This window comes from Sphaerodactylus townsendi, linkage group LG01 (genome assembly GCF_021028975.2).
Source record: "Sphaerodactylus townsendi isolate TG3544 linkage group LG01, MPM_Stown_v2.3, whole genome shotgun sequence".
Taxonomy (NCBI): domain Eukaryota; kingdom Metazoa; phylum Chordata; class Lepidosauria; order Squamata; family Sphaerodactylidae; genus Sphaerodactylus; species Sphaerodactylus townsendi.
Window position 1 is genome coordinate 106,852,760 of NC_059425.1, and position 72,089 is coordinate 106,924,848.

Here is a 72,089-nt window from a genome sequence, read left to right on the forward strand (position 1 = left end):
TTTTAAAATGTCATTGATGATGGTATGATATCACTTCCAGAAAACTCATTGGTTCTCCCTAGGAATAGCTTAAAACTTCCTGATTTTATCTTAGAACTTCCAATGATTCCTAGAGAGGTGTGATAGTTACAGATTTTCACATAAATGATTTCACAAAGTCACTGATGACCCCTCATGTCACTACCCAGTCTCCAACTGCCCTAATCCACCCATAACTAGTCCAAGGGAAACCCTTTCATGAAGGTATGTGCAGTGGCCCCAAAGAGAGAGAAAGGGAGAGGAAGCAGCAGAGGAGATGTTCCAGAGAGGTACAGAGAGTGACTTTGGACCTTGGTTTAATGAAACTATGAGGAAAAGCAAGGGGGAGAGAAAAAGCAAGGCACCCAGCAGCTGGTTAGGAGCAGGAGAAGGGCATGGTTGGCAGAAAGAGATTGATGTTTTTTGAGATGGAGCTTCAAGAGGGCAGGGAGGCAAGCAAGAGAACAAGAAGAAAGTACATGAGAGATCCAGGTAAAAAGTGAGAATAGCTGAAGAAAGAGAAGGAGAGGGAGGGAGAAAGAAGGAAAGAGAGAATGCCTCTTATTGTTACCGCCAGGAAAATAGCCAAAATATTTTTCCTAGAGTGGAGGATTCACTACGACTACCATTGGCTCTAGGTCAGGACACAGAGACCTGTGTGGTTCAGAAGCCTCCATAAGGCTTGCAAAGGACATATATATATGTGACTATGCCAATGTTTTATATGGTTTCCCTCTTGCCTTTGCCCCTTTTAGGATATAATAAAAGTCCTTTAGTGTTGAATGCATTATTTGCCCATTGTCTAGGTTTATATTTTAGCGAGGTTTTCCAGTTGATTTAAGGTTTTGTTATTGTTAATTTAGGATATTCTTGCCTATAAGTATATGTGTTTGTACTCTTTAAAGTTTTCTCCTAATGTTTAAAGTTTGAAATGTTATTTTAATATTTGTGTTTTGTTAGTAAAAAAGCAATAGCCTGTAGAAGCTGATATTAAAGGGACAAGGAAGTTAGTCTTGGAATTCAGCTTGGAACCGACACCAAGCTGACTCCTCAGCAGAGACAAAGAGCCACTTTGGTTTTGCCAAATCCAAATCTGATGACAGCTTTAGATGTCCCAGCCATACGTGGAAAAGCAGCGTCGGGACCACCATTGGACAGTTTGAGGCTTTTCTTTTGTTGCTTGGGCAACTTCAGAGGCCGCAGGAGCCTCAGGTCATAACCTAAGGAAAGGAAATAGCCCATCTGATAACAGAGATAATTGGGTGCGATAGCAGGCCCACCCAGTTCTATGAATGGACTTTCTTCACTCTCCTTTCAGCACCATTGTAAAGTATAGCTTGGGAAAGGCGGCTTGACAGCGATGTGAGTATTGATGTTTCTTTATTGAAGGTGTTAGGTAAAGGGACCTGCTTACTACCTGCCTTTACCTGCCCCTATGCCGCACAGATGTGTGTGTATAAAAGTTCTTGCACTTGACTACGAGAGCGCGATCCTCCTGCCCGAGCTGTCCACTTCTGAATAAAATTCTTTGCTTTGAAGAACACTGGCTTCCTGCACCTCACTACTTTGCCTGAGCTGAAATCGCTTAATGTTACCCAAGCAGCAGCGGTAACATTATCATGAAAAAAATACTGCAGAACTATTAAGTACAATTCTGCATAGTTGACAGTAATTCCTATTCATTTCCATTACCCAGTCACTTATTCTGGACAGGATATGAACCAGGCAGCCAAGCATTCACACTTGCTTCCCCTTCAGAACTTAGAGGCTTCTACATTATCCCCGCTGAATTGGGCTGATTCTGTGGTACACCAGCTGCAGGGGCTCAATCCCGAATTAACTTCCCAGGGAGGAACAGGGTAAAGTATATTGGACCTGCTCAAGCAGCCTCAACAGGGCACTTGGGTCAACCTAGTGCTGTTGTGAACAAGGCTCCCATTTTTACCGGACTCCTTCTGACAAAAATTATTTTTCCACAGTTCTCAACATAATATAAACAATTACTGATCTAACTATACTTTAAGTTAGACAGTGTATTTAATAACTTCAAAGAGATTTTTGGTGCTTGTTTTTCTGACAGTATAATAATGTTCATGTTTAAATCACCCACTGGACTACTTCCATCCAAACTTAATTGCATTCCTTAAAAAAAAAAAGAGCTTAGCATATTTGGCTGTGATTGTTGAATGCCTCCCAGTGCCATCCTCCCAGATTCTTGCATAGTTCCAGTTAAATCCATCTGGCAAAGTGTCATGCTATTTGGAATGAAGCTAAGAATGTTATTTACATTTCTAATTTAGAGGGTTTCCAGCAGTGTGTGTGTAGTTTCATCTTCTGAATGCATCTTTGCAGTTAATGCATTCTGGTTAGACTGGAAAGAAATGTGTTACTAGAACAATAGTTGGAAGATCAGGAAGAAAGGAATTGCTTTAATTAACTGGACTACACATTCATAGGAGGCTTCAGTTACAGCAACAACACCCACTAAGCTCACAGATATTTCTATATTCCTAAAATTTAGTTATATTAGTTATACTTGTTCTTCACCTTTGTTTACTATCTCAAATCCACACAGATATTTTAAAAATTACCATCTTTTTTGCACCTGGCTTTGCTTTTCTACATTTAATGGCAACCTGACATACAGGTAATTTGCAGGTACTTAAATCTGGGTGTAGCCAGAAGTATTTCTTGCAGGGAAGGAAGTTGAGGAAAGCCTGCTAGCAGTAGCTGAGTATCATCTGAGTTGACTTGGTTTTCTCCCCTGTTTGCAGGTATTTAAGCCCGGGCATAACCAGAGGCATACAATGAAGGGCAAGAACCAAGGAACACTTGGCATACACTCTGGGATGCATGATAGTCATCCCAGTGAATGAGGCCACACCCAGGATGTTTGTTTTCTTTGTTTGCCCTGTTCATATAAACTGTATTATTTAATGTATTGCTTTGGAAATTAATGTGAGCCACTTTTGGGATAAATGTGACACAGCTTTGGATCCTCCAGCTTTGGATCCTCCAGCTTTGGATCCTCCAGAGTTTCAACAATGGATTTCATCCCTAGCCGAGGGGTGGAAATCGGTCCAGACCGCCTTACAACAGGCTAAGGACTCCCCAAAATCTGCAGCGGATAAAGCACCGCTTCGGATTTGTTCCCTCTGCGTGTAGAGCGCTTGGGTGTATTTGTCTACCAAAAATCTCAGAGAGCGTGCATAAATTTTTCCAAACTTGGCAAAAGATTAAATTGGGACCTTTTTCAGATTACTAAGAGTGATTAATGATGTACCCACTGCCCGATTGGATTTGCCTAACTCTCTTAGTAACATTCATCCCTGTCTTCCATTCCAGTTTGCTCCAAGGAGGCTCCACAGCTTCCGATGCCTGGCACGACCAGCGAGGAGAGACCCCCACCCGGACTATTATTGATGGCCACAAGCACCTCTGAGAAATTGCGCATGCATCCTGGACTCTCACCAAAGCTTTAATGTATAGCAGCTTGCAATATTTAGTCTCTTGGGTGCAGGATATTCCTCTGGGTATAATCAATGGGTTTATTCGAAAATATGTCTCGGCAGCCCCCACCCCGCCTGGCTATTTCTGCTTTCCGCACACGCGCCTTTCCATAAACCTCAGGGGGGGGGGAGGGGTTTTCTTTAAAAAAGGAGAGCGAGAGTGTAAAAGGTTTCAATGGTGTTGATGGTAAAAAAGTAACCTTGAGTGCATTCCACAGCCGAGGCGATGGGCCAGCTTCAACTGCAGAGACTTTATCTCTGCTTGGCGGAGATGAAGGCCTCACGTTCCCCATGAGGAAGCTTGGGGAGAGATGGGATGGATAGAGTTATAACCTGTGCTTCTGGCGGGAAGTGTCATTCCTGCCACTGCGCGTGTACCGAGCTTTCTAAGATGTCTGAATAAAGCGGTCTTTTTTCACCAAAAGAGCCTTTTATTTCTGCTTGTAAGGAATTCCTTAGAAGCAGAAATAAAAGGCTCTTTAATGGACTATTCAGGCATCAAGAAAATCTTTAAACTCAAGCGCACGCTAACAGGCACTCCCGCTCAAGCCACAGGTCCCTAATATCCATCCCAGCCCCTCCAATGAGAACAGGCCTCATCCAACGCAGAAAGACTAAAGTATCTCTACGGTGATAATAATCCTTCGCTCAGATGTCCCCTAGGCTACCTACATCAGCACCATTAAACTCTTACAGAGAATAACTCTAAAGAAACAAAACAAAATGATAGTTATTAACAAGTGAAGCTTTTCCCACCATTCATCTACATGAATGTCAAAAACAAAAGCAGACACATGAGGATGACCTCTCCATTGGGGACATGGATAACAATGTGGCAAATCAATTTTTATGTAAGTTAAATGTAAATGATGCACGGTAGAGCAAAAATCTCATATTGATGGGATCTTAACTGGCAGAGTTCGCCAAGAAGTGGAACTTGAGGTCATGGTAGACAAATGAATGAAAATATAAGCTCAGTGAGCAGCAGCAGTTTAAAAGGCAAAATCTATGCTGGGGATTCTTAATGTACACCCATAAGTCAACTGCATTTTCCTGAGCAGCCTTAAGCAAAGCGACTGAAAATAAAATGCTTAGTTTTTTTCAGGGAAAGGAGGTCCCTCCTTGGTACAGGTCAATTTATTAGCTGTATTTAGAATACTGTGTACAGTATCAGTTGCCAGTCTCAAAAACAATATGATAGAGCTTGATAAGGCACAAAAACAACAACAACCAAGCGACAATCAAAATGATAAAGGAATGGAACATCTTCCCCACAGAAAAGTTGGGGATTTTTACTTGAGAAAAGAGATGATTAAGAGAGCATACATTAGAGGTTTATTAAAAGTACAGTCTGGAGAAACTGGCTAGAAACAACTTTTCTTCCTCTTGCCTACTAATAGAGCTTGGAGCACTTGGGGGCATATGTTAATGAGCAGCAGTTTCAAGACAAACAACAGGAAGTACTTTTTCACATACTACATAATTACCATGTGGAACTGGCAGCCATATGATGTGGCGCTAGACAAATGAATGGAGGACAAGCTGTTAGCCATGATAATTGAATGGAACCTCCATGATTGGAGGCACTCTACCACGACATGCCATTTACTGGGAGAAGCAGCAGGAAGAGGCTTTATTTTTAATGCTTTGCTTGTAGGTCCTTCCAGCTATTTGACTGGCCACCAAATGAATCAGGGTTAGATGACTACTGAACCCAAGTACCCCGACCACTATGCACCACAGTCAAATTCTTCTAAACTGAGTCACAAGCAAATGGTTCCATAACCTACTCTGCCTGAGTATAAGCTGTTGTACCCAGGCTACTTCAGCTAGCACACACAAGCAATATATACAAGTGTAAGTGATTTAATGCAATAATAAAGTGCAAAAAGTACTGAGTGCCTGAAATAATGTACCAAGTAAACAGAGCTAAATGGAGGAAACAGTCTCACCAGAATGCAAATTCAATACATGAATAAATAAATAAACTGCGGTTCCACTCCTTTCAAGTCCTATAGCAAAAATGTCCACATCATAAATCAGACACTGTGTATCCTTGAAAGGTATTGTAATCCCTGGATTTTTCAGATGGATTCTCCCAGAAAATGTACAATCTCCCATTTTAGTTGTAAAAAGCAATCTCTCGATGAGTTGGCAACCATTTTAGTTGTCAAAGAAATCTCCCACTTAGTTGGCAAGAACATGATCTGCAGTATGGTCACATTTTTGGGCTGCACACAATAAAAGGTGTTCTCTTAGCTGGACAAGGGACCTGCAAGTTGTGTTTTTCAAACCCCTCACACAATACTGGCAAGATTTACCTGTGTATCAGTGAAAATAATCCAAAACATGACCATACTGTGAATCACATTCTTTCCAACTATCTGGGAGATTTCTTTGTCAATTAAAATGGGAGATTGTACATTTTCTGGGAGAATTTTTGCTATAAGACTTGAAAGGAGTGGAACCCCAGTTTGTTTATTTATTCACTTTTTGAATTTGTATTCTGGTGGGACTGTTTCCCCCATTTTGTGCTGTTTACTTAGTACATTATTTGCATGCTCTCAGTGTTGTTGTTGGGGGGGGTTTTTGCACTTTATTATTGTATTAAATCACTTACATTTGTATATTGCTTGTGTGTGCTAGTTGAAGCAGCCTAGGTGCAGTGGCTTTTCTTGTGTTCTGATTGCTTACTCTGTGCCCACTTTGTATTTTTGTCTGTATTTTTGAATATAAATTGCAACAGAGACTCTGAAATAGAATCGAGCTCTCCCCTTGCGCACCTCAAGCACACCTGTGCATAAGCCAATATCCTGGCAAATTGTTGTGAGCAGCTGAGATGCCTCAAGGCAGGGCTCTGCCAAAGTATGTCTCAGCTTGTGTGGAATCAGTGCTGCTGGCCTTCCAGCTCTTGCTCAACTCAAAGTAGGTCCCCTGTAAAAACATACACACCAGAACCATGAAGTCTCACATTAAATAACTTAAATCAAGGGGGGGGTGGCCTTTGAAACAAATGGGGTTTAGAGCAAGACTTTAGGTATGGTGCTGTGGAACTGACAGAAGGCAGCACATCCTGTCTGAGTTAGCATAGTGTAAAAAATGTCCAGTGACCTTCACACATTTTTGCACTGTAGATATCAAACGCTTCTGATCCCTATTGTAAGTCATCAGTACAGAGCTTCTCTTTAGTTCCAGAAGGCAGATAGTGAGGCATGATCCAACCTTTTCCCATGAACTAGCAGCACAGCAACCAGTCCAGGAAAAAAGGTAGCCCTTGCACCACTTTGAGGAACTCTAGGCACATCTTTAATAAAAGCTCTGCAATGAGTTCACTTGCACTGGGTTTCTTGTTTTGTGTCCTCTTCGGTTTGACCCCTCCGCTCACCTTTCCTTCCAGCGCTGCTCTGGAGGACTGGAGGAATATGCCCATACTACCCTCCAACCTCCAGGCCACGTGGAGCTGCAGTATAAGGCTGAAAAGAGGCATGCATCTTGGCTCAAACCCTTGAGTTGCAGACCCCTGCTCTAGCTTCTTAACTTTTTTTTAAAAAAAAAACTTTATTTCAGATTTACACCGTGCCCTGCCTTGGCGAACCAGTCTCAGGGCAGTGAACAACATCATTACAACACAATATAAAACCAATAAAACCATCTAATAACAATACATTTCAGTGTAAAGTCTTTCATTTCAATCAACAGCATGGATTACTTCTTTACTTTCAGATTTTGCATGTACAGGAGAAGAAATTAAGACCCACAAAATGTATACTCTCAGCTTTACCCGTACAAGAGAATTGAGATCCTTTTGTCCTCTAGAGTTATCTGTACAAGTATGAACTTCCCCATGGTGACTGCAGGCCCATTGTCATCCATGACAAAGCCACACCTGTTTCCTTTGTTTCATTAATCCAATGTGTAGATTGTAACGTCTGATGATCTTATCTATTGATAATCAATTTGTTTGCTGGAAAGTGGAGGCTATGTGCTGTTTCCAAGCACTGGCACACAAAAATGTAGACATTGATAGGATCATCATATATTGTGATCTATGCACACAGTTTCAGGAAAAATTTGTAACGTCTTTGTAGGACTATTAATGTGTATGAAAAATCCCAGAGTTATATATACTCACACACACACAGGTTTATTTGCTTTACTTATAAATAGACACAGTGGATCAAGGAAAAAATTGTGAGCAAAGCATGAAAAGGAAATAAAATGCAACAAGGTACTACCTTTGACATCTCTGATGAATCTAAGTACAGTGACAATTCACAACAGCACTACTCAGAGACTACTTCAGTAACATCTGTAGTGTAACAGCAAGCCACTGACTTTCTTTAGAACTAAAGATATAGTGATCAAATTTCCCTGTTAATTTTAATTCAGCAGCTTTGCACTACTAGAGTATCCTTTTATTGAAAAATGTCAGCTTTCAGCTACTCCCTACAACCTACAAGTCTAAAGAGGCTTCCCTTCAGTTTCTGAAAGTTCCCATTGTTAGACTGATCCATTTGTCCTATGTGGGCAGAGGCAATGCTGACATTCTGGAGCATGAGCAGCTGAATGAACTACCTGATGGTATAGCAGAGGTCCTGTAATGGAGCTGTGGGATGGGGAGGGAAACTGGCATTTGAGTGTGCGACCCTAGTCACTGGGCACTAGTCCTTTTGTTAGGTAGCATGTTGTTGTTGATGAGAAGCCATTTCAGTTTATGGGGTAACTGACAAAAGCCAAGGCCTGTGACAGAGAAGTACCATAGCTTAAGATAGGCAACACAATAAAGGAGTTTTTATAAAGGGGTTTTTATTGTAACTATTGTTTTATTGTGTTGTTCACTGCCCAGAGCCCTTCGGGGGAGGGGCGGTATATAAAACCAATTATAAAATAAATAAAAAATCTCTGAAGACAGCACAGTGCATGTAGTTTCCTTATTTCTTCAGCTGCTGCACAGCAGAGTGAAGAGGTAGATACCTGAGGTGGTGGAATAAACTGTACCACTTAAGAGTATGGGGGAGCCATTGTTTAAGGTAAAACATCCCCCGCAAGTAAAAGTCTAGCACCAAAGGAAGGAAGGTTCTATCTAGTTAAACCCTTCAATGACCTCTATCAACTTTCAGCCACTCTCTCTCCTACTTCCCAACCACTATTACTATTAACATATTGACATTTTAGTCACCATCTGTTTTAAAGCTTATGCCAATGTTTTAATTTAAAAAAATATGAATTGTATTTATTGTATTTTACATGATGGAAGCCACTCTGAACCTGTAAGGGGAAGGGTGTTCTGTAATTACAATAAACAAATGAAAGTAATTAATGAACAATATATTTCAAAATATCAAAATAAAACATAAGGAAACATTTAGTAATCCCTCATCGTCCTCTCAAGTGATACAGTACATTCTACAACCTCCTTCTGCTTGCAGGGACCCGCCAGCCGCTACCGACCCTTGACTACTGGCTGGACTGTGGGAGTTGGGAATTCTGAGGAAACTAATCCCCAAATATACTGGCTGGTTGGCTGGCTGGCCAGCTGTTTCTCACACACCGATGATGGACTTGCATGTAATCTAATGCAGCACTGCCTCTGTGCGTGTGTGTGTTGCTACAGATTGGCACCTGTGCCTCACTCTTTCTTCCCTCAGGGTATTTTGTCTGCTCCACCTGCCCGGGCGGAGGAGGGACCAAAAAAAAAAAAAAGGCTGTATGAGAAAACAGCTCCGAGTCTCGGGAGTCGCCAGGAAAGAGGAGCGAGCTGGCTCTCCGCCTGCTGCTCTGCCGCCGCTCCGGCCTCGGTCTGCGGGCGCCCCGGCGACACGGGCGCGCAGCCCCCTCGGCTCGGCCGCCATGTGACTCCCTCCCGCCACTGCATCCTTTCTCAATGTGCGTCCCCAGCGCCCGGCCCTGGCTGTCGTCGGTGTGGCTCCTCCTCCTGCTGAGGTTCCTCTGTCCTCCTCCTCCTCCAGGGGCTTCAGGTAGGTCAACTCGGGGCGAAGAGGCTGCAGGTCGCCGGCTGGTCCCCTCCCCCTGGCGCTCCTTCAAGCCGCCCGGCAGGCCTTGTTATCCGCGAGGGCGGACGGGTCAAGCCGTGGGAAAGAACGATCGCCCAGTGGATTCGGTTTGGCCAGCGGGTCCTTCCAGACGGACAGCAGCCAAACCGAACAAGACCAACCTTGGGGGATTCCCGCAAAAACTCCCGCCAGTCAGAGAGCATCCCAGGAAGGGGGCGCTGACTCGGGAAACTGCGCTGGGAGCTCTTGTCTCGGGCTTCAAGGCGCCACAGGACCTCCCCCTCCTGTTGTGCATTGGGAAGAGTCAGTGTGCAGGGGCTGCACCGGAGCCTGCTTTCAGTCCTCCAACCTGCTTGGCGTGCCAGACTTAAAGCCGATGAAGTGGTGATAAGGCAACTTGTCTCTTAACATATGCAGAGTGCTTTTGTCTCCAGGGAGAAAGGACAAGCTCGCCTTGTTCTGGGTGACACCTCACAGATACTGGCTGGCACTTTTAACAAGCTCAGTTCCACTGGGTCAGAGGTGCTGTTCCTGGGGCAGTAGAGAGGCATCTCTTCCCAGGGTTTCAGAACATACTGCAGTATGCATCAAGATCACATGCGCTGCTGCTTTTAAATTCACCAACTATTGTTACCACACACTTATACACATACGCTTACATCATGGGCGTTAGTTCTAGGTTTGTATGTCAAATACAGAAATCCCTTTTTGGATGAGTTACTGACTTGTATGATGTTTCAAATAATTATTATACACTGTTCAAAAAGCAAAGGACCTCATTATGTATTCATGAAAAAACAAGAATTTGAAATTCTTGGTTACACTGCAACTGCAATGGGAATCCTGACCCCACCTTGTTTTTTAGAGATCCTCTTTTAGAGGTGTTTTCTTAAAATAGTATACATCTTACCATACCAAGCTAGAACAGCATACCAAAGAATCTTCCTTTAGGATTTCCATCATTACGATGCTCAAAAACCATTGCTCAAAACAATCTTGTGAACAAGTATTTAATTTCAAAATGCTATAGATAATGATGTACAACTTCCATGTATTCTGTGTGGTACCTTTAAAAGCTGGTCTGATTACAATTGTTCATTCTCCCTCCCATTTCCTATTTCCTTAAAAATTGTAATGCATAGGCTTCCTTTTTGAAAACTGTGCAGCAGCTAGCATATGATATTTTTTTTTAAGTTCTAAAGGAAGCTTATTCTTCAAGACCGTGTCCTTACATTGGAAATGCTGTATCCTAAACCCTGATTTGTGAGAGCCGGTTCTGCTTATTCAGAAGTGACCAAAGCTCTCTTTACATTTTCTTTATAATTTCCAGCATACAAGGGCAAGGGTGACTTTCTGAGAGAAAAATGGGGTTTTATACCCTGCATTTTGTTCTACAAAAGGATCTAGGGGGAGGCATATGAAGAACTGCCTAGAAGTAGGTATAGATTTTTATGGGGGGGCTCGGGGGTGGGGCCCCACCTACCCCTAGGGCATGGCCACGCCTCCCCAAGCCCCGCCCCCAGCCTAGCACTTATAAAAGCAGCTCTCAGAGGCCGGGGACAGCAGACTCCCCTGCCCTGCCCTCCCCTGTCCCGAACCAGCTGGGCTCGCAGCCGGCAGTTCCTTCTGCCCTCCCCTCTGGGCAGAGGCATAGAGGGAAAATGGAGCCTGGTGCAAAATCAGGGTTTGCCCCGGGGGGGCAGCCACTGTGATGCTGGGATCTACCCCCAAACAGCATCACTTTCAAAGGTGTTTAAACTAGAGAGCCCAAATTCTTCTTTTAAATCCACCTTAGAGGGAGAATCTGGGGTCCCCAGTTAAGCTAACATTGAAAGTGATGCTGTTTTCAGATGGATATCCCCACCCTGAAACAGCATCACTTTCAATGTGGCGTGAGTGGTTAAGAGCAGGTGCATTCTACAATCTGGAAAGAGCAGAGTTTTATTCCCTGCTCTGCGCTTGAGCTGTAAAAGGAAGCATCACCAAGAATTCAGATTAGCCTGTGCACTCCAACACATGCCAGCTGGAGTGACCTTGGGCTAGTCACAGCTTTTCTTAGAACTCTCTCAGCCTCTCACCCATGTCTGGGGGGAAGTGTTTGTTGTGAGGAAGGAGCAAGAGAATATGTAAGCTCCCTTTGAGTCTCCTACAGAGGAAGGGATATAAATCCAAACTCTTCTTCTTCTTCTTCTTCTTCTTCGACAGATTCTCCCTTTAAAATTCATGCGAGATGGGAGAGTTTAAAAAGGAGAATCTCAAGGGGAAAGCTAATGAAGGGTGCCTGCTGTCAGGGGTGCAATTGTTAAGCTACAAGCACCAAACTTTCAAAGGCATCTTTAGGGAGACTGTCCTAATGAAATTACCACCCAGGTTTGGTGAGAAGTTTGGTTCAAGGATTCCAAATTTATGAAGCTTCAAAGGTGTAGCCCCCCATCTCTATTCCAGCTCCCATTGGAAACAATGGGGGGGATAGTGGGACCACTTTCCTGTTGGGAGTCCATAACTTTGGACCCCTGGACCAAACTTCACAAGGCTTCCTGGAGTGAGTAATCAATAAGACTCTCCTGATACCTCCCAGGTTTGAGGTGCAGTTTGGTTCAAGGGTGTCCAAAGATGCACCCTCCAAAAGTGTAACCCCCCATTTTCTAATTGGCTCCCATTGCAGAGCAATGGAGGGAAGGGGGCACACCCCACAGGAGTCCACTGGCTTTTAGCCCCCCTGGACCAAACTTCACAAAACCTGGGTGGTATCAGTAAAGAGCTCTCCTGATGATACCTCCCAGGTTTGGTGGTTAGTCCAAATAAGAGATTATGGACCCCTCAAAGTCCTTCCTCTATCTTCTATTAGCTCCCATTGGAAACAATGGAGGGATAGGGCACCCCCAGCTTTGGGAGTGCATAACTTTCCCCTGAACCCAAGCCTCACCAAGCCTGGGTGAATGTCATCGGAAGAGTCCCCAAACAATCTCTGAAAAGTTTGGTGTTGCTAATACTAAACAATACCACCCCCTGCAGGCCAAAAAGCCAAAAAAAACACTAAAAATGTTTTTAAAACTCACAAACAAGGGGGCGGAGCTTCGGACATGAATGGGGGGGGTTGAACCCAAGGAACCCCCCCCCCCTTACCTACGTCCTTGGCCTGGTGGGTCTATAACTCTGCACACCTTTATGCCAATAAAGGCTAGTGCAGGGGTAGGGAACCTGCGGCTCTCCAGATGTTCAGGAACTACAATTCCCATCAGCCCCTACCAGCATGGCCAATTGGCCATGCTGACAGAAAAACTGATAGGGGTGCTAATTCCTGAATTTATCAGGTTCCCTACCCCTGGGCTAGTGAGTAAACTCTTCTCACATATATGGGTCTCCACTGCAATCCCTTTCCCTTCCCCCAGCTGTATTAATTTTTCCTCTCAGCTGGGCTCCCAAACTTTCAGTGAGCAGAGCTGAGGAGGACGAAAGGTTTGCAGTTTCAAGAAAGGTTAAACAGCCCCTCCTCTCAACTGCCAATGCTCTGTGAAAACCCTTCCCCCTTTGTTTGTTACATATCTTGGTTGGGAGAGACTCCATGAGGGAGCTCCCATAAAATCAAAGTGGGTCTGCCAGTGAGGCAAGAAGGAGATGCTTTCTCCCTGTCTTGGCAGTGGTGGGACTTAGGCCCTGAGGAAGACTATGGCTACAGTCAGGAGGATAATGGGGTGCTCCGTACTGTTGGCTATGGGCCATGCTGCCTTTATTGGAGTGGGAGCTTCAACTGTTGCCTAACTGCACCATTTGGATGTCAGGCCTGTTCTCCAGGGTAGTCTGGTGTATTTAAATCAGTATGAAAAAGTTTTCAATTCTCTAATTCCTGAAAAAGCATGTTTACTAATTAGTTACTCTAATACATTAAAATATATCAATTTGTAACCTGTATACTATCTCAGAGCATCTTCCAAAGCCTTTGATCGTGCAGTTACATGCCTTTTGCTTTACTGAACTTATATCTGCTTTGAGGCAGGGAATCAGTTGTGCAACTAAATGTTTCTATTGGGCTCCCTCTTTGCCCATGTAAGGACACCAAGTGAAATCACTTATCTGAAGTCTGAAAGCCAAGCTCAGCATGATGGGAAATCCATGAGACTTTCTACTTAGAATCATAGAATCATAGAGTTGGAAGAGACCCCTAGGCCCATCAAATCCAACCAGAGGTGGAGCTACCAGGGGACCAGGGGGCGTGCATTGCACCGGGCGCACACCTGGGAGCAGAAAATTGGCCCTGCCCTGCCACCCTTCCCCCCACGGCGCCCCCACCCACACACTTACCTTTGATAAACAGTGCAGGCTGGAGAAGCAGCCTGTTCCCTTCAGGCTGAAAACGGCCTGGTGGGAACTACATTTCCCGTGAGAGCTTGGGGCTCACAAGGCCCATCATGTTTCTGAAAGAAAACCTGGAAGTTATTGAGCAAAATATGAAATGGACATGACATTTCTTTGGTTGCTTAACCCTAAACAGTCATAGTTTATACAATGCTGGATACAATTTACAATCTGTTGTGTTAGTTGCCACTGACATTTCTGCCTCTCTTCCAATTTTTTACATGGAAAAGTAGGCCCTGAATTCAGCTATCACAAAATGGTATAAGTAAACAAAAGTTTGCCCATGTAGAGCAAACCTCACTGCTGTGCTTCCTTTGCTCTTCCTGTAGAGAGATGAGTCTGGTTGACAAATGTCCTGGTTTGATCAGATTCCAAGGTGCCTGCCAGCAAAGAACAAATGACAGTTTGTTCAAGCACACTCACTCAGACCCCACAGCAAGTTGCAGTTAGACTGAGGACTTCCTAAACAAGCATGTCCTTAATCGTGGCATGACCTACAAGAAAAGAGAGGAAGGAAAACATGAGCTTGAAGATCTGGGTTCATTCTCATCGTGAACAAATTGTCCTTTGTTTCTGACATCTGAAGGCAACTGTTACCTCTGTAATTCAAACAACCACTTTGTAAGGTAGTACCATATCATCACTGCCTTGTTGCAGTGGGCAGCTAATAGCTTAGGTAAGACTGGCCAGCAAGTTTACCACAGAACTGAGAGAAATTTGAAAACCAAAAGTAAAATAAGCAGCAACAAAGAATCGGATGGCCTCCATGCAGGTGTGTAAAGGACCACTGGTTTCTCATGGGACTGATCATCTCCTGTGAGAAATTTGCAGAAGCTATAAACAAACTGCACACCTGCTTCCTAGCTGATAACGTACCTACAATAAAATATGAAGTGCCATCTATTACCACAGTATATGCGTCCCACTCCAACACTTGGGAAGGTAATCTTTTAACCATATTGTTGTTGTTTCTATAATACCTTCGTTGTTATACAAGGACACAATGAAAATCCTTGTGCAATAATAATTTATAAAAAATCTTTTATTAGTTTAAATCCATTCAAGAGAAAGAAGGAGGGGGAGAGGAGGCCAAAGGACTTCTAATTCGTTTTTGTAGCTTGTTTTCAATGGCTGAAGGATCCTGTTGCAGATTATGCGTGCTGTGTGGTATTTTGATTCAGTTACTGCAATTGATGGTGAGGGGAAGAGATCAGTTATTTTATTTGTGGGACTCAGTTAGTTGGCACATGAACTGGAGGATCATTCATCAACTTCAAATTTCAGAAAGCTCTTAAAACTCCCATGAGAACTATTGCTGCATAATAAAACTTGGCAAAAAGATCAAGTAGCATTCTTTGCTTAAAATTATCATTAATTATTCTGATTTTTCTTTTGTGTGGTAGAATAAAAGTTTCTTAAAGTGTGGCAGTGTACCCATTTTAAAGAATGGTTTTTCCAGGCTTCTTCCTTTCTGTGGCCTAAATGCAGAAGCAGCAGAAGGCCCATGTAAATGAATAGTCACTTGAAACAATGACAGTTTTAAAGACTAAATTTCTATGGTTCATCATGTTTGTTAGCCTTTAATCTATGGTTAAAATAGACCTACATCAGTTTTTGGGGGGTAACAGGAAATCTGCTACAGATATCCTTTGTAAGTTATCTAAATATAAATACACTGAGGACAAAAGTGCCGTAGTTTAATTTATCAATGGCCGCAAAAATAAAATCCTGCAAAATCAAAAGTTTTGATTAATTGCATGCTAGATATATAGAATTTGCCTATAAGTTCCATTGAACTGTCCTTTTAGAAAAATCCAGTATTGAGTTGTATTCGGATGCCACAATTAGCCACAATTTATAATATATTCTAGTTAGTCCACCAGATGGAAGTGACACATGGTAGATGGCTTTTCCTCTCCTTTCTGATGCCTACCAGGGAGAACACACATCTTACACTGAACTCTCAGTGGCCAGGTAGCTGCAAAGAGCAATGCCACTTCTGCTGCAATCCTAGGGACACTTTCTTGAAAGTAAGTTCCCGTGTATAATATGATTAGACTTGATTAGACTTACTCCCACCTTGTCATTTATGAATTTAGATATCAGAGCAAGCAACAAGTAGTATACACCTTTCACACGCAAATAATTGTGCCACCATTATATTTTTTAAGGTACAGGAATTGTTTTTCAAACTACTGGGGATATATTTCTTCCTCTGAATTCCCAACAGTATTCACCAACCCCCTGTTGTTATTTTTAATCTGTTAAGCAGTGATGAAATGGACAAAGATTTTCCTCCATCTCAGCAGCCAGACTTCTGCACCTCGAGTTGGTGCTCCCCAGTAAATAGTTGCTTAATTTTAAAGTAGCAGGTGAAACTGACCTGGTGGTTTCTACTTTTTCCCTAGAAGCCTGTTAACACTGGCCCATTATGCATGAGCGCTTCCCACACCATTCCTCGCTACGTAATGCCTTCACAGTGGGGTCTCCGTAAAATTCCTTGTTTGTACTTGAAGAGGTGCTCCACTGCCTACTGCACATCCAAGCCAAGAATGAAGATTGCTGGTGTATGTGCGTGTTTGGGGGGGGGGGGTGGCCCTTTAAATGTAGAGACCCCTCCCACTCCTTGTAGGGATCAACAGCTGGCATTTCCCCCAAAAAACAAAAAGAATGGTAGCAGCCTGTTTAATATCAATATGGGGACTTTAGAGGACTTTAAAAATACATTTAAAGGGCTTTTTAAAAAAGCAGTCTTTATTCTTGGCTTGGACAGAGGAGTGACCCAGAAGGAGTAAAGCCCCAAAGTGAGAGGAAACATTGGGGTTTTCCCATTCTTACTAACAGTGGGGCTTCCAGGATCAGTGGCACCATAAGCGTAAGCACATCTGTACAGAAATCTCTACCATAAAGGAAACATTCCCTTGTTGCGCAGCACAGCAACAGCGCATGATTGACCACTGGAATAACTTCTTTGGACTTGCTGCTCATATTGGGAAGGGGCCATGGGGCAGATGCCTTGGCTTGGGGACTAAGTCACCATGAAACAAAGCTGGCACTGGTGTAACATTAAAAAGAAGTGAAATTGAGGATATTGTCATTAGGAAGCACCCCTTTTTGAAAAGGAAGGGTCAGTGTTCAACTTTCCTTTCCTGGGCAACATGATCACAGCTTCAGGCAACAGAAAATGATCAGCATCTAGGCTTGACTGTGATCTTGGGATAGCTTTGATTACAATCATAGCTTATCTGTATCTAAGCCAGAAACCTAGACAGCTATATCTGTGGGTGGGGATTAGCAGGTGTGAAGGTAGTATTGTTTAAAACCAGCTGGTCTATTCCATCAAGATGATCCGATGCAGTAAAATGGATCAAAATAGCTACACCACATGTGTGGGCGCAGACCAAACCCATGCCTGTGGCAGGTTAAGATTGAAAGTCTTTAAGTCTTCTCAAAGAATAATATTAAATTTTTCCCATCTTGGTGGCCTCCCAATCTGCCCCTCTTTCTCTTTTCTCCCCCTCCACCCTTTATTTGTTTAATTTGCTTATGACAAGTGGGAGAAGAAATTTTTAGGCTATTTGTGGCCTGGAAATGGTACCTGAAATGATTAATTGTTGTTGCCATCTCTAGAATTTGTATTGATGTTGTATTAATGTTTTTATTTATGTGTGCTATATTTTATATGGAATTCTGTATGTTGTATTATGACGTGCGTTAGCCACTCTGAACCCAGCTTTGGCTGGGAAAGTGGGGTTAGCAAGCCCAATAAAATAAATACAGTAGATGAAGTCATCCCCCCCCCACCTCAAAAAGATTTGGTAGAAGCGAATGGATCACATAAATTGGTTTCACTCCTTTCCATGTATAGTAGTATTCAGCACACAGCCTACTGCTGTCCCTGAGGACCTGTGAGTCAGAACGTTTGTGCTTATGGTCCCAGTGGTAGAAATAAAGTCAGGCTTCTAAATAATAATTGTAAGATTGCCCCAGATACCATAAGATCAGAGAACGCAAAGCAATTAGGGTTATTCCTGTTTTCCTTGTTTGCTGTACCCATCTCCTTCCACACCCAGCTCAAACTCAGTGCCCTTACTTTTAAAAATATGCAGACTGGTTTCTCCCATCAGTCCATCTTTCGATTCTAAACTCCTGAGGCTGAACCTTCCTTCTACTTCTTCTTTGCTTATAAAATGCCCACCATATTGAGACAATAGCAGCAATAACAACAACAACAATACCTCTTGAGCAGCTAAAATCAGTGATTGTTTCCTTTTTCAAAGTTCCAGTTGTTAATCACAGCCAGGTATTATTATTTAATTTTGTTTAATACCACAGCTGCCAGTTCTTTAGCTGGTTGTTGGCCTTTCGTTACAATTTGAGCCTTACCCAGAGGCCTAGGACATTGTAATGCAGCCAACAATCAGCTAAAGAATTGGCAGCTGGCTAGCAAGCGGTGCTTGGCAAGAGCGAGCGGGAATAGGGTGAGCACTTGTGCTTTCCTGCACAGGCTCTCTTGTCGGGATCCCAGAAGAACTGTCAAAGGCCGCCGGGACTTGTAGGCAAGGCAGCCCGCAAAGAGCATTGCGACAGCGGCATTGCCAGCTAGATCTGCTTGACTAAAGGACTGAAATGTTGTTGGGAATCCACTTCTGTGCACTTTTGGGTGAAATGGCACTCAGTCGCTGCCATGGGCAGAAAATGTGCTTGGGGAATTTTCAGAAAGGGCGAGCTACCACGCCGGTTGGAGGCTCGACAGAAATGAAAGTGACATGACGTCAGGTGGGGAAAACAGGCAGTGAGGTGGGAAAAATAAAGTGTTTGGGCACTCATGGTATTCCCATGGAAGCGGATACAATGCAGGATTTTTGAAAAAGATTGCCATTTTAGTGGTTTTTGAAAAATTCGGAATGAGCGAAATATTGCAGGATAATCCTGCTTTAGGAATGGGAGCCATGCGAAGTTCTTGCCCAAACCTGGATATTTTCCTTCGTCAACGGGATATATTTGTACCAAACAGAATTGACCCTGGACAAAGTACAGAGGCACAACTCAGTGGCCAAGATGATCCTAATGGAATTTATGCAACGCTTACAACATCAGGATGACTAAAAACTGGTGGGAACATTGTCCAGAGAAAGTCTTGGAAAATGAGAAAGTCAAATCCAAATGGCAAAGTGTTGGCACATAACACATTGGACATCACAGTGATCAAGGACAAGAAAATGACCATCATCGACATAGCAATACCTTGTGACAGCAGGGTCAATGAAAAAGAACCAAATATTATGATTTGAAGATTGAGATTCAGCAACTATAACACAAACCACCTGAGGTTATTCCAGTGATAATTGGCACCCTGGATGCCATTCCGAAAATACTAGGACTGCACTTGAGTCACCCTCAAATTAACAAAATCAACATCTGTCAGATTCAAAAGGCAGCCCTCCTGAAATCCGCACAAATACTACATAGATACATTACAACATCCTAGGCCTCTGTGTGGGGCTTGAACTGAAAGACCAACAACCAGCTGAAGAACTGGCAGCTGTGATATTAAACAAAATTAAATAATAATGTATTTTACCATCATAGTTTCATAAAAATAGACTGTTTTAGAACCATAAATGCTGGAATTTTTAAGTGAGTAAAATTGGTGTTTGGAATATGCTGCCACAGGAGGTGGTGATGGCCACTAACCTGGATAGCTTTAAAAAGGGCTTGGACAGATTTATGGAGGAGAAGTCAATCTATGGCTAATAATCTTGATCTGCCTTGATCTCAGATTGCAAATGCCTTAGCAGACCAGGTGCTCGGGAGCAGCAGCAGCAGAAGGCCATTGCTTTCACCTCCTGCATATGAGTTCCCAAAGGCACCTGGTGGGCCACTGCGAGTAGCAGAGTGTTGGACTAGATGGACTCTGGTCTGATCCAGCAGGCTAGTTCTTATGTTCTTATGTTCCTTCTTTTGGGATGCCAAATGTTCACATTTCATCATACACAATGTATCTTTTATTATCTTTTAATATCTTTTCCATAGAAAAGAACCATTTTTCCTTTTGTGCCAGAGTATGTTATTTGATCTTTAAAACTGACACAAAAGCCAATTACTATATACTTGTTAAATTAAAGATAATGTTACATGGTAGGGTAAATAAACAGAGGTTTGCTGAAGAGCAAGATTTAGAAAAAGCATGATACAGGCTTGGAACCACAAACTTTAATATGTCAATATTCAATTTTCCCCTAAGTGTTTCAGCCTTTAACTTCATTCTCCATAAATATAGTTCCATTATATAATAATTGTTTTTAATTCCACAAGCACTTCAATTGTAGAGGATTTGGGGGATTTAATTATATTTGTTCTATGGATTTGCATTACATTAACTTTAGCTTGACTGTTTTATTCTTATCGCCACAGTACTGAATTGATTACTTGCATGCTGCAATGCTACTTTTGAGGGTTGTGATACTCTAGGAACAGGCTCTAGATAGACAGTCTGGTAATCCAGCCATAAAAGGGGGCAAATCCTGAACTTTTCTCATTCTTTTGACATCCTGAACTCTGGCCGATTTTGCACAAAAAGTCTGCTGCACGGTGGGGGAGAGTGTCTGTCGCAGCAACATTTCTTGTGCTGACCTATTTCTTGGAGCCCTGCTTTCACTTTCCATTCTCTCTACTTCTAGCATGACTTTTAATTTGCATCACTGCCAGAGCAAGGAGATTTGCTAGTGAGCACAGCTTTGTCCAGGACATGTTCCCTCCACCCACAGCCAGCACTCCCACTCCCTCATATTGCCCTCACACGTCCCCCTTGCCCCCCTTCCATGTTGCTGGCTCATTCCTGCTTCTCTAAATGCTTATATCAATACTAGCGGGCCCAGCCACGCATTGCTGTGGCAATTGTCCTTCTCATCACAGTCCACAACCCACACAGATGTCCATGCAGGTCCAATGATCCCCAGCATAGCCTTTTGGGGTGGTCAAATGGAATCCCTCTTTCCCTTTTCAATGCACATCGTTATATGGTGCTGTCTTGTTTTTTTAGTATAAGGTAACCCTTCCCGTTCCACAATGGAACTGTGCAGAATGTGAATCCCACTGTCCATGAGGCTGGTTGACACGCACAGTCCTGGCTTGGGTAAGGCAGAACTGGGGCAAGGAGGGTATCCCAGTCAGGCAGCAGAGGCAGGGTGGTGAGGCGCTCAGATCGAGGCCAGCTCCCTGGGTTCTTAAAGGGCCACGTGCAAAAGAAGCGGAGCCAGTAGTGTTGGTTCGCCCCTACCCTGCAGATTGTCTTAGAAGAAAAAGGCAAACTCCAGCTCGCTTTTTAGTAAAAAGAGAACTGTGGCGAATATGGGTGAGGAAGTGGGATTACTGAGGTGAGTGGTTGGATGTGAGGAGAAGAGGGCAGAGTGAGGTGTGTGAGTGGTTGTGTGTTGTGTGGTAGCAGAATGGGTGTTGAGGCACAGAGAGGTGAAAGTTACCTGTGTGTGAGGCTGAGGGGAGACCCCACCCTGGCGTCTCACATGGCAAAGTGTGTGTATGTGTTTCCACTCATATTACCTAACAGTATCACCTATTTACTGTTTCCACTGCTCATCTCTGCCCATCTGCACGAACATTCTAAGCCCTCAGGCCACAGACAGGCAGGCTGCACGAACATTCTAAGGGTGACAGTGAAACAGAGGCAGCTTCGTGGCCTGCGAATTAGCCAGGAAAAGAGCGTTTTACCCCAAGCTCAGTGTATATGGACTTTTGGTGGTTTTGAGAGGTCCAGAGTACCTGCCCCAGCAACAGGGAGGAGGGGCGTCCTGTAGCTAACTGAGAAATCTGGGGGCAATCCATCCAGCAGCTTCTGAGGGAGGCCATCAGGGACAAACACACTGTTAGATTTTTATATATATAGATAGCAGTATACTGATATTATAATAATAACAACAACAGAGAGTTGATTTTTGCAAAGAATAGTTCAAGCAGGTGTGCTTCTGGCTCTCTCCCCACTTCCCCTGCTCTGCTTCTGCCCTTCCTGATGATGAGGGCTTTTAAAAACTTTATTTCAGACAAGCCCTTAGAATTACACTGTGCGGTGATAGTTTCTTAAACCAACTTAACCATTTACATGAATGCCAAAAGAGGTTGTTGTGATGCTGGCAGAAAGAGTTAGAGAGAGAGAGAGGTAGAGAGCAGAGGTGGGATCCAACCAGTTCTCACCACTTCTCTAGAAGTGATTACTAATTTTTTCTGAGTGCTGAGAAGGGGTTACTAAAGCAACCTCCCTGCCCAATAGGTACTGGAGGTGCGTGTGTGTGGCGGCACCACTGTTTGAATCACACCACCATCGGAATCTGTTATTAAAATGTTTGGATTCCACCACTGGTAGAGAGTGTGGGGGGAGGGGAGGGAGGGGGAGAGAATGTCAGCTCTAGTCTTGGGACTACCCACTGTGATGAGATCTGTGCCTTTAAGGCTGTTGATGGGCGAAGTTAAGAGAACCAGGAGAAGCAGAGGTCCAGCAAATGAACTGTGCTTCAAGCTGTGTGCTGCCTCCTCATGTGTAAACAGAAAAATGCAAGGAGAGCCCACTGTACAGGGAAGAGCCCTGAGGTAAGCGTTTCATGTATAAAGGGCCTCTGACCTTTCTCAGATGGTCAGATTGCTCTACCAGTACAATTGGCAGAATAATCTGCCTGAGAGGAGCCATAGGGCTCAAGATGTCAAATGCCATAAATCATGTAATTAGAAGACTTAGAAGGCATAGAGCAGGTTAAAAATATTTTAAACACGTTTAAATATTGGAGTAATAATATATTTAAGACCATGATCAGAAACACAAACCAGAAAAATCGAAACCTAGTTAACCAAAATTTTGGCATAGCATCAATGGCATTTACCAAAGCCAAGGTAGAGAACTTTGTTTACTCTCTGTAGAAGCAGATGTTAAATGAGCTTCCTATTAGTTAAGGAGATTCTCCTAGCCAGAAGCAAAGCTGGGTCTCTGCTGTGCCCTTCCAAAAATGCTCCATACAAGCATGTGGTTACTGACATTCCAACCAAATAAAAGACAGTAAACCTGAGCCAATTTTTCCTGTTTTTAAAGACAGCAAGGCAAAAGGGAGGGATTAGTAACATAATTTCTAACTAGTTCATAGTTTTATTCCTTAAGGTGCCCAGTATAAACAGTTATTACCAGAAAGTTGAGATCCAAGGCAGGTAACAAGATAAAATAATCATTAATCATAAAATGACAGGTTGAGCGCCACAAACTAACTAAAAACCAATCTGCATAAAATACAAACCAGGATTCAATGCATAAAAACACAAAACCATTTTTTTGTGAAAAATTATCTTGTCCCGATTATACTGGCCATCAATTTCATTTGCAGTCCATTAATTCTAGTCTTTTGGAAGGAGACAAACTTCATTTTACCCCATTTATTCACCCCTAATTCTATAAACCTCCGTTATGTTCCCTTCTCTCATAGTTGTCTTCTAAACTGAAAAGTTCCAAATTCTTTAACTTATACTGATAAACAGTTATTTAAATCACAAAACATAAGATATATTTCCTGGAGAAAAGGTCACATCATCACACCTAACAAATAAAGAATGAATGGACAGAATTATAGATATCCCCAAAGAAGAAAAAGGAAATAGCCAAGTGGCCAATGTTACAGAGGCTTGAGTTAGCCATCAGTATTTAATACACACAAAAAGAAGGCTCTATAATGGTACTGGTCATGATGTCCTATTCAAGACAAAACATTTATTTAATAAATACAGTTTAACATGGACAGACCCCTCACAATGAAAGAAATCTAGGAGAATATTACTTGGATTCTCAACGTTTTTATTACAAGACAGATGACTTCCTGTCAAATTCTGTGAACTGTGTGGAGCCAAACTTGGCAGCCATGTCACTCATCACATTCAAACCAAAGCTCTAGGTTTCTCTACAAATAATGATAGGATAAAGCAGGACGAAGTTATTCCAGATAAAACTTTGTTGTGGGCACCAACAGAAAGTTAGGCATGCAGAGCTGTTGCTTAACGCTTAAAGAATTTTTATGCACAGCTATTGCTTGCATGTTGGGAACTGTGTGTACCATGTTGTTTTGTGACAAATGCACATCTGTGTTCTTTGTTATGCTTGCTTACAGTAGGCAGCCCTGCCCACTAGCAGTTTTCTATGGTTGGTATAGTGGTGAAATAGACTGCATTATTCTAATGTGATATGATAGATTTGTTTTCAGAGATGCCTTGCACCTGGGCATTCTGGCCTGTTTTCTAATGTATTGCCAGGAGGTGCATTGGAATGTGGTTTCTTTGGAAGTTTAATGATTCATCTGGCACGGTATTATTCCCATGTCTTCCTCTGGGGTGTGTCGTTCTTGGACTCTGGCATTCCCAGTTGTTTGTTTGATAAAACACCTTGTTGCATTTGATCTTTCTTACAGTCTATACAGAAAAGGGAAAGCATCCAACAACTCTGGTTCTAAAGATATAAATACACCAAGAGGATATGAGGGCTTGAGTTATATTAAACACTGCTTTGATCCTTCACTAATCAGGAACAGTATGTGAGGTTTCATTATGAGCTAGTTAAGATTTCAGGTACCGACATAGTAATCATGAGTTAGTTGTGGAGTGATATCCTATCATGTGTACCTATCAAAATAAATGATGTTGGACATCTCAGAGGCCTTTATTTTGCAACCTATTGCTAGGGAACAGTTGTGCAACATGAGATTGCAATCATCCGCTACTTGAAGTTTATGAGATGGTTCCAATTCTTCCCACACAATTCCCTTTCACTGTTCCGCTGATCAGGACATGTTCAGACAAACAAGGGGAAATATTGAGACAGTTGAAAGGCATTGGATTTGAAAGACCAGCCTGCTTGCTAAACGTGATGGTGTTGAGACAATTCTTTTAAACAAAGGTTTGCATGCATGAACATAGTCAAACAGAAGGGGAGGGGGCTCTATTTTTTAATGCTATAAGGACTTTTGGCTGGAATTTGACACAGCATCTTCCATGGCACACCCCATCCTACCAGGACTTATCTCATAAAATAAACCAAGGCTTTTAAAAATGTGCAACCAGACACAAAATGTGTAGTTCCGGGGTGGGGTGGGGGAGAAGGGGTGGGGTGGGGGAGAAGGGTGGGGGAGAAGGGAAATGCAGTTCTAAGACATATTTGTAGAGTTTAAAAAGTCAAGTCATGTTGTCATGCTGGGGTATCTTCCACCTCCCCCAAATCCAGAGGCAGAAATGTTCCCTAATTCTTCTGATATTTACTTTTTCTGATCTTCTTGCTGGTAAGAAGAAGAAGAAGAGGAAGAGGAAGAGGAGGAGGAGGAGTTTGGATTTGTATTCCTCCTTTCTCTCCTGTAGGAGACTCAAAGGGGCTTACAATCTCCTTGCCCTTTCCCCCTCACAACAAACACCTTGTGAGGTGGGTGGGGCTAAGAGAGCTCTGAAAAGCTGTTACTAGCCCAAGGTCACCCAGCTGGCATGTGTGGGTGTGCACAGGCTAATCTGAATTCCCCAGATAAGCCTCCACAGCTCAAGCGGCAGAGCGGGGAATCAAACCCGGTTCCTCCAGATTAGAATGCACCTGCTCTTTACCACTGCGCCACTGCTGCTGCTTTACTGCATATAACCTTCTGGGGTTATAATTAAATGAGGGTAACCTCTGCCCCTTCACACCAGAGTGTCTCTCCAGCTCACCACCTCTTAATCATTAACCTCCAAAGTTTCCATGTAGCCCCTGTAGAGATCCTCCCACACTTTCCAAGTCTATAATATCCTAGCTGGGTGTTCTGTGGAAGGTTTGAAACTGCTTGAAACTGCTTGAGTCTTTTTGATGGACTGTTTTAACTGAGGTGGTTGGTTTGACTTTTTGTAATTTCGGACACTGGTATTTCATGTGACTCTCTTCTAGCAATTAAAACACACACACACACACACACACACACACACACACACACACATCCCCTTTCTCTCTGAGACAGATATGTCCTGCCTCACAGTGTTGTTTTTTGTTGGTTCTTATTTTTCTGAGGTGCCCCAAACTTTTCTTTACTGGGGCTGGAAAAGATATCTTCTCAAGTCCCCTTCTATCTCATCTAACAGTGTGGCCACTTCCTCCACTGTTCCTAGCTTTTTGTCTGAGGTACTATCTGAGTCGTGAGGGAACAATCTCTAAAATCCTGTCCCACCAGATTGTGTAACCCCTCAAAGGTTTGACTTTAGTTCCCTCTACTCACCTGGTCAGGGCTCTGTCTAATTGACACCCAAGTTGGGAATAAGTTCCCCAGGCTTTCTTCCCCCCCCAAAAAAAAACACCTTTCTGCTCTGTTCAGCAGTGAGACCATATCTCATTCTGAAGAGAAAATAGTCTGAGGTTTGTTTATCCTTCATCTCAGCAAATATTTCATTGAGCAGCTACAGTGCATATTTAATTCTGTCCTCATCTTGGACCGCAAAATCTCTACAAGTTCTCTCACAGTTTAAAAACAATACTTCAACAGTGGGTTTATCTTCATTTCTAGGAGGGTTTGGTAGCTTTGTCCTTAACTGTAGTTCCTGCATTTTTAAATTATAAAATTTTTGCTCTTGAGCTCTCTCAGCTTCCAGTTGTGACATTTTAGCTCCTCTCTCTTTTTCCTACTGTTCCATTGTTGCCATTTCAGTTGGCTAACTGAATTGCTTTTTCCTTATCTGCCTTGATTCTAGCTTGCTCAGCTTGAATCCTGGCTTTTCCCCTCTCTGTTTCTATTCGTGCCCTTTCAAGATTTAATAAGCTCTAATTCCTGAATAGGATTTTCCTCCCAGGAGGCTTCCTCTCCTGGACTATCCCCTTGTGCCTCTTTGTTTTGCATGGGTGCGCCATTTATAACTGAGACGTCTAAGGTAAAATGTCTGAGGTAAACTTCTGAGGTAAAATTTCTGATTTTTTAAATTTTCTTTTTTAATATCTATGGTAGGGCTATCTAATTGTGGGTCTGTTTCATATCATGGCACTACCACCAATTTATGTCAATATATGTCTCCCACCAGCCACCTCCCCTATACCCAGAGGAAGAAATGTTCCCTGATTCTTCTTATAGTTGCTTTTTCAGATCTTCCTGCTGTTCAGCTTTACCATATATAACCTTTTGGGGGAGGGCATTCAATTGTCCCATACTGTACCTCACTAAAGAAATGTGTAACTGAACCAGTTTGAATAATTGAACTGATCCCCCTTTTTTCTTTCCTGTGTTTAATCTCAGAGATTATCATGATGGAGGCTTTTCAGAATTCAACCATGAAACATTAGAATGCTATTAAATACCTCAGGAGAATAGGATAAGGGCAGGGAGAAATTTCGGGAGAAGGAAAGAAGCAGTCTTATGTACAAATTTTAAGATATTCTTAATGGTACAGCTCAGGTGGCATCAGGCTGACAGATAAGATTTCAGTTTGTTCCACATTTCTATTGTTTGAAATAAGATAGACTTTCTGGTTTTTATACAGTCTTGATTCAGACTTTCACTAAGAGATTCATATGTAAACTCTGGTGCCTAGAATCTAGAAAGAATACTCCTTTTCCCTTCAGACTTCCCCAACTTGTAGGATCATTTTGAAATAAATTCACCTCAGAACAAAGGATGAGAATTCTTTTCCCATACTAAGGCTGTTTCCGCATGGTGGCGGAAACGAACCTCCACCGGCGCTCGGGGACTGTTCGCACCGTAGCGTGCGAGCAGCCCTGACTGTCTCCCCAGCTGGAGAGGCAGCTCTGCATGGCTCCGCCTCTCCTTCAGTCCATCCACTCACCTCTTCTTCCAGCGTCACTCTGGAGGGCTGGAGGGACACACCCACACTACCCTCCGACCTCATAGTCACATACCACTGCAATTCCAAATTTTCCTTTAAAATAAAATTGAAGCTAGACTTCTGATTTTAAAAAAAACCCGCCATATTCAACCAGTATGTTTCCAGCACTAATAGTGGGGTAAGAATGGTGGACTGTAATCTGGAGAACTGGATTTGATTCTTTATACCTCCACATGAACTGTGGCCTCTGATCTGGAGAACCAGGTTTGATTCCCTACTCTGCATGAAACCTGCTGAGTGAATTTAGGCTACTCACAATTTTTTCAAAACTCTCTCAGCCCCCCCTACCTCACAAGGTGCCTGATGTATGGGGAGGGGGCAAGAAAGGGAAGGCAATCATAAGCTGCTTTGAGACTCCTTATGGTAAAGAAAAGTGGGGCATTAAAACCAAGGCCTATTCCACATGCACAGCTTACCACACATTTTCACAGTGGCCAAACCTTGTGCCTTGGAACATTTTATGTGAAATCATTCCACACTTCTCCATAACCCCCATGTCCCCCTTGTCTCATCAGTTACATTTATTCCACATGCTACTGCTGAATATGTATAATTCCTAATGGTGATGGATATCATCCATGATGCAAAAGAGCAAACCTAATTTTTTCTTTTTTTGCAGACATTGTAGCATTACTGCCCAGTTACATTGAAGGAGCAATTCAAAAAATGCCTCAGCCTCCCTTTCTACCACTGAGAACTACCCACACTAACTGGAAGCCAAAAAACCTATTGGAACAGGCACCATTACCCAGATGTGGAACAAGTGGGGCGGGAGGAGGTGGGCGCCCCAACAACGACTTATGCCAGTTAAATGAGAGACACATTTGGCCAGCCCCCCTCCTGTCCCCACAGCAAGGAGGTGGGGCAGTCACCACCTGGCTATGGCTCATCCCAGACCAGAGGGTAAAAGCAGCACAACACCCCTGGGTGAGTGGGCAGGCCACACCTTTGCAAAGTGGCCAGCCCAAGCCTGGTGCCGGCCTGCCCTCCAAGAAGCTGCACTGCAGGATAGGCAGGGCACCTGGAATCCCTTCCCGAATTGTCCACTCAGTTCACCATGTGGGAAGGCTGATAAATTAGGAAATGCCGTGGCAGTGGGTGGTAGGCAGCTGAGTGAGGTGAAGGCAGGAAGCAGCAGGGGCTGAGCCCCTGGGACATCACCAGGCAGTGACAAAGCCCCACCAACAACATGGGGGTGGGGAATGATAGGCAGATCCAGAAGCTTGAGTGGAAGAGGTAGGTTCACATGTAGGAGAAATGATGAGCAGATCCAGAAGCTGAGGGGGTGCAATTTGACAGCTTTCCTGGGTGCCATTTTCTATAGAAATGTCCCTGCCATTACCTGAAGGAATAGAAACATGTAGCCCATCCCCTCTCCTTTACCTAAACATTACATCACTAGTTCAATATGACAAATAATTTAAAAATATATATATTTCAAAATGGAGGATGGGGGGAAGAGAAAATGGCTGAAGGGGAAGTTGGGCAACTACACGATAGTGTAAATAAGCATTAGATGTTTTGTGGGATGGAGAAATAATGACCGTTTCAACATGATCACATGCTCAAAGGAAGCTGGCTTGGAAATGGATTGAAACATCACACTAAAAGTATTCGAGAAAACAATGGAGGAAAAATGAACGGAAAACATTTCTGAAATCGAATGGAAGAAAAAGTGCAAGATTCAAAGGAAAAACATATCATTTGGAGGCTAGATTCATTGTAAACAGCTTGTACGAAATAGTCCAAACTTTTCTTCTCCTGCTTCATAAACATTGGGAAGAGTTAGATTTTGAGTTTTTCTGCTCTATCTGTACTGTACACATTACAGACTGCCCAGGTTAGGTCAGTGTCCTGTATAACAGTCATCTGGTGGTTGCAGTTTCCCTTCTGTTCCTACCTGCACGAGTCAGATTGTGATAGTGGCACTTGTGGCCATTTTCCTGGTTTGAAACAGTTTAAGAGGACACTGTTTGGCCCACTGGAAAAACTCATGAGTATACCCAGAAACAGGCAGGAATTACATCCACACCTTCAGTGTCACTCTACTCATTCATATTGCTGCTCCCATCTTCCTCTCTTCTCCTTAGGGCTGTCAACTCAGGGTTGGAAAGTCTGTGGAGATTTCGTGTGGGGTGAAACCAGGGGAGGACAGGGTTTGTTCAGGGGAAGAACTCCAGCAGGGTGGAGGCTCCACCTGCAGCCACTTTGCAATTCTTTTAAAGCAGAAAAAGAACAGGTTTCATTTTTCTCCAGGTTGAAAGGGAAAGCCCTCTGAATACAATGAGTCATGCTCAGAATGAGAACATTGCCATGTGAATATTCCTCTTTAATTCGGGAACTTCCTGCTTTTCATGTGGGCAGAAATTTCCACATGGAAGCTTCCTCCTTTTGGCAATTAGCATTAATTGGAATTATGTGGGGGAGGGGGGAGGGTCAGCATGGCATTAGAAAACCATGTGCTAAGATTGTGCAGGGATCAGATGAAGTACATAGTCCATGTTAACCTGACATTACCTCTGCAAGGTGGAAGCCACACCATTGCCTCAAGTTCTTTTGCTATTTTTGACAAAAATTAGTTTTTCCACTCTCATCTCTGTATCTTACTATATGCAGTAGGAATTTATTTCCTTCTCAGTTGGAAGACTCTTGTCCCAATTCCACTGCAGCTAGAAAAACAGCCCCCTAGACCATACTGTTTCTGGCTTGGTTGAGAATTGTGTTCCCTTGTAGAGAAGTTCCTTGATTCGGGTGGAGTTCCTGAAATTCTGCCATGCTAGGTGGCTCTCTGCAGTGTCTATGGAGCTGAACTAGCATTAAAGTATTGAATCTACTGAAAGATATTTGATGTCCAGAAGCCAAACATACAGCCTTGCTAAATTATATTTCCTTGTGACTGGCTGAGATTACCTTAAGGGTTATCTTAAAATGGGGTCTGGAGTTATAACTGATCTCCAGACTAGTTCCCCTAATTAATCCCCCTGGATGAGATGGCAGCTCTAGAGAGTAGATTCTATGTTACAGCATCTCTACTGGACTCCCCCACCCCCCCCCCCATTCTCCCAGAACTACTTATCCTAGAGTTGGTAATCCTACTTCTGACTGGGTTGGACTAAATACACTTCCCAAGTCTCTTTCAAACCAATGGATTATTTTGGTAAGTGGCTAAGGTATCAGTTCTGCTATCAGAAATAATTTTCATTGTTGGTAGAGAATTACAAATTAAAGGAAAAAGGAAATTATTCTTTCTGGAGCAGGAAGATGGATTTAATGCCAGTGGCAGAAACATGAAAAAAATTAAGCAAATCTAAGACCTATTATACCAAGAGTATGCAGTTTAAACATTTGAGTCCTGCTGATTGCAACTAGCTCCCTCTAGGTTTGTACCTCTTGGCTGGAAGCTTGAACCAGTTTCAAACAAGTTGGTCAACCTGAACTAGCTGTGAAGAAATTAAACAGAATTACAGTAGAATCAAATTCCTAGATAACACTTGTTACTAACACAGAGAACAAGGTTAGCAATACCCTTCAGGGAATACATCTGAAATAATTCAGTTATAATTGGATTTTTGTTGCTTAATTCGTAATTGCGAGCTCTATTGCCACTTCCTGCATCTTCTCTGTTGCCTTTTTGTCAGCATTTTTCCTTTGCAACTTAAAAGTTTTGAATACCTCATGACAAAGAACTGCTTTGTGTAGGGAGCTTTCTCAGAGGAGAAGGTGAAATTGCTATGTCTCATCTTAGTCAATGAAATGATGTTCCTTGACTGTTCCCACAGTTTTCAGCTGAGGCATAAAAGGGCCCTAAGGGCCAGATGTGTAGCTAGGGAAAATGGAGCCCGGTGCAAAATCTGAGTTCCCCCCCCCCCCCCGGTGTGGACGGACTCCCCACGACCAAAGGCTGCCCTCCCCCACTACAACCAAAGAAAATTTTTTGCACCATGTCATCTCAAAGTCACAATCACATTATAGAACATGCCCCAACTCACAAATCTGAACACATGCCCCAACTCACAAATCTGGGCTCCCTAGTTGAAACAACATTGAAAGCGATGCTGCTTCGGGGGGGGGGGGGGATCCACAGTGAAACAGCATCACTTTTAATGTTGTTTAGACAAGAGAGCCTAGATTCTCCTTTTAAATCCACCTTAAAGGGAGCATCTGGGCTCCCTAGTTTAAACAACATTGAAAATGATGCTGTTTCAGGGTAGATTCCCCCACCCACCCCAAACAGCATCACTTTCAATATTGGTTGTTGTGTGTTTTCCAGGCTGCATGACCGTGGTCTGGTAGATCTTGTTCCTAATGTTTCACCTGCATCTGTGGCTGGCATCTTCAGAGGCGTATCACAGAGAGAAGTCTGTTCTACACAGTGTTCAGACTTCTCTTATTACAGACTTCTCTCTGTGATACGCCTCTGAAGACACCAGCCACAGATGCAGGCAAAATATTAAGAACAAGATCTACTGACCACAGGCCTACAACTGACAGAAAACCTACAACAACCAGTTGGAGATCCAATCTGTGAAAGCCCTCGACAAGACTTTCAATGTTTTTTAATCTAGGGAGCCCAAATTCTCCCTTTAAATCCACTCAGAAGGGACCAGAATCTGGGGAAAATTTGAGGGTTCCTCTCAGGGGAGCATTGTTTACATTAGCAGTACCAAAATTTCAGGCTACTTTCAGGAGACTATCCTGATGATACCACCTAGGTTTAGTGAAGTTTGGTTCAGGGGAGTCCCAAAGTTATGGACCCTCAAAGGGAAGCCCCAGCTACTATTAGCTCCCATTGGAAACAATGGGGATGGGGAACCCCCTTTGGGGGTCCATACCTTTGGATCCCCTAAACCAAACTTCACCAAACCAGGCTGGTATCAGCAAGAGGCTATTCTGATGATACCACCAGGTTTAGTGAAGTTTGGTTCAGGGGGTCCAAAGTTATAGACCCTCAAAGGGAAGCCCCATCTACTATTAGCTCCCATTGGAAACAATGGGGGATGGGGGCACCACCCCCTTTGGGGGTCCATAACTTTGGACCCCCTAAACCAAACTTCACCAAACCTGGCTGATATCATCAGGAGTGTCACCTGATGATAACCTGAAATTTTGGTGCCACTAGTCTAAAAATGCGCCCCCTGCCGGCCAACAAAGTAAAAACACAAAAATATTTTAAAATACATTTTTTTATTTTGGCGCCCCTGCAGGCGTGTGCCCGGTGCATTGCGCACCCCCTACCACTGGTGGCTACGCAACTGCTAAGAGCTCTCACATCTTTTCAAACAACAGAAACACACAGCTTATCTTTTATTGTAATTGTCTACTTCCCAATCACCTTCTGCTGAACTGCCTATCATCATGCCCACAAAATAACTGCAGACATACAGAATAAGGTTTATGATCTACTAGCATGGCCCGGCTACGCGTTGCTGTGGCAATTGTCCTTCTCATCACAGTCCACAACCCACACAGATGTCCATGCAGGTCCAATGATCCCCAGCATAGCCTTTTGGGAGCAGCAGTGGCATAGTGGCTAAGAGCAGGTGCACTCTGATCTGGAGGAACTGGGTTTGATTTCCAGCTCTGCAGCTTGAGTTGTGGAGGCTTATCTGGGGAATTCAGATTAGCCTGTGCACACCCACACACACCAGCTGTGTGACCTTGGGATAGTCACAAATTTTCAGAGGTCTCTCAGCCCCACCCACCTCACAGGGTGTTTGTTGTGAGGGGTGAAGGGCAAGGAGGTTGTAAGCCCCTTTGAGTCTCCTACAGGAGAGAAAGGGGGGATATAAATCCAAACTACTACTACTCCTTTTGCTCCTCCTCCTCCTCCTCCTCTTCTTCTTCTTCTTTTGGGGTGGTCAAATGGAATCCCCCTTTCCCTTTTCAATTCACATTATTATATGGTGCTGTCTTGGTTTTCCATTCCACAACGGAACTGTCCAGAGTGCAAATCCCGCTGTCCATGAGGCTGATTGATACGCACAGTCCTGGCTTGGGTAAGGCTGAACTGGGGCAAGCAGGCTATCCCAGTCAGGCAGCGGAGGCAGGGTGGTGAGGCGCTTAGATCGAAGCCAACTCCCTGGGTTTTTAAAGTGCCACGTGCAAAAGAAGCAGAGGCAGTAGTGTTGGTTTGCCCCCACCCCACGGATTTTCTTATAAGAAAAAGGCAAACTCCAGCTTGCTTTTAGTAAAAGAGAGCTGTGGCGAATATGGGTGAGGAAGTGGGTAAGTGGTGGTTGGATGTGAGGGAGGGCAGAGTGAGGTGAGTGAGGATGAGCTGGATGTGGATGAGAGTATGTGTGTTGTGTGGTAGTAGTGGGTGAGGCACAGAGAGTGAAAGTTACCTGCATGTGTGTGGGGGGGGGGGGAACCCCACCTGACGTCTCACACGGCAAAGTGTGTATGTGTTCCACTCATATTACCTAACAGTATTACCTATTTACTGTTTTCACTGCTCACCTCTGCCCATCTGCATGAACATTCTAACCCCTCATACCAATCCCTCAGGCTACAGACAGACAGGCTGCACAAACATTCTAAGGGTGACAGTTAAACACAGCCAGCTTCATGGCCTGGTGCACCAGGAAAAAGATGTTTTACCTGGCTCAGGCATGGACTTTTGGTGATTTGAAGGTCCGATTACCTGCCCGCAACAGGGAGGGACGTCATGTGAAAATTTGGGGGCGGTCCGTCCAGCCGTTTCGGCGTTAGGAAGTCACCAACAAACAGATGGTTAGCTTTTTATATATATAAATTGTTGGTGTGCAAATAAACTGAGCCCTGACAGAAATCTAGTATATGGGTAAAATGCTGCTGGAGAAAGAGCCATCTTTCCATCTTTCTTATGCCTCTAAGTTTAACCTTTGTAGAGAAAAGGATGAGGCCATGTGGACAGGATATTGTTGAAATGACAAAAACTTAGGAGAGGTTGAATTAAGATTCCAGCGATCAGAGAGGGAGATGCAATTGTGTTGCACAGCTCCTTGTCTTCCCACTAATAGTTATTTTCTCTCTCCCCACCCCCAACAGCTACATCTTTTTAATGCAAATGTCTTCTCTCATTGTTCACCCACTTCATACATTGTTGCTTTTCCCAACAGCATCACACTGTACTTTGCCCAGTCCTGTGAATGTCCATTTTGTCTCGAAAAACATGAAGAATGTCTTACATTGGCTTCCACCAGAAGGGTTAGCAGAGGAAAAAGTGAACTATACAGTAAAGTATTTAATGTACGTTTAATTTTCACATGCTATCTTTATTATTATTTGATTTGTACTTTTAATGTGCAAAGTTTTTCATTGTGTTGTTTTCACAACAATTCTGCAAGGCCGTTTACTTCAAAGGAAAGGGAAGCTGAACCTGGCATGAAAACATTCTGTGGATTGGCTTCTTGTCCTCAGACTCCTGCTGTGTCTAGTCCACTTTATACAGTCTCTTCAGTTCCTAGAAAAAGAAACTCTTGATTTTTCTTTGCCTGCTAAATTGTATTTCCTTAAAGTATAAGTCACATTTCCTGCTTTGGGTTGCTGTTAGTTCCAGACTGTACTTCAGCGGCCAAAATGGCATCAATGACAAAACGCTTTTTCTATAACTGGTACAGGGGCTATGGTTCAGCCACCATTATGTTTTGATAAATGGACTTTGTCTCTGGGTACAATACGAAAAGCTGATTTATTTATTTCAAAGTCCAAAAAAAGTCTGCCCAGCTTCCATATGATGAATGTCTCGATCTTTCAGGTTAGTTTCAAAGTTCCAGGTGTTCCTACCTTCAACCATTTGGTGAAAGGGCATTTTCATTGATGGCACCCATGTAGTGAAACATCCTTTTTAGAGAAGTTTACATGGCACCATCTATACTGAGTTTTAGGCACCAGGTTAAAACAGTTTTATTTCCGCAGTTCCTAATTAAGATCTACAGCTTGTTTTTATATTTTGATTTGTTAACTGCTGTTTCTTCTCATCTGTTATTTTACAATGTGTTGTTTATGTTTTTCTGCTGGCTTTTGGAAGCTTATTTATTGCTTTGGCTATTTGAACTGATTTTTTTCTTTATTTTATTGAAAGCAGCCTTGAACTTTTAAAACTTATCTAACTTATTTAAATTACTAAATACATTATGAAGATTCCGTTTCTTTCCTCTACATTTCTGAGCTGCTTAGTAAAAGAGAGGGAGTCTCTAGATGGGGCGGGGGGGGGGGGGGGTCTCTAGATGAAGTCCCAACCAACTGACTGGTTTTCATCCAGAATCCATCCTACTTCTATAACCTTATCAGTCTATCTCAGTCCAAAGGTATGGATAGTGTTCCTTTGTGACCAGAAATTGGAAGAAAATAATATTTAAAAAAACCTAGTCATAAAAGTAAATATGAATTGGTACAATAAAATCAAATAAAAATCAATACAAAAATAAAAACCACCAGCCCTAGTTGGAACAATGGAACTTGGCTGCAAACAATAATATGAAAATAAAACCATCTAGCCAGTCCTATCAAAAGTTCTCCCAACAATTAGGTTTTAATTCAGTAGCCAAAACAAATGTTGTAAGGCAAGTCTCACTAGGCAGGGTGTCCATGTTCCAACAAGCTGGTTCATCTATAAGAAGGCGGTACCCAAAAGCTTCACAGAGATCTGGAACAGAGTTTTCCTGATGCAGCTGAGGAAAGGATAAATGGGTCATTCATTCAGATGCTTTAAAAATAAAAATCTGCACTTTGATTGAGATAAGAATTTAACTAATGTCTTATAGGGATAAATAAATAGGTATAACATCCTCCCTGAAGGCTACTCTTGATAAAAAAATTCAGCCTCATAATGCTGTAATAGCTTCAGTCTTTGACCTATCTTCAAGAGCAACCCCACACAGAGCATATTATAAAAATGCAAGTGGGAAGATGCTGAGGCATGAATGTCATGCGCAAAGTATAAGCACAACAGGCAGCGATCATATCTGCTTATCATCTGGGCCTGGCATCTGCCATCACATGTGAACTCTTGGTCCCCCACCCCACCCCATAGAGGCTTCCTGACAGCACGTGGAGGCTTCGAAAACAACAAAACATCCCCACTGCCGAGAAGCCTCTATGGGGCTCAAAAGACTTGTGTCACCTTTTTGGTGGCTTAAGTCTGAGGGCCCAGCCACCCGCGTAAGGCAGCAAATGGCCAGGACAAAGCCCACTACTGTTGGCCATGCCCCCAGGCCACCTTTACAATGCCATTGATAGCAGGGGTGCTGGGACACTACAGTGATATCCAGCATGGCCTCCCAGTGTCAGGGAGGGCTGCGAAAGCTGCACACTGGCGGATTCACCCCTCCACCAGGAGAATGCCCCAGAGAGGGCAAATCCACTGTGCTCCACTCCTGCAGACAGATCCCCCCTTTTGAATGGGGATGTCAACCACCTATTTTACAGGTGGTTGTGAGAATAAAATTGAGAACCTCATGTATGTCACCCTCCAAAGTAGAAAAGTTAGATACAAGCTTAATAGGTAAGAAAAAATGATGCATTATTTAGTGTGCACCTAGCTACAAAAGTTGTTGTCTACACTGAGCAATTTACCTTGCAGGGAACAAATGGGGACTCAATATGGAATGTCATGGGAACATTCTCGAGAAATATGCAAGCATTTTTAGACTGTGAGAAAGGATGATAAGCTTCATAAATACTAACTGTTTCCTCTCTTTTGTCTACTATTTAAAATGCAGATATGGCACAAATAAATGGATTAAGAATTCAGAATGCAAAAATATCAGTCAAACTTGGTGTGACCTCTCATATGAAACTTATGACCATAAGGAGCAATATCATGCCAGAGTAAAAGCCATTTCAAATGGAAACTGTTCCGGCTGGGCAGAATCTGCACGGTTTAATCCATTCACAGACAGTAAGGAAAGACCTAAGCAATATTATATGTTCATAACTGGGATGGAAGATTCTTGTGGACCACCAAAACTGATACCTTACAATAGATTCAAAATGTACTGTGATAATAAAATGTTTACGTGGCAATTTGTTTGTAATGTAACTGCAACAGCAGGTACAAAGGTACAAAGATGAAAGCAAGGATGTCCATGAGCAGGGCATTCAGATGTACTTCAAATATCAATGTTGTGCCATGTGCGGGTTGGTTGTGGAGTGGGTGCCCTCATCACCAACCCTGCTTACACAATTGCTTAATAATCTTTGAAAATCCATTTTCTATTTGAAGTAGTGCATTCTAAGAATCCCATTTACTGGACTCCAACTGACAAAACAGATAGATAAAATTGGACACAGATCACACAGAGATTATGTATAGGGAAATCCAATATGTTTCAGTGCATGCTATGTTACAGTTACTGCATTGTCTTAACTACAATTTCCCCTGGACTGTTCCTTGCCCTTTTCTTCTTTAAAATCTGCTTGAGACTATGCAAATTCATATGACCAGTGTGCCAGCTTCTTGCATTGTGCTTCTGGCAAACTGGCTATGTGATCTGTTCATTGTGAGAACAGGTTTCAACTGGTCACAGCCTTATTCTCCCTGTTTCATTCTCTCAACCATACACGGGTCTATACCTGTATACTGTCATTGTGCAAACTGATGCTTCTTACAGCAAAGAAACATAATTAAAACTGTTTCTTACATCTTAGAATTCCTTCCCTTCTGATCAGGCGCTTCCTTTTAGATAAAGGTCCAGTCCAAGCATGGAACTTACCCATCTGCAGTGGAGAATTAAACAACAGTCGGCACTGTGTAGCTTGTGACTCTTGATCTTATCAAGACATTTGCATGCATCTTTTCTGTTCTTCTCCATTGTACTCTCTGCTGTATCCTCTGCTAAAAGTTCCAACAGCATTCCAATGCACTTCATTTTCATTACGTGTAGATTGTTAGCATAAAAAATTATATAATTTTCAAGGCTTCATAATGAATTTATGAAGTCCATGGTTTATAGTGCAATCCAGATGGGTGGGGGCAAACACGTTGGCATAGCCTGAGGCTATTTTCACAGCCCTTCCCCCCACCGTGGGATTGGGCTTCCTGACTCTCACAAAGGGTTTATATCAGCCCAATGGAATGTATAAACTTTTTTGTCAATTAATGGCGACTTCTTGATGCCATATTACAAACCCCCTTTGAAAGTCCCCTCTGTTTCAAAAGCAGTTGACAACACAGTGTAGACATGGGGCCTCTTTAGGAACAAGAAGCCTAAATCCCCCTTTGAAATAGTTTCACATTTGTGGATACTAATAACTAGCATTTTTTCAGAAATTAGTTTTTAAGGGTTCTAGGGAGTTGACAGGAGTTTTTAATGATAAAATCCATGTCCTTTGAAGAGTTCATAATAAAAATAAACCACAGAAAGAGAAGAACATTATCATATTTGTTTATTTTTTGCTATGCATAACTATATGTGCTTCTTTTTTCAGCTAAAATTGATCCTCCTGCATTTTCCCTGTCTTCTACTGAAAACTCTATTTCAGTCATTGTGACTCCACCTCAGAAATGGTGGAGAGGCCCAGAAGAGGAGCCTGAGTATTTGCACCAAATATACCCTAGCCTGCAGTATAATGTGACTGTATTCAACAAAAAAATTAAGAAAAGGGTAAGTGAAGGGTTTCTATGTCCAGACTATGGAAGGGGTCTGCTGCAGAGCCTTGTTAGAAAAGTCAGTTTACTCATCCTTGCACCAACCATCCCGTCTGACACCTAGGGTGGCCAGCCATAGCTTGCACCACAGCATAAGAAGTCAGGGGCAGGGCCAAGCTTTTGGCATCAGTGGTGTGAAACCACAAGTGATGTCATCATATTGGGGCAACATTTTAGGATTCATCTAACTCTGTGGTTAAGACTTGGAATTTTTGGTGAATCTTACAGCATTATGCTGACTCAATGACATCACTATTGCTTTCATGTTGGAAGTGACATCAACTATCAGCAGAGTGTCAAAAATCCTGCATCTCATTTTCCCTCCTGCTATCCTAAAGCAGCTGCAGGAAATTCTACAGGTGTGTAGTCCTCCCTTGAGGAGGACTACACAGGAGAAAATGCTATTTTTCTAAATGCCACAGGGTAACCCCAGATATATCAAATCCTATTTTTACTTTCATGCTTTCCATTGTGCTATCTATTTTACAATGAGATGTAAAGATACAATTACACATTATATAAAAATAGACTATCACCTTTCATCTGGAATCCCAAATTTACCATTCACTGAGGTACTGTAGTATCAGAATTTTAAAGCAACTGTGGCTGTATAGACTGTATATGACTTTGGCTGTATAGACTGTATATGACTTTGGCTGTATAGACTGTATATGACGGGCTAGATGGTAAACATGTTTTTTAAATATATTATAATAAACTGAATAACTTTTAAATGCTTACCTGTCATTATATTGCTCAGTTTCTCCTCCTATAAATGCCCTGTTCTTATTCCTTATTAGGCTAGTAACAGCATAAGTAGCAATTTAAATGAAAGCAACATATTTTTTTAATTCTCTGGTTGTTCCCAAATGACCCCATAATTCAAATGTTGTTGCCCTTCGGTGATTCTTCAGGATGTTGTTATTATGTGAAAATGTCATCTATTTTCTAGTGGACCTTCTGTATTAAAAACAACAGCCTGGAAGTACAGCAGTTAGAACCAAACACGGGATACTGTGTCACAGTGCAAATATATATTACTCCACTTCTGCTTAGTGGATTTTCTGAAGAGCGTTGCATTGATACTCTGAAAGGTGAGCCAAAGACTACAAAATATACTGAGCTGTTTTTATATCAGATGGAGTTACTCCTAACAATTGGCAAAAATATAAGAAAAATGCAAAAGGAATTGCTCCCTCCTTCTCCTGTTAAGGTCGTAAGAGGAACTACCTGGTTGTTGTGGGTTTTCCGGACTGTGTGGCCGACTGGCCGTGGTCTGGTAGATCTTGTTTCTAATGTTTCGCCTGCATCTGTGGCTGGCATCTTCAAAGGTGTAACACAGAGGGAAGTCTGTGTGTGTAGATGCCAGCCACAGATTCAGGCGAAACGTTAGGAACAAGATCTATCAGACCACGGCAACACAGCCCGGAAAACCCACCACAACCAGTTGAATCCGGCCATGAAAGCCTTCGACAATACATGGAATTACCTGGCTTTATAAAAGTTTATAACCTTAAGAAATAAGCTACTGAATAACACAAGCAACAGGGTTTGCAGTCGCAGAAGAGAAAGCATGAAGACTTCATCTCACTCTTGCCATTTTGCAGCCCTGGCACAATCTAAGGGAGTAGGTCTGTATGGAAGTTAGTCCCATTTGATTCAGTGAGATTTATTCGTGGAAAGTGTTCATACAATTATAGCCTTTCTTTCTCCTGCAAATGAAGCCTGCTGGGTAATCCTGGGTTAGTCACAGTTCTTTCAGAACACTCTCCATCCTGCCTCACAAGGTGATTGTTGTGGGGGAGAGAAAGGGAAGGAGTTGTAAGCCACTTTGAGACTCCTTACAGGAGAGAAAGGCGGGGTATAAATCCAAACTTACTTACTTACTTCCCTCCTTTCTTTCTCTTCCTCCCTCTTTCTTTCCCTCTTTCTTTCTCTTTATTCCCTTCATTTTTCCTTTATTCTAGTTGTCACAATTCCTTGCCCAGAATTCACTGCCCCACTGTGGAGGCTGGCCTGGGGCAACAGAGTCCGGGGGCACAATTTCAGTGCTTGCCTCAAGCCCCATTTTCTGTAGCTACACTTCTGATTCTGTCAATGTTTTGAATTTCCTACTTTCATTTTTTTTTAAACTATCTCTAGTCCCTTTCTTTACATTTAAGTGTTTGGGTGCAGAATAGCAGATATGCCAGGAAGACTCAGGTTGCCAATTGGCACTTGGGAAATTTCTGACGATTTCAAGGTAGTGCCCAGAGAAAGCAGAATTTGGAAAAGAAGGGAAGCTCGATAGGGATGCGATGCTACATTGCTCACCTGTCAAAAGGGCCATTTTCTCCAGGAAATATCTCTCTCTAGGTAGATCAGCGGTAGTTCCTTCAGAACACCATGCCTCATCTGGAGGTTGGTAGTCATAAGTGCTGTGCATAAACTGTAAATTCAAATATCATTTCAGTAATTTAATAAATTCAGTAGCTCTAAACACTTTCTTCCATGTAGGATTCTACTCTTTCACATAGCCTCATAATGTAGCTCCAGTCTACCCACGAAGCCTTCCTCTCGCACAACATTTCTAACCATAGGTCTGGTTAAGAGTAGTAGTCTCTGAATTACCTGCATTTTCACAATCACTCCTTCTCTGCTTGTCCATTATCTCCTAAAGGTCCAATTCAAAGGACGTGTGCACTGAGTTTTCCCCGATTGAAAGAAGGAAATCAAACGTATTCCCCCCCTTTCTTCTTCTTTGCCACACCTATTTCAGGTTCAAAAGTTGGTGGAAGAGGCCTCCTTTCATAGCCTGCTGCTTTCAGCTTTTCTGTATTAAGCAGAGGCATTTTTGCTTTCATTTTATTCTGAAGTGCATAATTTTCTTTTAATAGAAACAAGCAAGTCAGCCCTTTTTAGTTCTTATTAGCAGTCTATGTATCTCTAATAACTGGGGTAAATTAGCCAATGAAAGAATCTGCTGGCAAGGACTGTAGTAACTTGTTAGGGAAGAACAGACTAAATATAGAGTTTAAAAGAATCTAACCCAGCTGTATAAGTAGGAAGTTACAGAAAGAAGTTATTTGACTGCAAGCATGCGTATCCTGGAAGGGATATTTCACAAAACGCTACATTATGTGCCTGCAGATTGGAGGTGGGGTCAAAATGACAGCACTGAATCTGCAATGAGCATGTTTACAGTTCTGGGTAGGTTTTCTAATTTCCAAAGTTATTTGAAAACCTTATTTATACTGTAATTGGTAAATATGGCTTTTTTGATGTCTCAACCAAGAATGACTGCTCTCTTTTTCAAAAAGTTACTAATCAATATTTTTCCAGCCTCTTCAGTGGAGTCTGTTTGGACTCCCACATGAAACTGTCAGTATAAATGTTCATAGCAGATTATCTGGACAATAGATTGTTTCATGACCCATTATGTTTTCTCAACAGATCCTACTTTCAAACAGACAACAATAATATTTGGATATATTTTGCCTGTCTTTTTGACCGTCCTTATTATTTTGGTGCCAAGCTGCTGCATATATAGATACATTCACACAACAAAGCACACGTATCCTAAAAACTTGGTAAGGAATTTTCCTCATTCTTTCACACTGCAGTCCTATCACTTAAAATACTGCATATGCTTAATCTCTAGTCTGTAAAAAAGAATCCCTCATGTGAAGCCGCTCTTTGCTGCAGCCACATGAGCAGGGGTAGGGAACCTGCGGCTCTCCAGATGTTCAGGAACTACAATTCCCATCAGCCCCTACCAGCATGGCCAATTGGCCATGCTGGTAGGGGCTGATGGGAATTGTAGTTCCTGAACATCTGGAGAGCCGCAGGTTCCCTACCCCTGCACATGAGGGAGGTAACCAATGGTGGGATTCAGCAGGTTCATACCACTTTGGCAGAACCAGTTGTTAAAATGGGGCTTGTAAACAACCAGTTGTTAAATTATTTGAATCCCACCACTGGATATGAGCCAGAGCATCAACCCTGTCACCAGATCCCTGGGAGAATACATGTAATTTCTCACGATCATTCCCTGAGAAATTGCTCAAGCAGGGCCCTGGGAATATGGGCCATAGGTGTCAATGATCTGTCTTACACATTTACTTCCTCCACATGGGTATAATAAATATCTGCTGTGAAGTGAGGCTTAGCTGCAGTACAGAATCCAAGAAGATCAGAAACAGCCCATGTGCTCAGACACTCTGTGCACAGGTAGAAAGCTTCTGTCTTGTTTTCAGTGAGACTCCCTCTGTCTTCCCAGCTTTGTTGCTGGTTGGAAGAACCTCAGGCTTACACAGCATCAGAGGTCCATGAGCTACCCTGGAGCCAGGCTACAGATTACAGTGATTATAGGTGAAATAGCCCTGCTCTGCCAGTTCAGAATCCTGAAGGCTCCCTTGCTTATTGGCTGGCTTTACACGGAAAGAAAACTGGAGGGACTGGAAGTACTTATTCACCCCTGCCTTTCTCGCACTTATCAGGGAAACCAAAACCACAGCCAAGTCATACTCACAAACAAGGAAGAGCTTCTGGCCAAGCTTGTTTTGTGTTTTTTTTAATTTTCACTTTATCTCTCGTATAATAACCTTTGTTGTCACAAGCAGTTTTTAGGGAGGAAAGGTAAGAAAGATTAGCCATGTGTGAGACAACTATGAAAGGGAAAAAGCCCAGTCAAGCTGCTCCTCCTGCTCTGCAGGCTGGGCTGAACTGAGGAGAACAGGACAGACTGGCCATGATGGCTTTCCAGGATCTCACAGAGATCCAGTCTTCTCTATTCCACTGCTTGAGATTATCTTTAACTGGAGAAGTCAGGCACTGAACCCTGCCCTGGATTCTGTTGCATTTTTCAATTTCATCTTGTATGCTTCAGTCTTCGCCCAAACCAGTAGCTCAATTAATGAGCATCAAAGTGAACATTCTTGCAGAAGGGGCTTTGCTGTGAGCAAGGACTAAAGTGTCCACGGGCAAGAAGCTCTACAAAGCCAAAAGAAAGGCTATATTTATATATAATGGTTTACGGGGGACCAGAAAGGTCAGTGACCACAAATTACTAATGAATTCATTCGTCATCAGGGAAAAGAGATAATTAAGAAATGCAAAAGCCGGATCGAGATTGTTTCTGACTCAGTGATACTTTAGAAGGATTTACACACATACTTCAGGCAAAGGACTTGGCTTGGCATGCTGCTTTTGTAAAAGTATTACACTACTTAAAATGTTTTACCAAGCTAGCATCCAAATCTCCTAACCAATCGGTTCACCTTAGGCCACCCAAGGCTAAACAATCCATGTTTTAAAATATCTGCAACTTCTACTTGCTCGTTTTTGTCATGCCGTTTAAAAATCTTCAGGTGCAAATATTATTGGCAAAACAGAATAGAAGCAATGGGCTGTGTGAACTGATTTACATTTAATCTGCAGTACTTCCTGATATAGGGTTTACTTTAGTTTTCCTCTGGCATATCTATTTAGGCACTTATTCTGTCACCAAAAAACAAAACATAGCAGTAGGAAGAGTATAGGAGAGCCACTGATGTGAGCAGAATCGCGGACAGCCAGATGGAGTGCTTTGAATGGAAGAACTGCATACCCATGGAAAGGAAAGCAGAAATAATGCAGTGACTATGGAGCATGGTAATATAATCACAACAGACAAAGAGACTTTCAGTAGAAATGTTCTGAAGGGGCTGAAGAGAAATAAAGTGCAAGGACAAGCAACAAAGCCTCTAGAATCCCGAAATGGCCACATTCAGCTCTTGAAAATGGCTGGTTAGGCTTTTGAAAGTGTGGGGAGGGAGGGAGACAGTGCCCGGATTCCCAGCAAGGTCGTAACTGTGTCTTAAAAAGTAAAAATTCAGGCACTAAAATGGTGTCACGTCCCCATGTCACACTCAGGCATGTGATGTTGTCTAATTTGGCCCTCATTGTGCCAGTTGAGTCACACCCTTCTAAACCCACTGATTTCAATGGACTTAGAAGGATGCAACTCTGTTTTGGATGGTATGGAAATCTATTTGAAAGGTACGAGGTGATAGATAATTGGGATAAAACTGGGATCACTTCTTGAAGACTTTTGGCTGCTGCATCCTCTTTCCATTTCGATTTTTTTCTCTCTTACACAAAAGAGTGAGAATAGTCACTCATTATGACAGGATGGTGTTAGAGAAGGGAAGAGGCAGTGTGGTACCTGTTGCCAAGGAAACAAAGTCTGCACTCCTTGTCTTTCTATGCTACACTGTGGTAGTTTGGTTTCTTTTGCTCAATGCTCACTTTTTTTTCCAGGTATCTGCATAGATACCAAATACTGAAGAAAAAAATTCCTTTATCAGCCCGGTAGAGTTCTGTGACTGCAACATTCAGGCACTCAGGAAAAGCACAGTCATGTGTTGCAAAACCAAAATAATGGAACAGAAATCCCTTCAAAGCACCCCTGCACATATATGGTAGTGGGCTCATTTTTGGCTCATAAAGGGTTAATTTGAAGGGGGGTTGTTCTATTTTGCAGAAATATACAGCCACATTCTTCTATATCATAGCAGCAAAAAGAATATTAGAAACTGCTTCAAAATGCATCCTTTTTTGCAGTTTTCAGCAAGAAAGGGACAGTTTTGAGTGGTTTTCTTTTGCTTTTTACCGTGTTACAGAAGTCCACAAATGCACATTCCTTGTATCACATAACTTTTTAAAATGATATAATCAGCCCTTCAAAGTCTGCCCTTTGTGTGCTGGACATTTATGTTCTCAGCTTTGACATGTTTTTTATTTTTTGGCATAGAACGTACTAGATTTGAAGGAATTTCTATTTATGGTTTTTATATTGCAACATGTGGGTACACATTTCCCAAGACCCTTGATTCTCCAGGTTGCATAATTATCAACCCATGGTACTGAAACCCCTACCCCCTTCCTATGCAGTAGACATCAGGGAAACAGGGAGGCACATGCTCCCTTTCATCCTTGGGTTCTGCTTCTTGAAGTTCTGCAACATGTGACTGAACATCATTAAAGTGAAACCCTTCTATTAAAGACTAAATTAATCCTAGCAAATGAATCTACTCATCCCTAATAATTGTATGCATATAATAAGTTTGAATTATCAACTTCAGTTGGATTATGGATGTTGTTAACTAACAGTTTTCCCTGTGACTTTTTAAAAATGTAATTCTGTTCTTTTCCAGGTTTTGAAGCATAGTAATCAATTTGGGGAAGACATGTTTGTACCTTCTGAAAAAATAGTGGTTAACTTCATCACTGTTACTATTGTTGATGAGTACAAGAACTCTCAGGAGCAGATGCGTTTCATAGATCATGCCAAGAGCTCTGATGGGATTTGTGATGAAAACAATGTTGAAGAAATCTCATTAAAAGAACTAGAAGAAACACATTCTCCAGACACTTGCCTGACCGAGGAACCTGAAAATGAGCAAGATGGAAACAAGCTACCAGTGATGCCTTCTGGCTCTCACTGTACTTTTGGACAGAAGCACAATGAAGAGGTTGTAGTATATGAGTTTGACATGAGGGCTGAAGATGGACTCCCAACTGAGAACAATCAAAAAGAGCTTCAGTTAAATGAACACATTTTTGCTGTAGAGGGACTGCTGCACAGCTCGCCAAAAGCACTCTTGCCAATTCCTGAAAGAGGACTATCCTACTATCTTCCACTGGATGTGAGAGCACCAAATATGTTTTTAATGCAGAAACTAAGTGAACTCCTTTTGAATGAGATGGAGCCTGCAACAGAAAACCTCTGTGATGACCTCCAACCTCCTTTGATAAATCTCATGACTGAGAAGGTAGATCAGACTTTCTGTCCTGAATGTGGTATCCTTACAGACGTTTGTTTGGTACATGAAGAAAAGGAGCCCTTTTTGGATCCGGTGGGTTCTGTACCCAGAGAACCACAATCTGTCACAAACATGATAACGAGATACACAACCTCACCGTACTGTCCCCAGTTTGTAACATGGGCCAGCCCAGACCAACAGGCAGCGAAGAAAGTAGAAGAACAGAGCTTAATAGTTGCCTGGGGTCCACAGACCGAGAGACTTTATCTGCCCTTGGTGTGTAGTTTAAGAAATGAAATACATGAACAAATAATTGAAAATAAAAAGTACAACAAATCTCTGGGAAAAGGACTTTTTTCCAGACTTTATGAGAGACCATGCTCCGATGAACCATTGGAGGAAAAGAAGAAAGTGTATCTCAGACAACTTAAAGAACAATGGGGATTGCACATACAAACCCAAGCTTAAACACATTTCACTTCCTCTCACAAATGTATTGTACTTTTAATTTTATGTAGAAAATTTATGTAGAAAACTTTGTAAATTAGTGTTATTTGTTTATAGTATCTAAAAATGATGACCAACAACAAATGGTCATTGATTCCTATCTGCAGACAACTGCAGCAAAGTGCATCTGATGCCATCTTGCGCTAGTGCAAGTATTTGAGAATCATGTTGATTCAAACCAGAATACCTTGTTCTAAAGTTTTGTAGCTCAAAACAGATGAGAAATGGGGAAATAATATGTTCACATGCTGAATTTGACTCCAGATCTAAGACGGACATATCAGTTATTTGCAAGAGCATTTGATATCTGAGATGCCATGTCTCTGTTCATGCTGAACAGAATTTAATTATCAAAACAGAAAGCTACCAACTTCCAAGTGACTTCTTTGCAAGAAGTATAGCATTGCCTGAGCAGAAAAAAGTACGGAAACAGAGTGACAATGCCTGTTGGCTATAAATCTGCTTAAATAAAAATATTTTGCTTATACTGACTTTAAAAAGCAGGATGATTGCTTGCAAAACACAAGTTATTGGGAACTAAAACTGTGTTTTCCTGCATAGCTTTTAGTCATGTTTGTGCTCTTCTATACCTTAACGAATGGCCCTAAAAAGGGTTTCATGAAATGTGCATCAATCACTGGAACTTGTTTCCTCATAATATGTACAGGACCATGGACCCATCTACACAATACAGGTTGCCATGTTCCAAGGTGGTGATTTGTCCGACGGGGTACTTGCCACAAGTGTTGATTGTGTAAATGTTAATCTGAGGTGTATAGTGTAAAGAACATTTTTTTTAAAAAAATCCATTGGAATGTATTCTTATCCAGACTAGAGTTCTGGAGGCAGATGACCATTTTTAAAGATGGTTTGGAATCAGAACTCTATGGGCAGGAGGACCCGGAAGCCTCATTCTTTAGGATTATTCAAACATTCAAAATGTTAACAGTCTGAAAAGATATAAGAAATCATAATGGAAATTTTTGAGGAGGGTACTTTCGATGGCAAGCTACCAACTCCACATCACTAAATATATATGGTCACTTCTATAAATGAACAAATATGACTGATGAAAATGAAATCTACTCATGACGACTGTATCATCTAGATCAGTCTGCAGTTCCTGGAGCATATGTGGGATAAAATACCACCAAGTGAGGAGCAAACATTTTGTATCGATTAAGAAAATACCATCTTAACCATTGATTGTAATATACTATAGAAAAGTCTTTTAGCACCACCATTTCAAATGCAAGATGTCTTCCTTTCTTACTGGCATCATGATTGTATGTGTTCTGGTCAGTCTGGATTATTTACTGTGTATACACAGAACCTGTCACTCTCTGTGATGGCAATCTTTGTCATCAAATGTATACTTTGTAAAGCACTGGACCTAATCTCACGCCATCCACCCCCCTTCCTGTGTGAGATACATGCTTGCACCTGTTAGGGTATACATTAAGCTACTGTAGATGTACAGCTGAAAATGTTGTGTAGTTACTTTTAGTATAAATAAATGTTTGAGATAATTATACTAGTATGGATGTGCATGTATACTCCCTTGCTGGACCTTGTTTTTCCTGTGAATTTTATCTATCAAAACACATACAAGCAAAAGTGTGAAAGGATCCTCCAGTTACTATGTAACATATTATCAGAAATTACTCCATTCATTGTATGCTTGCATTAATTATAGAAAATATGGGGGCGGGGTGGGAGCTCTGAAAAGATACTCTGTGACTGAAGAATTTAACTCTCCAATACCATGTCACTCATCAACAATGCCCCACCCACACAAGCAGCTCTAAGCCAGGCACAATACTGGTATAGTGGAACCTCGGTTTTCGTTGGTAATCCGTCCAAAAAGAATCAATGAAAACTGAAACCGATGAAAACCGAGGCAAACTTTTCCATAGGAATCAGTGTAAATCCAATTAATCCATTCTAGGCACTCCAAGAAACATACCAAAAATACATTTTTTGGTGAATAAACATAGTGTTTAATGCTGAAAACAGTAACAAGTATAATACTTACTAAGACCAGCTTCAGAGCCAGTGGACCAATGTCGCACCAGAAAGCTGTCCAAAGAGGTCTGTTTCTGACACCTCTTTAAGATTTGTCTGAAATGGGGCAAGACATTGTCATTAAACAAGTTGCAACAGCTTTGTCCAGGTGATTTTTCTCCACAAACCCCAGCACCTTACTGCAAATCGATGAAAACCGAGGCAAATCAATGAAAACCGAGACAAATTTTTCACTGAAAAAATCTATGAAAACCGAAACTGATAAAAACTGAAGGCAATGAAAACCAAGGTTCCACTGTACATGTCATTTTTCTTCATCAGAGTTTAAAACAGTTCTGGGAATCCATTTGCAATCTGGGAAATGGCACAGGGAAAAGAGTTATCCTCCAGCATCCTGATCTTAATCCAATCACCTTTGGATGGCAGCTTTTAAGTTCCTTGTCCAAAGTTTCACTTGCAGAATTCCAGCAGAACTCCAAGTGGTGACCAAAGAAGGCATGAGGAGTCCGGCCCTTACTGCTGAACAATGTTTCTTGGCAACAGCAGAATCACAGGGCATCTGTCAGGAGTGCTTTGATTGTGCGTTCCTGCATTGCAGGGGGTTGAACTTGATGGCCCTTGGGGTCTCTTCCAACTCTATGATTCTATGTCGGCAATAATAACACTGCCCACCATGGGCCAATGACAGTATTGATCTTTGTCTCCACTAAGAGCTGTTAGCCACACTAGGGTGGATTCTGCATGGGCCAAAAGCAGTTGTGTGAAAACGGTGTAAACCCTTTTACACCATTTTAAACCATTTTCACACTGCTGTTTTTGGCCCATGCGGAATCCGCCTAAGGCACAGTGTGCAACCTGGTTCAGTTCAGCCTTCCCCCTGCATCTGTTAAGCTCTCCAGGGTCTCAGCTGGGAAAGGTTTTTCTCAATACCTGCTACATAAGGTATCTAGCTGGAAGACCCTGACATTGTTTTGTTTTGCCACTCATTAGTGGTTTCTTTCACACATACATGCTAAACACAAAGTCACTAGTCTTTCAGTTGGAGAATAATATCCAATTAATAACTGGCAAAGCCCGTGGGGGTTGGGGGGTATATCAAGCATTAGAAAATCCACTGCAGTCTTTGGAAACCAGTATCAGAAAAAAATGTGGGATTGGCACAGAATGGGGGAAATGAACAGGCAAAGAAACTTTAACAAAGGAAATCGATATTTTGTCTGTCTTCCCAGATGCCTTTTCTTTGTGATGTAGCAAGTTACAAAGGTACTATGCATAACTGTTCCATTTTTCATCAATGCAACAAGAGTAAATCAGTGTTGACACTTGTAACATCCTGAAGGAAGTCACCTCTATTAACCTAATGCATTCTGATCACCTTAAATTAATCCAATTATCAGGCATGACACTTTCATCCAGCCGAAGGAGATAGCAACAGCAGGCCCTTCTCTATAGGAATGTGAAGTGACATCCATGGCTTCGAGCAATTTTGTATAATCAATTACATGGACAATTCAAGCCAACAGAAGAACTTGCTTGCTGGAACCTTAGAGTTTTGCTACAGAATTTGAGTAAATTACATGTAATTGACTTTTGATGCAGTCAAATGCAGTGTCGGATAACGAAGGGAAATGTCTGCATGCTGCATTTGTTGCTCAGCAAAGTAGCTTTGAAATGCTCTTGTGTGAGCTTGTATATGAGCTCTGTGTTCACTGCTCCAACTTTTTTCTTCTTCACATTTTAAAGCCATAGATGGGAGAAAACATGCACATCCTTGCTAAAGTACAGCTGAATTCAGGTTTGTGTCCAAGACACAAGGCCAGAAAAGCAGCCTGAAACCTCTTGGCACATGTTTCACAAATGCGAATTGTTAGGAATATGAGTAGAGAAAATGAATATGGGACAGGTAAGAGCTAGTTCATGCATGCTTGTACATAGTCTGATTAGTTATTACTGGAAGCTCACAGCTGATCATTCTATTGAAAAGTCTCATGATTGAAATGATGGGAAAGTTCTTTCTATAGCTCATTTGCAGAACTCACCTATTGATGTTGCAGTTGTCAAGTGGCAACCATGCATGCATCTAGCCCAAGGGTCTGCAACCTGCGGCTCTCCAGATGTTCATGGACTACAATTCCCATCCCAATTGGCCATGCTGGCAGGGGCTGATGGGATTTGTAGTCCATGAACATCTGGAGAGCCACAGGTTGCAGATCTCTGATCAAGCCCTAAAATTCAAGGAATGATGTCCAGAAGAATGAAGACTGATGTGGTATCGTGCCATTTTTAATTTTGCTAAAAATAATAATAAGGGGAATAGCTTAGAAAAGAATTCACAAAATGTGAGTAAGCATTTATTATTTATTATTTATTTCTAGGCTGCTCATTCCCAAAAGGGCTCAGGGTGGCATACATGGCATACAACAAAACCCACAATAAAATACATTCCAACATAATACATTTAAAACACATAACAACAATATGGCAGTAAAAACTTAAAAACCAAGATGGCGGCTTCTCTATCTAGACCCACAGGAGCCCATAATGAAACTTGATGGTTTAACCGGCTGGCATGATGGGAAGGCCTGGCGGAACAGCTCCATCTTGCAGGCCCCACGGAACTCATTTAGATCTTGCAGGGCCCTGATCTCTGGGGGGAGCTTATTCCACCAGGTTGGGGCCAGGACTGAAAAAGCCCTGGCCCTTGTAGAAGCCAGCTGGGCATCTTTCAGGTTGGAGATTCTCCGACGAGCGGAGGGACCTAGCCGGACAATACAGAGAGAGGTGGTCCCTCAGGTCCAAGACCGCTCAAGGCCTTAAAGGTTAAAACCAAAACCTTGAAAATGGCCTGGTACTCGATCAGCAGCCAATACAGTTGATAAAGGATAGGTGAAATATGGTCCCTGCTTGAAACCCCAGCCAGGAGAAGAGCGACAGCATGCTGCACAAGTTTCAGCTTCCGGACCAAGTTCAAGGGAAGGCTCGTGTAGAGCGAGTTACAATAATCCAGTCTAGAGGTGATCGTTGCATGGATTACTGTGGCAAAGTCAGAACTGGAGAGATATGGGGCCAACTGGCATGCCAGCCGGAGATGGTAAAAAGCAGTCTGGGTGGTCTTAGAAATCTGGGCTTCCAAAGACCGCCTGGAGTCCAGAGTCACACCCAGACTGTACACCAATGAAGACAGATGTAATCCCTCACTGGCTAAAACAGGCAAACCAAAATCGGTCGGCATCTCTCCCTAACCCACCCACAGAACCTCTGTTTTTGCTGGATTCAATTTCAGCCTGCTCACTCTCAACCAACCAGCCACAGCCTCAGGGGCCGAGTGCGGACGACCCGCCATCATCAAGACTAGCTGGGTGTCATCCACATACAGGTGACACCGCAGCCTGAAACTCCGGACCAGCTCAGCCAGGGGGCGCATATAGATATTAAACAGCATCGGAGAGAGGATTGCCCCCTGTGGCATCCCACAATCTATGGGGTGCCAATGGGAGCTCTCCTCCCCCAACACTATCTGTAGCCCCCAACTCCGTAGGAACGAGTTTAACCAGCACAATGCTGTTTCCCATTTCCTAGCATCAGCAAGGTGGTGGACCAGTAGGTCATGGTCAACTGTGTCAAATGCTGCGGTGAGATCGAGGAGTACCAGCAGCGCTGACCCGCCCCAGTCGAGCTGGAGTCGAAGCAGAACAGTCTTGGTCCCTTGACCAGAGCAGAAACTGGACTGGAAAGGATCCAACACCTTGGCATCATCCAGGAATTCCTGAAGCTGCTTAGCCATCACTCTCCCAATTACCTTGCCCAGGAATGCTAGATGTGAAACTGAGTGATAATTGGCCAGATCTAAAAGATCTAAATTCGGTCTCTTCAAGAGCGGGTGGACCACTGCCTCTTTCAGCTGACCTGGAAAAACTCCTTGCTCAAGGGAACTATTGATGATATTCAATAGGTGGTTCCATAGCTCCTCCTGGCTATCTTTTACAAGTCAGGAGGGGCACGGGTCAAAAGGACAAGTGATAGATCTCACAGCTCCCAGGAACCTGTCAACTTCGGAGGGGTCAAGCAGGGTGAAATGATTGAAATATAAGCCAGAAAGAGATGGCCAAGGAGCCTCTAGTTCTCTTACTGTATCAACTGTGGCTGGCAAGGCCTGGTGGAGGAAGAAGATCTTATCTGCAAAATGGCTCGCAAATGCCTCATAGCTAAATGCCAATTGATATTTTGGACCTGTTGGCAGGGTCATAAGTGTCCAAATCACAGATAACAATTGTGCTGGGCGAGAGCTTGTAGCTGCACTGGAGGAGGTGAATAAAAGCCTCTTTGCCTCATAGCATTCTCATAGGAGCTCGTAAGCGTCCTATATGAGCGTTTTGTGCCCTCATCACGTGCCCTCATCACGTGCCAGCCGCCATATTCGCTCAAGCCGTCTCAGCTCCCGTTTCAACCTCCTCAGCTCCTCTGAATACCAGGGAGCTGATTTGGAATGGGGTTGGAGAGGACGCCGTGGGGCAAGCTCCTCGATTGCTTCAGAAAGTCTGGAATACCAGCCCTCTACCAGCTCATCAAGAGAGTCGCCAGGAGGGGGCACTTACTGCAGGAGATTCTGGAATCTCATGGGATTCATAAGCCTCCACGGGCGGGCCAAAATTTGCCTGATGCCTAGATGGGGGGGGGGGGCAGCTACGTCGACCCGGGCCTTAAAGATGCAGTGGTGTGACCATGGCACTTGACTGATTGAGGATAAGACCACTTGTGCACGCGCCAAAAAGATCAGGTGAAGAATATGGCCTTTCTCATGAGTGGGAGTCCCATTTTTAACAAGGGAGAGGCCAGCGTCACCATGGATGACACCAGGTCATCCTCCTTACCAAGGAGGAGGCTGAATCAGCATGGACATTGAAGTCCCCTTGCACAATAAGATTTGGGAACTCCAATGCCCACTCTGCGACCACCTCTAGGAACCGTGACAGGCTGCCTGCCGGTGCGCTACGTGACTGGTACACTAGCATGAGGCTGGGACTGCAACTACCTGCTTAGCATCAGTTTAACTCAGCAAGTCCCATTTGGCAAGTATAAATTGAAGACTCCATGATTCAGGAAAGCATTTCAGAAGATGTCCACCTCCATCTATCTTCTTATTTATCCTTTTATTGATAGCCTATCATCAACGCTTCTCACCATTAAACCTTGGCACAAGAGTATGTCTGATGGCATGCATCTTCCCTACTAAGGCAGCATATCATTATCATTGGCTTGTGGTACTAAACTGCTGTCATTACTATTTATCATAGTTTACCCCCATCTGCATAGCTCAAGGCAACTTGCAAAGGATGGTCTCCCACTCAAGTACTGATCTAACCCAGAGGTGCTTGGTTTCAGCAAGTTTTCTGCTTCAGGGGGGCTCCCAACCTAGGATCCCACTCTTGCTTAAGGATTTGTTTGCAATTGCAGCACATGCTAATCATCATTCAGTTTCCCATTATTTTTACCCAAGGTACAAATCACTAAAATGATTAAATGTTGTACTCATTGACTCTTAGCCCCCATTATTGTGCTCCAAGTGTATTCACTGGATGAAATACTGGGTGTATAATGTAGATAACAAAAGTCTACTGATGATTTCAGCTTTGAGAAGCATAGAGGAAATGTCTGCTACAGCTTCTTCCTGATCAATGGGGCCTGAAAAATTAGATTCTTAAACACTGTCATTCCTTTTCTTTGTTTTCTTTTTTCAGTTGAGAAATGCCAGCCCTTCTCGGTTATTATATGTTTGTGCTCCTGACTTTTGTACCAGGGAGGTGTGCTCCCTGTGGTTTTCTCAACACACGCAGTTGCTATTTTGTGTGAACAGTCCACTGGGTTTATTTTCCACCTTCAGTTTGCTGATCAGAAACCCACGCTATGTTTTGGATATGTGTTTGTGTGTATCAAAGTTTGAAAATACATGCATTGCCCTTTTCATACAGAACAGTGATTGGGTGTATCTAGAGGATTGCGGTAGCCAAGAGAGTATATCAAAAAATATAACGCTGAAAATTGTTAGTGTGTGTTGTAATCATTAGCTCATCAGAAAAGGACTTCGGAACCCCAGATTCAAATCCACACTCAGTCATGAAAGTCACAGGATAGTTTGGAGATTAAAATGTATACTTTTCTGAAACTCAAGGAGAGTAAAATAAAAATGTTATAAATAGATGTAGCAAAGACGAAATGAGTTATCCTGAAACAGTATGTTTACGTTCACCACCAGCTTTGATGCCAACTAATTATAAAGGATTTCTAGTAAATCATATCAGCATCTGTCAAATGCCAACACTACTCAAAAAAGATCACAGAAAAGAAAGAGCGAGGCAGGAATTTTTTCCATTGATTGGGGATGGGGGTGGGTGGGTGGGAAAGATATTTATCTGCAAAGATTTCAGCAGCTCAGGATCACGTGTCAAGACATGTGGGCTGTGTTTTGTAATATGCACTATGATTCAGAAACCTCAGATGTTCATTTAAAGTTCTGCTAGTTTAGTTTGTATTGCACTTGGGTAAAAGACTATCAGTTTTCATCAACACTGAGTGTGTAGAAGAGATAGAAGGGAAACTTTCATCACAGATCAGGCTGACACCAAAGTATTTCCATGTTGAGCTTTTCCCTCCTCCTTCATGAAGGAAACATTACTGCTCATTAAAAAAACACAACTCTATGAATCAGGTTACTTATATGAAATCCTGCAGTTCTGTGAATGGAATGCCCAGCACATAATCTGACCCCAAAAAGCAGCCACAAGAAGATTCTATTTAGATTGAAATCATGGTTTAGGGGAAGGGGGGGTTAACCCTCCCCCACAGGATGTTCTTAATATAATATGCCCCATAGGTTGCTTTAAACAAGGTGGGGGGAGACAGGTACTAATATACCTTTTTTCTGCACTGGGGCTTAAAGCAGTCAGAGGGGGGTGCTTCTGATGAACAAAAAGGTGAAGCAGACTCAATCCACATTGCCTTGAAAAAGCAGCCAGTCTTGGAGGGAGCTACATTCTTCTGGAAGGAGCAGGTAAATAGCTTGAAGATGCCGCTGAGTCCTGGCTGACAATTGGATGCTCAGGTCTTAGTTTTCATTGATATGGCAGGTGCAGCTGTTCCTCAAAAAGCATGATCCGGCTGGGTTGCCAGTCTTTCGTCAGGGGGAGTGGCAGTGGAAGAATTGTTTTTAATGGCCATTGGGCCTATGGCATGATGTCACTTCTGGAAAAAGTTGGAAGTGATATCACACTTCTCCAGGAGAAGTTCTATGGCTACCCCCATGCTGCACTAAACCAAAATGTTTCAGCCAGGCTATTGTTGGGAGTGGATCCAGATTTATGGAGGAGAAATCGATCTATGGCTACCAATCTTGATCCTCCTTGATCTCAGATTGCAAATGCCTTAGCAGACCAGGTGCTCGGGGGGAGCAGCAGCAGAAGGCCATTGGTTTGACATCCTGCATGTGAGCTCCCAAAGGCACCTGGTGGGCCACTGCGAGTAGCAGAGTGCTGGACTAGATGGACTCTGGTCTGATCCAGCAGGCTTGTTCTTATGTTCTTTTGTATATTTTTCCTTATAACCATATAATCTATCTTAATTTTATATAATCAATCACTACCTTAATTGCAAACTTTATCAATCATAAAGATTGATATATAATTTTTTTAATTTTTTAACTTATATTCCTCCCTACTTCCATAGGGCTTAGGGCGGCGAACAACTGCTATTATGAACAACATTGATATAAACAACAGGCAGGAAAAGGCAGGAAAGGAAACGGCTTGATATCTTAGCAGTGAAATCCAACCATAAATTGTAATTTCAAGCATCCCAAATGCACGAATAAAATAAATTCAGATTCCTTGCCTACCCTGTCTTCCTTTATGGGCTCAAAGCAGAAGATGAGAGGTATGACTTCAGCAACTTTTGTTCTCCCCATCAGCTGACATTCGCTTTAACTTTGAGCCTCCATAGAAGTAATTCCAAACAACATCAAATGTGCTATAGTTCAAAAAGGCAAAGGCCCCAGCAACCACACATATTTATTTAAAAGATATATATCTCATTATCCTACCAGTCCAAAAAGGGCTTTCATGTTGCAAGACTAAGGAAGGTCTTTGCTTGAATGGGGGGAAAGCCACCATCAGGCACAGGAGATAATAATGGCATAAGAATCCGTAACAAATCTGCTTCTGCCTCCCATTGAAACAAATGAAACTTAAAAGTGCTAAAGTCTGGCTGGTAAGTACTCCTGTACTGGATAATATTTGGCAATGGGGTAGAGTGAGAGATCTAACACTTGCTGCTTTAACTGTTTTTCTAATCACAAAAAAACCAGCAGTTTAGAACACTTGAATTTTAAACAAATTGCACTGTTGTTCTTTTTGCAAACTATTCTGTAGTAGGTCACAGCTGTGCACTTTGCAGTTGTTCACTGGCCGAATCCCCACTGAAAATTAAATACAGCTACAACCAGGTTTCAAAAGAAACAGCACCTTTTCATTGAGGTTTAAACCTCCCCACCATGGTGTGTGGGTGATGAGGACATCCATCTCAATCACGCTTTTAAACAGTGCAGCAATCCCCACTATCACACGATCGAACGTGCAATCTGCTCAGTGGCTCTTCCTTCCTCATCCTGATTGGCTGTCATGCTATGAACTTGTTTTGCGCAAAAAAAGTGCTAACGCTGAAGCGAGTACTGTTCTTTCGTGCACCTGTTTAAGCGAATAATGTTCTCTTGTGCACACATTTCAGCAGTACCTGTTTCCCTCGAGCAAATGTTACAATGATAGGCTCAGCTGGTGTGAAACAAGAAAAGGTTGCGCGCACATCGCGCACAGCCCACCGTGCTCTGATTGGCTGGAAGGCCCTACATTACTCTCTACAGTGGGAAAATTGAATCCACATTCAACCCCTGATCCTCCCCTCCAATCTGGATTCAGTTAGTGTTTTTTAAAAAGGTGCACATCCATGCAGGTTCTTAAAAAACACGTGATAAGGGGGAGAGGGAGCGCCAGAACCGGGATGAATGCGTGTTCGGCAATCAGGCTGTGAAGAGTTTGTCGTGAAACCTGGATATTTTGTGTATCATGCAATTAATCTGCAGTGGGGATTCCACCACTGACCATCTCAATGAAAAGAACCAGTGTATGGACCCAGCTTTTTGTGTACAGATAATTTCTTCTGCCAATGCACTTGGCAGCTAGCACCAAGCAGTGTTCACATGTACTCCTGCATAAAACAGATGGCCATTCTGTCACTACTGGACACATGTTTGAAGCTCAGCTTTCTCCTGTCTCCTTCATCCCTGAGGCGTGATCCACACTGTCACTGTTGGATAGCCATTAGGTAGAAAGAAAGGAGGGATGCACATGTGATGCACAAGAACATCTCTGGATCAGTCACTGGTATTAAAACACAGGGAAGTGTTCGTTCTCAATTCTACTGTGCACATTACCACCATAATCCACCAGTTTATCTTTAGTGCTGATGTACAGTCAGAACTCCTCAGTCTGGAACAGCTAAGATAATCTGCATGTGCAGTTTTAAGCTTCATTAATTCTTCTATGTTCCAAAAATCTATGTGCACATTTATGGTTCTCTGGGTCAAAGACAAAACACTGAGAGCAATACGAGGCAGATTTACTCAGAAACAAGTCCCACTGGGGCTTACTCCCAGGAAAGTATCCTAAGGATTGCAACCAAATAGTGCAATTCTAGACAGAGTTGTATCCTTCTAAGTCCATGGAAGTCAATTAGTTTAGGATGGCACAACTGTGCTGAAGATTGAACAGCAAATCAGCACCTAAGAAGGCAAGAAACAGAACCAATTATCTTCTGGTTCTCAATTTATTTATTTATTTATTATTGTATTTTTATACCGCCCTCCCCCGGAGGGCTCAGGGCGGTGTACAACACTAACAGACAATAAAACAAATAAAATTGAATTAAGACTTAAAATGCAGCAGCATTCAACTATCAAACCCGATTTAAGTTTAAGTTTAAAATAGATGGCATCCGACTATTAAACTCCTCTTAAGGGAGGGACAATGGGTCTAGAATGTTTCCCAGCATGTTTGTTATGGGCACCCACATCAGCAGCTGGTCTCCCCGAAGGCCCGGTGGAAAAGCTCAGTCTTACAGGCCCTGCGGAACTCATTGAGGTCCCGCAGGGCCCGGACAGCTGGAGGGAGAGCATTCCACCAGGCAGGGGCCAGGGCCATAAAAGCCCTGGCGAGGAGTGCCAAATGCATCATAGAGGCGGGGATCACCAGCAAATTGGCCTCCGCACGAACACAGGGACCGACGTGGGACATATGGAGGCCAGAGCGGCATTTCCTCACTAGGTCACGTAGGAGTCCCCAGGCCGCGCACTTAAGGCCTTAAAGAGTGAGAACCAAAAAAAAAAGCAATTCGCTTGAAGAGGATCCGGAACTCAACTGGGAGCCAGTGCAGCTGCGACGCGAAAGCACGGGCATAATAATGGAGCCAGTCTCTAAAGAGGCACCGCCTCGTGAGCGGAGGCGATGCCGCTGCGTGCTGGACCAAAATTTTAATTTCCTCGATCAGTCGCAAGGGAAGGCCCGGCGTATGGCGAGAGTTGCAATAGAATCCTGAAATCCTGGAGGTGCGACCGCCGTTGCATGTGGGACCACTGTGGCCAGATCCACCTGGGAGAGGAAGGGGGCCAGCTGCCGGGCCTGGCGAAGATGGAAAAACGCAACCCGGGTTGTATGGGCCACCTGGGTCTCCATTGAAAGAGACAAATCCAGGTGGACCCCCAGGCTGCGAACTGAGGGGGTCGGTGGCAATGAGACCCCCTCCCACACCAGCTGCTGAAAGTCCCCCGCCTCTCCCCCTCGGCCTAGCCAAAGGATCTCCGTCTTCGTTGGATTCAACTTTAACCTGCTCTGCTTCAACCAACCAGCAACCGCCTCCAAACAATGCTGCAGAGCTGCAGGGGCAGTGACAGCTCCCCCCTCCATCGACAGAATGAGCTGGGTGTCATCAGCATACTGGGTGTCATCAGCATACTATTCCATCTTTCACCATTGATGCAATGTTTTTGCCAGTGCCCTAAGCTCACTTACAAGGGTGGTAGGTGGTGGGAATTCTTCTGATGCTTTATTTCAGACCTGTAATAGTTTATTGCCATCAAATATCCGTCTGACTTTCCTCTTTTAAATAAACATAACTCAAGTTCTTATATAGCTCTGCTCTAATTAAAATTAACACGTTGGAAATTTATAAATCTGCCAGTCCAAAAAACCCAGCTGCTGTGGCATGCTGAAGTTACTTACGCTTTCTTTTTTTAGTAGAGCTTAAGGTATTTTTTATTGTTGATCTTGAAAAAAAAACCTACCAGATTTTGATTTTGTTCGGCTTGGGGCAGGAGGTGTACTTTGGATATGAGGTTCTGGCTGCGGCCCATTTTTATTAGGAAAACTATCTTTGTTCTTATTTTCAATGATAGTAGATGAATGGTATTTGGTGGAAGGACATCTGAAGTCCCTTGAATAAGATGCAAAGCTATCTGGGGTATAGCCTCCCGTTTCATCCTCACCTAGCCAACAACCAAGGAGCTGAAATGGGTGAGAGATGGAATCTGCTCCATTACATCAGGCTAGTGATTTTATCTCATATAAAATATGAACATGTACATTTAAGTGTCAGTGGCTACTCATGATATAACAGGAGTGCACTGTAGCACCTTAAAGACAATGCAGTCAAATTTGCTCTCTCTCTCTTTCAAAACAAAACAAAACAAAACCACCCTACTGTTTCCTTTCAAAACAATCTAGAAAAAAATAGTCACTTACCAGATGGAGCATTACAGTGTGTCAAAAGTTGTTTCCATTCAAGCTATGTGGATAAGGGGCAGATCATGGGGAAAATGTATGATAGCTTTTGGCCTAAAGGTATGGTCAGTTAATAGACTTATTGGGCATTTTAAATTTCCTCCATTCTGACCATCAGTTGTTCTTTCCTGGCACGACAATATCTCCGCTTGCCAGCCAGCCAACCTGTTCCTGTAAACAGAAAGGCTTAGTAATCAAAATCCGTTGAAGAGATGACACAGTAGAGGGTTGTTTTTTAGAAAATAATAATTCTCGCACTTGGTTCTCACTGCTGGGATTTTTGATATGGAAAACAAATCTGTTTTCTTAATGTGGTTAGCATGTATCTCCATGTTATCTTTTGTTGCATTGACATCAGAGCTCTAGAAAGATTTATTTAGGGAATCAAACAAGCATGCTTTTGTAAATTTAGCTTCTTTAACTTCTGATCACAGTGATAATGCAGCAGATGGCTTTTCAGCTGAGTTCAGTTTGATTTGATTACCTCTTGCTTCTGCATGGCCCACAGCAGTGTACATGAGAAGCTGCACAGAGCCAGGAGAAGACTTTGCCTTTGGCCAATGGAGCTAAAAACAACATTTTCAAGCAGACTACCTGTTTCCTAGAGGAAAGCATGGCTCCCACCAAAATGATTACTTCCTTGCAACTGAACTGCCAGGCTAGGCTACAGGTAGGTTAAGGTCAATGGAACCAAAGGCTGTTTTGGAAATGCATGTTGACCACAATAAGAAACCAGATTTGTTTTTCCATATCAGACATCCCAGCAATGAGATCCATGCAAAATCAAAGCAACATGCTTTTGGGGACACCTAATTAAATTGATTTTAATTCCCAAGCTTTTCTTTACAGAACTACTTACCTTGCAGGACAACAAATGTCATTGTCACACATAGAAAGAGCATTTAATAGCCAGAAGGGAAGAGTATGGTCCCTAACAGTGCCATAGAATTACACACTTCTAAGTGCATTGATCAACAGACTTAGAAGGATGCTACTTTACCTCTGGCCAGCATGGTTCATGATTTCTATTTAGTGGGTTAGAGGTAGTTCCTGATAGGCTGTCAAGCCATGCCTCCAGAATATCTTAGGTGATGTTTGCTATGGGTGGCAATTGAAAATAATTCTATTTTAGGAATTCACAGAGGATGCAGTTGCTATGCTGAAAGTCAAACAAACTAGTTTATCCAAAGCAGGGGTAGGGAACCTGCGGCTCTCCAGATGTTCAGGAACTACAATTCCCATCAGCCCCTACCAGCATGGCCAATTGGCCATGCTGACAGAGGCTGATGGGAATTGTAGTTCCTGAACATCTGGAGAGCCGCAGGTTCCCTACCCCTGATCCAAAGGAATCCAAAATCTGGCAGACTCTCCAGTCAATGTTCATAGTCAGGGACTTTTTTGAGCAAAAATGGAGATATGTTTTCTTCATTATGTGAAATTAGTTCACTTTATCACTTTGCTACTTACATGATCTGTGATGCTCACATGCAAAAACTAGATTGCTTTGCCATCTTTAATTTGCCATATTTCAAATCACTCAATAACTAGAATATGAGATAATAAAAGAATGACTCCCAGGATGTGGAATGTTAACATCTTGAGACAGGGATTGTGATTATTTATCTGCATTTTTAAACTTATCCCCATTCACATAATACCCAATTTAGCTAAATAATAGTGCGGGCATCACTACCATTATGCATATATATACAATCCACACATTATAGCTTGAGTGTAGCTGACAAACTGTAACATGGATCTTGTAATCCTAGTACTACATAAACCCGCCAAGCCTAATGGTGGAAAGCACCATGAAGTTCTGACCAATTTATGGCAACCACGTACGGTTTTCCAGGCAAAAGATGAACAGAGTTGGCCTGCTGTTACCCGCCGCTATGTAGCAGCCCTAGAATTTCTTGGTGGTCTCCCATTCAAGCCAGAGTAGTAGTAGTAGTAGTAGTAGTAGTAGTAGTAGTAGTAGTAGTAGTAGTAGTAGAAGTAGAAGTAGAAGTAGAAGTAGAAGTAGAAGTAGAGGAGGAGGAGTTGGTTTTTATACCTTCTTTTCTCTACTATACAAAGTCTCAAAGTGACTTACAATCACAATCCCCTCCTCTCCCCACAACCTTGTGATGAAGGTATGACTGTGAGAGTTCTGAAGAACTGGGACTAGTCCAAGGTGACCCAGAAGACTTCATGTTTAGGAGTGGGGAAACAAATCCAGTTCACCAGATAAGAATCCACCTCTCATGTGGAGGAGAGGGGAATCAAGCTCTGTTCACTAGATTACAGTCCAGTGCTCTTAGCCACCACACCACCCTGGCAAATACTAACCAGGACTGATCCTGCTTAGCTTCTAATATCTGATGGATTCAGTTAGTCTGGAATATCCAGGTCAGAGTATTCCAGTCTAATAGCTTATGATTATATTTTTGCACCATTTTCATAATATACTATGTGTGACAGAGAAAAGGAGAAAAGTGGCTACAAAGTCAACATGCAACCCAGAAAAAAGGGAGTAACTTTTAATAGTTAGAACAGCCAACAAATTAAGAGGAGGTGATTCACTTGCCAAAATACAGAACAACTTCTTCCAAGATGAAGCCATGGGAACTATGTTAATTAATTCTTGGAGCCCAGCCACAGTAATTGATTGCTATACTGCCAACTGCAATACTAAATAATGTTTTTGCAAAATCTAACAGCTCCATAGGATGACAAGCAAAGTAAGAAAGGAAGATGCCTTCCCTTATGAGACCAAACTATTAGAGATCTGTTAAATGCTGGGAGTCCAGCTGGGACGGGGGGTGGGAACTCAAACTCTCAGGAATGTTCGAGAGACCATATCTCCCCATCAGCCCCTACCAGCATGGCCAATTGGCCATGCTGACAGAGGCTGATGGGAATTGTAGTTCCTGAACATCTGGAGAGCCGCAGGTTCCCTACTCCTGAGCTAGAGAAATGAAAATGGGGTACATACAGTGTATAGCATTTGCTTTCTACTAATATCTAATGCACAGAAGGGAGAAATGGTGTCTTACTTTCTTCACAACCCTGTATAAAGGAAAACAACATGCAGGGCAATCCTATGGTGAAGCTAAAACAGGCATCACTATCCACTGTTTACACCAGCATACCTCTTGATATCTTTTGATCTCCCAGAAATAGTATGAAAACCACAATGATAAGAAAAAAGAGCCAACATAATAACAGTATAGGCCAAATCCACAAATGCCCTAGCAACTCCATTGCCTTACCAATTACATGAGTTACAATGATGGTCTCATATTACTCCTGTATGGAAGGAACTATGCAAGCATGAGGCAATGGGAGAACCATCATCAGGACATGAGATAAGCAAGGTACACTGTAGTGTATTGTTGAAGGATGACATGGCCAGAATCAACTGGCTGGTGGGTTTTCTGGGCTGTGAGGCTGTGGTCTAGTAGTTTTTGCTCTTAACATTTCACCTGCATCTATAGCTGGCATCTTCAGAGGCATGTCACAGTGCCAGTCATAGGTGCAGGTGAAAGGTTGGGAGCAAAAACTACCAGACTTTGGCCACACAGCCAGGAAAACCCACAACAACCTACACTGATATAAGTCTGTTGGGAAAAGCACAACAAAAGCAGCAGCCCTTCATCACCAGTCACTCTGTTGCCTCCCATTGATGTACAGAGAAACACAAGGGCAAACAGCATGCATGAATTTCATTTTAGATTTCATTTTAGGATCTGCTTGTGCTTATTAAAAATTGAGCCGTTCATCTGCTTTTCTAGCATCTCTTGTCCCAATGATATTTGCAGGATTTTGTTGCTGCTGCTGCTGCTATGAGAGTACCAAGAACATTTTTGGACTAATATTTATTTATTTTCTTTACAGCTTCCCCTCACATCTGATTCTATTGCCTAGGTCAATTGTGTCCCTGTTTCCTTGCCTGCCTGTTCCCTCCCATTGCTTTGGAAACTTGTCAAATTACAGAAAAACAGGCCTCAGGGCCTTAAAATGTCCCCCCAAATTGTTTTTGGATATTCCTGTATATTTCTGGAATTTTTCAGGAATCAATAACCAAGAATCCCAAATTTCACCTGAATTCCTGAATACTGACACAGTGTTTTTGACTATAGATAGATATAGATATATTAAGACAATCAACATTCAAATACAACACTTATAGGTGACAAGAATGGTTTGAGAGCCACTATAAAATGAAGCATTCCACATAGCAAGCGTGGGCTAGTAGTTGGGCTAGTAGTGGTTAAGATCAGCGGTCTCTTATCTGGTGAACTGAATTTGTTTGTGGGTGACCTTGGGTTCTCTTAGAACTCTCTCAGGACCACTTGCCTTACAAGATGTCTGTTGTGGGGAGGGGACGAGAAGGCAGTTGTAAGAGAGAAAGGCAGAGTATAAACCCAAACTCTTCTTCTACTACTACAGATAAAACTAATAACACTTCATTCAGCCGCTCTGTTGAAGAAGAGGGCTTTTTCTACTTTGCAATGTAGGGGGAAGGGAGCCACATGGACAAAGAATAGATGCTACAATCACCAGCTCACAGCAGGCGGCTCTTGGGACTGTCTGGCTGATCAGAAGGAAAAGGACACTGCAATGAGAAACAGCAGGGAGACTGAATCCTCTGCAAAGTCAACCTTGTGAGATTTTAGAGGGAAGAGAAAAAAGAGAGCCTTTAATTCCAGGCTGCATATTTCCGCACAAGAAAAGATTTGGAAGAGCAAAAACTGCTAAAGAAAGAACCAACAGCTTGATGTTGTTGACTATCTCAGCTGGGCCTCAAAAGTTACAATAATTTTACCTATTCACTCCCCCCCACCCCCACACACACACACACATACATCTGATCCAGTCACACTTTCCACATGTGCCATATTGTTTTCCAGCTCTCCTGTATTACCTCATGAAGCTTTATTGCATGCTTAACCAAGGATAAAGAAAATCAGGAAGACACTGAGCTGTTTGAGCATACCTTCATTGGACAGGAATTACCTTCTTTTGGAATAGTACTGTGACCAATAAAAGGGGGGGGGGGCTCTAGTGTAAATAGCATTGTTTACTCATTATCCACAGTTTAAGATGAGCAAGGGAGGGATCTTAGCTCAGTACAGTTTCCCTCAGGAAAGTGGAGGTGCTCAGCAGTCCATAACTAATAGGGTGCACACACGCCCATCTCTTGTCCTGGGGAAATGTGTTCAAAATTATATCTCTTTTTTTTGCAGGCATCATATTTCACCATTGTTGGGGGCAGGAACAACCCTCCGAATGAGCACAGCATTCAATCTAACTTTTACTGTTCCATCCCATTCTCAAATAGACCATACACAAGGAGTATTCTAGCAACCCAGTCCTACCTACTGGGCATGCAGGGATAAGACTGTGCTGGCAACAGCTTTATTTATTTTAACTGCCGGTAATTGCATCTGTGCAACTTGCTGCTACACCATTCCACAAAGCACGTGTCTGAAACAGCATGGTAAGGTGGTTAGAGTGTTCAACTAGGATCTGGAAGACCCAGGTTTAAATATCCACTGTGCCAGTCATGCTCTCTCAGCAAAACCTATTCCACAGGGCTGTTATTGTAGGGATAAAATAGAGAAGAGGAGCAGAATGTTGTAAATTTATTTTGGTTCCCACTGAGGAGAAAAGCAGGGCATAACTTTCTAAATAAATTAAATAAATATATGCCTATGTATCTATCATCTGTACACACCAAAAGAGTCAATATGGTGGAGTGGTAAAGAGCAGGTGGATTCTAATCTGGAGAACCGGGTTGATTACCCACTCCTCCACATGAGTGGTGGACTCTTTTCTGGTGAACCAGATTTGTTTCCCTACTCTTCTTCTTCTGCAAGATGTTTTAAACAGAGGCGATTGCCTCTTTTCACTCCACACACCCAAAACATTTCTGCTGGGTGACCTTAGGCTACTCACAGTTTTCCAGAACTCTCTCAATCCCACCTACCTCACAAGGTGTCTGTTGCGGGGAGAGGAAGGGAAAGGCATTTGTAAGCCACTTTGAGTTTCCTTACAGGAGACAAAGGGAGGGTATAAATCCAAACTTCTCTTCTTCTTCAAAAACCTGAGAATGCCCAGCCCCAGCCCTCCAGTCTGAGGGACTGGTTTTGTGATGTTGCCTTTCCCATCTTTCTTGCCTTCTGACACCACTGAAATACCATAAAACTGTCCTTTTGGGGTGTATTTTTCCTCAGTAATACCAGCATAAGCCAGTAATTACTGATTTAGTTTCTCATCAGCAGCATTTCACTTTCATAAAGGGGAACTAACAGGATTTGCTTCTCGGGTCCCCTTCATTGTATTTTTGTTGAAAGTGTGCTACTGCAAACTTCCTGACATCAATCCAAAAACAAAAAAAATGCCTTGGTTATTAGAAAATGGCATAAGGGAAGATAAAGAGGCAGTGGATATTTGGCCGACTCAAGAGGCCGTATGTGAGGGCATGAAGAATGCATTTATCTGTGCTTGTGTGCATTCTTCTTTCTTTAATTGTTGCTTTTGTATAAGGTTTTGTTGACCAGTAGGTGGAACATACATGATAAGAAGCAAAAAAGAACTGGTCTCTTAAAAATTTACTAGGTGCCTAGAGTAGTGTTGCCTATGCTGTGGGTCCTGATATAGGTCCATTCCACACAGCACAAAAAAGACCTATGACTTCTGTGATATGTTTTTAAAAGAGGCAATTGCCTCTTTTCACTCCACACACCCAAAATAAGACATCTGGAGACGTCTTAAAAAGTGGGGGCTTCTGGGTGCTTTCCAGACAGCAAAGATGTCAGAGAGGGAAAGAAGTTGTTTCCCACCTGACCTTTTTGCTCTCTGATCAGTTTCATCCTCAGCTTGTGCCCAACATTATGTGTGAAGATGAAAGAATCCTCCCTGCTTCCATTTGCTGAAGGTTGCCCCAGGATGTTTGCTCTGCAGGCTCTGATCCTAGATGCCTTTTCAGCCCAAAAAGTACACTGTTATATTCAGCTGATCCTGCCAATTCCAGCAATGTTTAGTTTACTTTTTTTTTAGAAGCTATCTTTGTAGCTATGCAGAAACACATAGGAGAATCTTAGCCGCTCGGAAGACAGGTCTGCTGTCCATTGAAAAGCATTGGATTGACTGCCCTCCACAAACTGCACAGAAAAACTAAGCTACAAAAATAGCTCCTTGAAAATTAAAAAGAAATAGAGAAACTATATATTGCCAGAATTGGCAAGATCAGCTGAGTATAGCTATGTGCTTTTTGGGCTGAAAAGGTGCTCAGGATCTTAGCTTACAGAGCAAACATCCTGAGGCAACCTTCAGCAAAAGGTGGCAGGTAGAATCCCTTCAGTTGCACCCAAAATGTTAGGTGCAAGCGGAGGTTGAAACTGATCAGAGAGCAAAACTGTCAGTTGGAAAACATGATGCCCCCTGAGCTCTGCATTCTGCACAGCCAGCCAGGCGACATCTTGTAGGCAGCTTAAGGGTAAAAGGTGCATTTTGAAGCATTTTTAAAAGAAAGACGTCTTGAACAGAAATAAGGCCTCCTCCCAGTACACTTTTTTTTTTGCTGTCCTCAGCTTAATTTTTTGCATCCTCAGCTGTGGATTATAGACCCACAAAAGTGCTCACAATATAGGGATTCCAACTCCAGCTTGGGGAGGGGAGAGAACTTCAATGAGCATGTAATTCCATAGTGTCTAATCCCTGAAGCTGCTGTTTCCTCCAGGGGGACTGATCTCTGTAGCCAGAAGTTCAGTTGTAATTCTGAGAGGATTCCATGCTCAACTGGAGGATGGCAACCCTGGACATAAAGTCTGTGAAAGGGGGTCCCAAGCTTTTGCAGTTGTGTTCATCTGTGCGTGCTCTGATCATTTATTTGTTTTGTTTTTGTTTTGTTTTACTAGATTACCACACCAAAGAGAGCCAGAGTGGAGTTGTGGTTAAGAGCAGAGGACTCTAATCTGGAGAACAAGATGCAATACCTCACTCCTCCACCTGAAGTCTGCTGGGTGACCTTAGGCCAGTCACAGTTCTCTCAGACCTCTCTCAGCCCATGTAGAAGCAAGTAATGGCAAACTGCCTCCAAATGTCTCTTGAAAACCCTACAGGGTCATGAAAACCCTACAGGGTCATGATGTCAGATGCAACTTGATGGCACACACACACATACCACACCAAATAAATTTAGACCATACTAAAAAGCCAAACCATTGGCTAGACCGCATAGGTGTCAAACTTGCGGCCCTCCAGATGTTATGGACTACAGTTCCCATCATCCCCTGCAACCATCATGCTGGCAGGGGATTATGGCAGACTATGATCCCTGCTATCTGGAAGGCTGCTGAGGGCTTGAGACCTGTGAAACTGCTCATTTAAAGTGCAGCAGTAGCTATGCTGACTGAATTTTCTCTTCAACTATTAGAAGAAAATGTAAAAGGAGGCCTTACCTTCTTTGCAGTGTCACCCCTGGAAGAGGGGAAAGGGAAGGTGACAGGGCATGCTGGTTCTGCTGGCTTTCCAGTCCTGTCTGTAGAAAAGGAAACTTGTCCTAGGAGACTTCTTGCTTGTTAAAATGGCTAGAACAAAAACATTCATAATCAGATATCCTGATCTGGATAGATGGGTGTGTCTATACAAGCATCATGCTTAGCAACAGTTCTAAAGTAATCCTATTTCTATAACTCATCAAATGGTAAGGCAAAGCAAGCTCACTACTCAGCCATCTGAAAAACTACTTAAACAAAACCTATCCCCCACTTTTGGATGAACATTTTAATATAGTGAGGGGGTCTGTACATGTGTAAGTGAAGCTGAGAGCAATTCTGTAAGGCGTCTAGACTCTGGCAAAAGGCTAAAATCCTAACAGAGTCATCCATGACAGAATCTTTGCAGCTGAGACACCAGACTAAGATATGTCCATCCCCTTCAAGGATCAATGGCAACATCAGTAGAAGAGAACAGATTGTTCCAGTGGTGATGGAGACAGAGAAATCCTCGAAGAGTAGCTACTGGGCAGCAGCAGCGGAAGATGACACTGGCGGAGGATCTTTCATAGATAATGGCTGTGCCACTACGGTTACTTTACAGAAGAAGCAATGGTAAACCACTTCTGACCAATCCTTACCTCAAAAATCCTATGATGAAAAAGATATAATGCTGGAAGACAATACCTCCAGGTCAGATGTCACTGAATTAGCTACTGGGAAAGAGTGGAGGACAAATATGAGTAGTGCTGTTCTTAATGACACAACTGGACAAAAGCCGAAAGGACATTCAGTTGTTGATGTGAATGGATGCAAAAGGAAAGTCTAAACCTGTTTGACACATATAATAAGAACAGGGAACATAAGAAGCATGAATCAAGGTAAGCTTGACATTTTAAAATGAGAAACTGAATGCTTAAACATTTCAGTCCTGGGAACGAGTCAGTTAAAATAAACTGGGTTAGAAAATTTTCAGTTAGAAAATTACCAAGTATTTTACTCATGGAATTACGAACACAGAATAAACTGAATTGTTTTAGTAGTGAGGTGAGATGTAGAAAACGCAGTTAGGAGTTATAATGCAAAGTCTGCCCAAATAATATTAGTCCAAATTCAGGGAAAGCCTATCAATGTAATCGGCATTCAAGTTGACACCCTACGACAGATGCTGATGAGAAAGAAACTGGAAGTTTTTATGCAAGTGTTCCGGAAGAAATTGATCACATACCTAACCGTGGTGTACTGATAATCATAGGTGGCTGGAACTCAAAAGTAGGAAACAAAACAGAATCAAATATTGTTGGCAGATTTGGGCTAGGAGCACAAAACAAAGCAGGAAAGGGACTCATAGGATTTTGTGAGGGCAGCAATTTGGTCATTGCAAACACATGTTTCAGACAACCAAACAGATGATAGTATTCATGGACATCACCAGATGGCTAGAATGGAAATCAAATAGATTACATAATTGGAAGCAGAAGATGGGAAAGCTCTATTCAGGCTTGTTGATTCATTAAAGCCAAATCAGCAAAAAACTGAAAAACCCTATTCTGCTTTTTTCAGGTTTTTTGGGACCAAATACACAAACCCGGCAAAAAACCCCAAACTGAATAGTAAAATAAAAATAAAAAATGATAATTAAGTTTTGGCTATTTAAACTGTAAAGGGCTTGTTTCCACGTAGATTCTTCCATTTGAATTGACTGGGGTCCATTGTAGCTTATAAGGAATTTCTGGGGGTGTCCATCTGTACAGGGGACATTTTCAAGGTAGAGGCACCTAACTTGCCAGGTGGCTTCAAGAGACTCTCCAGATAAAAGCACCCAGGTTTGGTGAAGTTTGGTTTGGAGGTGGGGGTGGGGGGTAGGGTTGGGATTTTAACTTTTGTATGTTGCGGTGCCCACCGGGCCTTTGGAGTGTCCAGCTGCTGAACGGTGCCCCCTCACTGCTCTGTGCCTGGGACAGTAACATCAGGGTCCCCTCATATTGAGGGGCCCCA

At 42.7% G+C, this 72,089-nt stretch overlaps 1 protein-coding gene and 1 long non-coding RNA gene across 2 annotated transcripts in view; one reads left to right on the top strand and one right to left on the bottom strand.

Moving 5' to 3' along the window:
• The first annotated feature begins 9,263 nt into the window (after positions 1 to 9,263).
• On the top strand, positions 9,264 to 49,230 carry LOC125429065 (interleukin-20 receptor subunit alpha-like). The gene is made up of 7 exons (XM_048489835.1): positions 9,264 to 9,505; positions 34,879 to 35,008; positions 37,483 to 37,661; positions 39,191 to 39,366; positions 40,363 to 40,504; positions 42,843 to 42,979; positions 46,586 to 49,230. Exons 1-7 carry the CDS (start codon positions 9,412 to 9,414, stop codon positions 47,660 to 47,662), a joined length of 1,935 nt encoding a protein of 644 aa, XP_048345792.1. The 5' UTR covers positions 9,264 to 9,411; the 3' UTR covers positions 47,663 to 49,230.
• Positions 49,231 to 61,582: 12,352 nt separating this feature from the next.
• The window catches only part of LOC125429072, a 14,724-nt gene continuing 4,217 nt past the window's right edge, over positions 61,583 to 72,089 (bottom strand). The window contains exons 2-3 of the long non-coding RNA XR_007243941.1: positions 70,056 to 70,184; positions 61,583 to 61,776 (exon numbers count right to left, since the gene is read on the bottom strand). This is a non-coding gene — a long non-coding RNA (uncharacterized LOC125429072). The remainder of the gene's footprint in view (positions 61,777 to 70,055; positions 70,185 to 72,089) is intronic.

Bases quoted from the DNA above. Each gene is read 5' to 3' on its own strand.
- LOC125429065 (XM_048489835.1), top strand. From the start codon at position 9,412: ATGTGCGTCCCCAGCGCCCGGCCCTGGCTGTCGTCGGTGTGGCTCCTC. The intron at 37,662-39,190 runs GTAAGGAAAGAC...TTCTTTTTTCAG, and splicing joins GTTTAATCCATTCACAGACA to CTAAAATTGATCCTCCTGCA. The intron at 40,505-42,842 runs GTGAGCCAAAGA...TTTTCTCAACAG, and splicing joins TTGCATTGATACTCTGAAAG to ATCCTACTTTCAAACAGACA.